This window comes from Momordica charantia, assembly GCF_013281855.1.
Source record: "Momordica charantia cultivar OHB3-1 chromosome 3 unlocalized genomic scaffold, Mcharantia_2.0 BLBB01000003.1, whole genome shotgun sequence".
In the NCBI taxonomy this organism is placed as follows: Eukaryota; Viridiplantae; Streptophyta; class Magnoliopsida; order Cucurbitales; family Cucurbitaceae; genus Momordica; species Momordica charantia.
The window spans coordinates 10,810,513-10,880,852 of NW_028275161.1; the positions used below are offsets into that span (position 1 = coordinate 10,810,513).

At 40.4% G+C, this 70,340-nt stretch overlaps 2 non-coding genes and 1 pseudogene across 2 annotated transcripts; 2 read left to right on the forward strand and 1 right to left on the reverse strand.

The window, feature by feature from the left end:
- Positions 1-25,512: 25,512 nt before the first annotated feature.
- On the reverse strand, positions 25,513-50,377 carry LOC148212366 (uncharacterized; annotated as a pseudogene).
- On the forward strand, positions 39,042-39,148 carry LOC148212367 (small nucleolar RNA R71). The gene has a single exon (XR_015789998.1). It is a non-coding gene; the product is annotated as a small nucleolar RNA R71 (small nucleolar RNA).
- A 4,381-nt stretch (positions 50,378-54,758) lies between the features above and the next one.
- On the forward strand, positions 54,759-54,865 carry LOC148212368 (small nucleolar RNA R71). The gene has a single exon (XR_015789989.1). It is a non-coding gene; the product is annotated as a small nucleolar RNA R71 (small nucleolar RNA).
- The last annotated feature ends 15,475 nt before the right edge of the window (positions 54,866-70,340 follow it).

Below are 70,340 nucleotides of genomic sequence, written 5' to 3' on the forward strand. Positions count from 1 at the left end.
ATGACTAAAAGACTTTTTACTGAAAAAGGTTACAGAACCAAAGAGCCCTTAGAACTTATACATTCAGACCTTTGTGGTTCGATGAATGTTAAATCTCGAGGAGAATATGAATACTTCATCTCCTTTATAGAGGATTATTCGAGGTATGATTATCTATACCTAATGCAACACAAGTCTGAAGCTTTTGAAAATTTTAAGGAGTACAAGACCGAAGTTGAAAATCAATTAAGTAAATCCATTAAATGACACGACCCACCCCAAAACGCCTACTAGTTCTAGAACAAGTCGCACCAATCATAGACCCCAACCTACTACAGAGTGTAGTCAAACTTCTTTTTAAATTTCTAAAACTAATTAAGATTATTCTCTAATATATACAACTGATAATATAACATAATTTAATTCAGAAATAACTATTCTCACATGACTTCTAAACATGTTGTACAACTACAAAAGGTGCAACTAATCTATTAGAGTTCATTCTAAATGTACATACAAAATGATATGCAAGTTCTGAGATGCTGAGTGGCAGAAACTGGTCAGCTATCTCTTTGAAACTCAAGTTCAGTCTGGTGGAAAAAACAATGATAAACAGTGAGTTGGGAAGCTCAGAGATTGGGAATTTAATAAGAAAGTAGTTTCGTAAAACTTCTTTATAAACAACTGAAATTCTGAATATTTCCGAAAAATATGAAACATAAGTAATAAATTTTCTCATAAAAACTTAATAAAACTTGAGCAACAATTAAAACTCAGTAAGGTTTCTAGTAAAAACGGGTAACAACACACAATTTCTAGAATCACTTTCTAAATACGTTTAAAATATCTCATTCACACTTAAAACAGGTTAAGAAAACTCAACACCATATATGTACCCATAATCTGTTCTTGTTCTAGTCTACTGGCGCAGAGTAATCTCAATACGCACAGCAGAATAATTCTATTTCTGGTCTACTAGCATACAGTAATCACAATACACATAGTAGAATAATTCTCTCAATGCGCGGAGTAAAAGGGTACCAAAGACCTTCTATTTCTGAGTATACTATAGAAACACATTCATATATAATACAGGTAATCACATGGATAAAATAATATGGTGGTTTGAAAACTTCTTTCTCCATAAAATTATCAATTTCATAAATAGTTCTAAAATTATTTTTTTTTATTTCTAAGAACTTTTTTTCTCAAATCACTTCTAAATATATTTCTTTCTAACCATATTAATTAAAATACAGCAATTTCTTAGAAAATCATAAAGCATTTCTAAGTTCTCAAAAACATTCATAAATTCTCAAAAACATTTCTAAATTCTCAGCAGAAATGATAAAACATACATAATATATATTTTTTTGAAGTTCTATAATAGATATCTTATTATATTTAATAAAATAACCACTCACAAATCCTACAAACACGGTGAATTTGGATTGTACGCTGCTCCAATTTATGTTCGTCCTGAAATAATAACCAACGAAGTTTCAGTACGTACTTAATCCTAATTAAAACTACAAGATCCAATCAAAAACCTCATTCTCTCTCTACAAGACAATTATTTTATTTCTCTCTCATATTTTCTTAGAAGTGGGACGCACATTTACACAAATTCCCAAATTGGTTATTAACCACTAGTTTACATTTCCAAAATCCAACCACAAATCCCCCTCTCTCATGAGTTTCACGATCACATAAACTTCAATGGTTAAATATAATATTTTATTTTAAATTAACCCATCATCTTCTTCATTTCAACCCCTCACCCTCTCTGTTTTATCTTCTTCTTTTTGCTTCAGATTTCCCTCCCTTCTCACTTTTGCAACTTTTGCTCCACCATTACAACTCCAGTTCGTCCCATTTTGTTCATCGATTTCGACATAATCACACAACTGTAAGGTACCTACTAGGAAACCCTAAGCAAAGGAAAAAAAATCCACCAAAAGCTTCCTTTCAAAAGCCATTTTCTTCATAGAATTAAACTCTAACAAGCTTATCCAAAGTCAAAGATTTCGCTTCAATTTCTCAGTACGTTCAAGTTTGGTCTATTCTGGTCAAAAGCCCCTTCCCTTTCTCTCTGCTTGATCTCAACTCACAAGAACATTTTTTGTTTTTCCTTTTTCGTGCTTCCTTTCCCTTACCTTCTTTTCCTTGTCTTTAATTTTTTTATTTATTTTTTTCACCACGTGTCTAACCTACACACACCTTCTTTTTCTACTTTCCAACCTTTATACAAATCCAACTTTTTTTTTTGCAGCACAAAATTATAAAAATGACTTTACATTAAAACACTTCAATCGGATCGAGGTGGAGAGTATATGGACTTGAGATTCCATAACTATATGATAGAACATGGAATCACATTCCAACTCTCAACTCCTGGTACACCTCAACAGAACGGTGTATCAGAAAGGAGAAACAGAACCCTGTTGGACATGGTTCGATTAATCATGAGTTATGCTCAATTGCCTAACTCGTTTCTAGGTTACATAGTGGAGACTGTGGTTTATATTTTGAACATAGTTCCATCGAAGAGTGTTTATGAAATCTCCTTTGAACTATGGAAGTGTCGTAAAGCTAATTTACATCACTTTTAAATTTGGGGATGTTTGGCACACGTCCTCGTGACTAACCCAAAGAAATTGGAGCCTCATTCAAAAGTATGTCATTCGTAGGTTAACCTAAAGAGATAAGAGCCGGTCTCTTCTTCGACCCTCAAGAAAACAGAGTGTTTGTATCGACAAATGTCACTTTCTTGGAAGAAGACCACGTTCGAGATCGTAAACCACGAAGTAAGGTAGTGATAAGCGAGATTTGTGAAGAGGATACAAATACGTCAACAAGAGTTGTTGATGAAGCCAGCACATCATGTTAGTCACATCCACTTCAACAATTGCGGTGTCTCAACTTTGTGGGAGGATTGTGTCACGACCTGACCGTTACGTGGGTTTAACTGAAACCTAGGTTGTCATACCTGATGATAGCGTTGAGGATCCATTGACCTACAAACAGGCAATGGAAGATGCTGAGAAGAACAAATGGGTCAAAGCCGTATACCTGAAAATGAAGTCTATGTACTTCAATTCCATTTGGAAACTTGTAGATAACCCCGAAGGAGTAAAACCCATAGGGTGCAAATGGATCTATAAGAGAAAATAAGACACCGAAGGAAAGGTACAGACCTATAAGGCGAGACTTGTGGCAAAAGGCTACACACAAAGTAAAGAGGTGAACTATGAAGAAACCTTCTCTCTTGTAGCGATGCTCAAGTCCATAAGAATACTCTTGTCCATTGCCACATATTATGACTATGAGATTTGACAAATGGACGTCAAGACTGCCTTTCTGAATGGCAATCTTGAAGAAAGTATTTATATGTCTCAACCCGAAAGGTTCATAGTATAAGGTCAAGAGCAAAAGGTTTGCAAGCTTAAAGGGTCTATATATGGATTGAAAAAAGAATCTCGATCGTTGAATATAAGGTTTGATACTGCAATCAAATCTTATGGTTTTGACCAAAACGTTGCTGAGTTTTGTGTATACAAGAAGATCGTCAACAACAGAGTAGCCTTCTTAGTGTTTTATGTGGATGATATCCTACTCATTGGGAATGATGTAGGATACCTCACTCACATAAAGAAGTGGCTAGCTACTGAGTTCGAAATGAAGGATTTGGAGAAGCTCAGTATGTTCATGACATCCAAATGCTAAGGGATCGCAAGAACAAAACGCTAGCCCTGTCTCAAACAACTTTTATCAACAAGATGCTTATTCGATATTCGATGCAGAATTCTAAGAAGAGCTTATTACCTTTCAAGCATGGAATTCATCTATCTAAGGAACAATGTCCTAAGACACCTTAAGATGTTGAGGATATGAGACGCATACCCTATGCTTCAGCAGTTGGCAGCCTGATGTACGCTACGCTGTGTACTAGGCCTAACATTTGCTATACAGTAGGGATGGTCAGTAGGTATCAGTCAAACCCAGGATATGATCACTGGACTGCTGTTAAGGGAATCCTCAAGTATCTTAGGAGAACGAAGGACTACAAGCTCATGTATGGCTCTAAGGATTTGATCCTTACAGGATACACTAACTTTGACTTCCAAACAGACAAAGATTTAAGGAAATCCACGTCGGGGTTAGTATTCACTCTTAACAAAGGAGCAGTAGTTTAGCGAAGTATCAAACAAGGATGCATCGCAGAGCCCACCATGGAGGCTGAGTACGTTGCAGCTTGTGAAGCAGCAAAAGAAGCAACTTGGCTTAGGAAGTTCTTAATCGATTTGGAAGTCGTTCCTAACATGAACTTGCCTATCACACTTTATTGTGATAACAATGGTGCTGTGGCAAATTCTAAAAAACCTCGAAACCACAAGAGAGACAAACATATCGAAATGAAGTACCAACTTATACAGGAGATAGTGCAACGAGGAGGTGATCGTCATAAAGATCGCTTCGGAGTACAACATTGCTAATCCTTTTACGAAGGCGCTCACGACTAAAGTATTTGAGGGCCATCTAGAAAGTCTAGGTCGACGAGCATTGTACACTTATCTAGGGTAAGTGGGAGAAATGTAATGGGTATAATGTATGCCCTAGTTTATTGTATTTGTCCGTTTGCTTTATGATTTTGTAACACTAGAGTTTAGTTCAAGTGGGAGTTTGTTGGGTGTGTTGCGCTAAACTCGTAGATTGTATTTATGTAAATAAAATTTATATTCAATAAAGTTATGGTTCCACTTTCAATCAATTTGATGTTGAATTTATAGTATTGCATCGTCCAGATCCAATAAACTACACATCCAAGGTTATTATTATGTAACAAGGACAGTATACTAGGTATATATTTGATATATCCTTGATATACTAGTGGATAATGCCTCGGGAATAACCTAAAGGGTCTATAGTATATGGATAAGGCTGGGTACCTTATCTTGGCAATACTATGGATATGACACCCACTTTGTAAATGTTATAGACAACCCAATCTAGGTCATTCGTATGGAGACTTGCAAGTGGGGGTATCGTATGCAATGAGCTTTTTTGTTGGGTGTGTTGTCCTAAACTCGTAGTTTGTAATTATGTAAAAACAAATTTATATTCAATAAAGTTATATTCAATCAATTTGATGTTGAATTCATAACATTGCAGTCCAAATCTAATAAACAAAACTCCAAGATCCCAGGGATCCCACCAGTAGACCCCTGTCAACCAATCTTTCAACCAAACAATTTTAAGATTGGACCTCTCAAAGAAGACTCCTCAGATCTATTGCTTGAGATCAACAGAAGACTTTCTTCTTTGTCTATAGATAAAGGAGACTCTTCCCAAAAGAATGATGTGGTTAAGAGTATAAACGTAGTTGCTGCCATACCAACTACAACTCAAGCCTCATCTTCAACAATCCTTCCGGTCACCATGCATACTGAAATGAAGAGCCATTATCCTCAACTATCTCCTCCTGATCTAGGATGGGACGATCTCCGCCATGATCAACGAGCTTATGACGGATCGTCTATAGTTACTTGGAATATCGACGGATATTCTGAAGCTCAAATGATGAATACTTTTCAAGAAATGATGATGGCAGCTACAGCCTTCAGCAGCAAAAAGTCGATTTTACAGACCCCCCATATCCTAATCTCAGGTCTCTCTGGAAACCTAAGGAGCTGGTGGCATAACCAGCTGACAGAAGAGGATAGAACAAGAATCCTGACGGCGACTAAAACAGTTGTCAAACAAGAAGGATCAAATGCAATGCAGATTGATGAACCACACATGGTAAATCAATTAGTTTATGCAATGACAAAAAATTTCATTGGTAGTACTAAAGTCTACTCAGACCTCAATGCCAAAGCTCTTTCAGGCCTTCGATGTCGAAAGATGAGCAACTACAAATGGTATAAAGACACCTTCCTAACACATCTTTATACTATTACGACATGCGGAGCAGATATCTGGAAACAAAAGTTTGTTGAAGGTCTTCTGCATTATATTGCTAAAAAATTCTACCAAACGGCAGTAACAAACTCTACAACCAATCAAATCAATTGGTCAGAGTTAACCATTGGAGATATCATTGCCACAATTCAAGGAATATGCGTCCATCTCTGCCTAGAGAATAAGCATACAGCCAAAGTTATCAAAGATCCCGACTACCGAAAGGAATTGGGGACTTTCTGCAAACAATACGGTCTTGACTATGGACCCAGAGATGAAAGGAAGAAGAAAAAGAAATCTTCCAACAAGCGACTCTTCAGCCAGAGTAAAGCTAAAGATTCCGAATTACCACGGCGTAAAAGGAAGTATTACAACAGGAACAAAGGAAAGAAGAATTATTCGAAGAATCATTCTCATAAATCCTCTGTTACTTGTTACAAGTGTAACCGTAAAGGACATTACTTTAGCAAATGTCCTCTGAAGGATAAAATCAATTCTCTGACCATAGATGAAGAAACGCGGCAATCTCTTCTCTATGCCATCAGAAGCGAAGAAGAATACTCTTCATGTTCCGAGTCTTCAACTGATAATGATGAGATTAATCTCATAAATGAAGAAGACTCAGACGAAGAAACCTTTTTCTCTCAAAGTGATTCCTCTGAAGAAGATGGAATTATTCCCTGCACTGGCCACTGCGCTGGAAAATGCCACGGCCATATCAATGTCATCAGTAAGGATCAAGAGGCTCTCTTTGATCTTATTGAGCAATTACCTGATGAAGACTCTAAACAAATGTGTCTCATCAAACTAAGGGAAAGCCTTGAAGCTGAGGCTCTTCAAAGGAAGCCAGAATTGAACCTAATAGAATATTCTTTTCAAGATATTCTAAAAAGGGTCGAAGAAGAAGCTAAAAAGCCCATCTAAATTGAAGATCTCCACAACGAAGTGAAGACTCTAAAAAAGGAAGTTGGTGATAGTAAGCAACGTCTTTCTACTCTTGAATATGCCTTCAAAAAATTTCAAGAGTCAGAAGCTATAGAAGGAGAAACTTCCTCAAAACCTGAACAAACTTTACTGACTGGTTCATCAAGCGGAATCAATTACATTAGTAAAGTCCAAAATCAAAACTGGATGTCCAAGATTATTTTCAAAATCAGAGACTTCCAGCTGGAGACATTCGCTCTTATCGACTCTGGAGCCGATCAGAACGTCATCCAAGAAGGTTTAGTTCCTTCAAAATACTTCGAAAAAACCAAAGAAGTTCTCAGCGGAGCCGGTGGAAATCCGTTGAACATCAAGTACAAATTATCAAAGGTCCACATCTGCAAAGACGAAGTGTGCCTTATCAACACCTTCATCCTTGTCAAAAACCTTAATGAAGGAGTCTTACTAGGTACACCCTTCTTAACTCAATTATATCTTTTTTCAGTCACTGATAAAGGGATAGTTTCAAAGAAGTTCAACAAAGAGATTATCTTCGAATTCAGTCATCCGATGATTCTGAGATATATTTCATCAACTGAAGAAGATATTAGTCTCTATATCAATAGCATTGCGAAGAAGGAAAAACAAATTGAATTCCTTCAAGATGATATCAAGACCTGCAAGGTGGTAATTCAAATTAATATGCCATCCGTCCAACAAATAATTCAAAACTTCCAAGAAAAGCTTGAAAATGAAGTTTGTTAAAACATCCCAAATGCCTTCTGGGATAGGAAAAAGCATATGGTTAATCTGCCATATGTGTATTGTGCCCCTTGGAATGAAATTCCTTGATGACCCACTGAATTTCTGTATGTAATACCCACACTGTACTTCCCAATTGTCGAGGACACTTCATGTTTCAACACGAGTATTAATAATAATTAGGGATAAGTACATGAGTAGTCCATTTTGAAATCCCAATTTCAAAAGAGAATTTATATTAGGTGTTCCTATTTGTCACTTCGTTTTGAAAATTAGATAGATGATTTTTGTTAATAAAAAATGTCCATTTCGATTTTTCCAACAGTTTTTTACAAGTTAATTTTGACCATCTTACCCTTTCTATTTAGTTATTATTTTCAAAATCAAAATAATACTCTCTCTCTTAGATTCTCAAATTTGTTTCTTGTTATATTATGTGAGTGGAGCGGGGAGTGGCTGAGGCTAAAGAAGAGAGAGGTCAATAGTATGAGTTTCTATGGGTAGTACCTTTTTTAGGTAGATTTTTTCCTTATATATTTTTGTATTAATTGTGTCACAAAAATAAATATTACGTGTTCAACTTATTTTTCATCGTATATGTTCATTTTGATGTTCAGGTATTTGTTCATTTGTTCACCGTATTTGTTCATCTGTATTTGTTTCCATCTTCGGTATTAGAATTTCCATTTATAAAATGATTTTCTTGTTTAAATTTTGGTATTTCTCTTTCTAAAATGATTTTTTTTATTTTGTTTTAGATTTTAATTTAATTAATATTTTTTCCTTAGATTTGTTAGTATAATTCTCTTGGAAAATATTTGAATTAAAAAAATATAGGTAGGATTCTCAAAATATTTGAATGATTCATTAAGAAAAAATATAGGTATGATTCTCCTATAAAAAAGAATAAATAATATATTATTTAAAACTCATAGAAGGGGTAATTTTGTACCTAAAAAATTAGCAAACATTTTCCTATTTTTATGTTGGCCATTCTTCAAAATTGGGAGTTGTTTGGTCATTCTTTGAAATGATTTATTTTAAATGGCTATACCTATTGTTGCCCCTTTTAATTTTGGATACTTTTGAAATGGGACAACAATAGATATAGCCATTTAAAATAGTCAATTTCAAAATATGGCCAAAAAACTTTCACTTTTCGATAATGGCCAACATAACAGTAGGAAGATCTATACTAATGTTTTAGGCACGAAATTACCCTCTGAAATAATTTTAAAATGAATTTGTTATTTTTCCTTTTTTATAGAAGCATCCTACTTAACCATTTTTATAGGATAATATTTTAAGAATCATAGCTATATGTTTCAAATCAAATAGTTTTCTAACCAATTTTAGAGAGAATTATACTAACAAATCTAAGGAAAACAAATAATTAGAAATAGAAATAATACTCAAGCTAGAACAAATTGACGAACAAATACAACAAATACGGTAAACAAAGAAACAATAACATCAAATAAAAAATACGGTGAACAAAGAAACAAAAATACAATAAACAACAAATATGGTGACTAGAGAAACGAAAATACAAAAAATATGGTGAACAGAGAAACAAAAGTATAACAAATACGGTGAACACAAAAGTATAACAAATACGGTGAACACAAAAATACAACAAATACGGTGAACAGAGAAACAAGTATGATTAATAGAGGAACAAATACAATAAAGAGGTGTATTTTTTTGAATAATTAATACAAAAATATAAAAAATAAGGAAAGAGTAAAAAATACAATGAACAAGATCAACTAAATAATCATAGTTATATTTTGTGAACAGTTAATACAAAAATATAAAAATAAAGAAAGAGTAACAAATACAGTGAACAAGATCAACTAAAGAAATACAAATAGTGTGAAGAAATAAAGTATATATTTTGTGAACAATTAATACAAAAATATAAAGCACTCCACCTCAAATCAAAAAGGTACACGAACTATGGAAACTCAAAGGCCTCCCTCTCCTTTACCATGCCCCACTTGCAACCCACTGCAGCCCTGTTGTTCCCTCTGCTCCCTAGTCAACTATGATAGATTCCCTTTCTGATCATCTCCCTTAATGTGATGTCTCCTTATAATTGGCGAATTTTATCTCCATATATATCTAAATTTATAATAATATAGTGGTTAGGAAACATTGAGATTAAATATTCTTATTTTTTCTTATTTCCATGTTCAATGTTCATCCATTATTTAACCCCGCAACTACGTTTATTAAAGTTTCTTAATTTGCTGAAGAAGGAGCGGGTGCTTTGTGCTTTGTGCTTCTTCAGCTTCTTCTTACTAAGTGCCAGCGATTGAACCTTAGTTGAAGGAGATTTAACTATTGTAAGAGGAGCACTTCGGAGAGGTGCTTGTTGGTGTTGGTGTTGGAGTAGGAGGAGAATCCCTCGAAGTAGGCATTTGGTGGACAGCTTATTGGAACGATATACCAATCCTAGAAGGAAGCGAATAGGGTTTAATGTAACTCTATAAACTTTTTAACATGGTGGGTCCGGTTTAAGATATAGGCGTGAGGCTATCGTCTAAGGCCCCCAATCCTAAAAGGCCTCATATTTTTCTTATGTTAATATATATAATATAATATAATATTGTTATCTATTTATTTTAATTTTTACTTGTAAATTTACTTTGGAATATTGAATAATATATTTTCCATGGATTTTGTTCTTATAATATTGAAAATACAAAGTAATAATAAATATAATTCTCTTGAAAAAAAAAGTTTAATTAAATATAAAACTCATAACCAATACGTCATATAAATTTTTCTAGATTTTAATTTTTAATTTTTTTGGTGAGAAAATGGGACTATAGCCCATCCAACTTAGAAAAAATGATAAGACAAAAAAAATGAAAAGATAGGGCATGGAGACCCAATTACATACGCAATCAATAGAAAAAAAATGGACTATTAGCAAGCTCTTCACAGATATGTAAACCTAAGGAAAGAAACATTGTTTGACTAGCAAGCCAATCTGCACAAAAACCGGCTCACGATAAATTTGTTGGATACTAACACCCCATTCTCGAAAAGGAAGGTCCTCAATATTTAAAACCATAGAAAAAAGAACTCTCAATTCTAATTGGGGCAACTGCTGGCCAAAATAAATAAGAGGTTTTAGAAAATGGTCAAACCTATGAGATATTGCAATAATGGCTAAATGATATTTTTTTTAAATACTGAGAAAAAGTTTGGACAAATATAGCCCTGTAACCAATTAGGTATATATGCATAATTTTAGAGATTTAGAATTTTTAACGAATACAAAAACAGTGGGTTCTTAAGTTACGAAATCAACTCTATCTAATAACAAATAAATGAAATTCAAATAATCATTTTAAATCTAATTTAAAATCACTAATTACAATTTGAAAGTACATCTAAAAAAATTGATACTAATGTGTTGAGTAGATTTTGGAATTTAGTCATCTTAAATATAAAATTTTCAAACAAAATAGTAAATATAATTATTACTAAATAAAAAGATTTTAATAAAAAAATAAATGAAATTCAAATAATCATCTTCTAATTAGAATTTGAAAAGTAGATTTTTTAAAAAAATTATAAGAATATATTGAGGTAGATTTTGAAATTTACCTATTTAAAATATAAATTTTCCAAATAAGATAGTAAATATAATTATTACTAGATAAAAAATAAAATTTGACTCTTACCTTTTACTTGAATTTGCATATAGCGTCGACCTCATGAACTGTATACGTTCCTGCATGATAATTGTTGGGTGTAGATACACATTTACACCCAAATTGAAGAATCAATAAAAAAATATACGATAAAGATAACGTTTGATAGATATACATATATACAACAGATCTACAGTATCAATAAATATATATACATTACCTGGATTTTTCTCGATCAACTTTGATGCAAACGACAGAATAAGTGTACGACTCGTCGACTTACCCCATAATTGATTCCAATGTCTTCTCTTTTCCTCTCCAAGCATTGTAGTAACTAATATTAACACCATGGTTCTTTCGAGTGTAATTAATAATGTCCCAAGGACTACAGCTACTTTTCATGTCCATTATTGTTTTCGCACACTGACTAATCATCATTGAGGTCGCCTGCCTATGATCATTCTTTACAACATCAATAGAACAACTATGTTCCTCCATAAAGTTCCTAATAATCCATATTTTACCATCTAAGTAACGAGAAGAGCGGAGGTACCAATTGCATGATTCGTCTAGGCACTTTAATACTAACAGTTTTTTGTTGGATTTTACTGTTTTGAACTGAAAACTACCCTTTAAGACTACAGAGTAAACTGCCTTCTTCATTCTTCCTTGCTTAGAAAAGCACAATCTTTTTTCAGTATAAAGTTGGATGGAAAACCATGAATTTGGCTCGGATCCATTAGTATGAGTTACTTGCCTTTATGGTGGGACGTCTATACTGAAGTCTCACTTCCATTCATGGGGTCAATGGGAGTATCTACAACAATGCTATCTAGTGTAGACTACACTTGTGTCGAACTCTCATAACTAGGGTAAATGTTGTTATTTAGACTCATTCGGAATGGTTTCCCACTTCCATCTATGGAGTTAATACGGGTATCCACAGTATAAACGACAATGCAGTACTCTTTCCTCCACTCATTCGACAACACAATTAAAAACCATGTGACATCCATATCTTCAGTTAGTCTGACTTGTGACTATCATTCTTGACCAACAATATGGATGAAATTTTTTCCCTCTCTGTTAAATGAATATTCTTGATAATGTATTCGATAAGATGTGAGAACGTACAGTCCTTCCGGACTAACATTTGAGAGCTGCCAAAATTGTTGTACCCATCCATGTACCACTATATAGAATTGTGATTACTACATTCTCTATTGTTGAAAAGAAAGAAGGAGATTAAAAGCAGGAGATATAGTAGAATGACAGAAGGATGAGAGAGGGACCGTGGAACATTACGTTTAAATTAATTGAAATTCGTAATAAAATAATTAAAATAATTAAAGGAAAATCCCTTGAAGGTAGGAAGCGAAAAGTCTGTTCTTGTTGGGTGGTTAAATACTTGTAAGTTCAAAAAACATAGGAAGGGCATTTTGGGGGAAATACTCAAAAATGTAAAATTCAAAAAATATCCTTGAGCCATTTTTGCAAAATTATAAACAAATGGACATTTTCTTTAAGTGGCTACCAAAATTTAGCATCTACTTAAAATTTCCATTCTAATTTGATACATTCAAAATTTATTACTTTTTTTCTTGAGGTTTAAAACCTTTCAAACTTCATTCAAAAAAATAATAATAAATAAATAAAACATTAACATAGACCTTCAAAACTCTCTCAAATTTTAGATCCTCTGTATTCTTTCTCCTTTTATTTATTTTCTTTACAATAAAAAATTTTCAGATTCTCTTAAAAAAAACTTTGCCATAAATATATTTGGTAGATTATACTAATTTTAACTTAATTCTATCGATCCAAATTGTTATAATAGAAACAAAAACTTCAAAGTTTATATTTTAAGTTTTTTCGTTCCATTTCTTTTACTTTTTTGAAAATGTAATTCATATTGTTCAATACGTTAATATTTGAGATTTGTTTAAGTTTGCGTACTTGTTTCAATATAGAATACTAATATGTCTATAAAAAAATATGAATATGGATATGAAAAGCTTAAGAAAACATAAAATAGAAAAACTTATTAAATACAAAAAATGTGCTACAAAAACAGATTGAATATGATAAAATGTTGTCAATAAATTTTTTTAGTTGAAGTAAAAGTAATAAAAATGATAAAATAATAGAAGAAATAATAGGTATAGATAAATCAAAACATAAACAAAAACGGTAGATAATGATATTTTTGAAAATGAAGTATCTAATCAAATAAAGTTCAATTGAAAAAATAGTCATATTAAAGCCTCCGTTTCAAAATTTTGCCTAAGGTCACGTATCATCTTGAGACGCCCTTGAATCCAACTGAAACAAATAAGTAAACTTTTTACGAAAAAATAATTTTAACACAAATTAGTAAATAAATTAGAAATACATTTTAAGCACCTTAATTAATTCCAATGTAAAGATTGACCATAAACACCAATAACAAATTAGAGCAATTAACTTCATGCAAATTACGGTAAAAAAAATTAATTGTAAAAATTAAATATGGGAGGATTAGAGAAAATTGACACCAGAATTTTTATAGTAGTTCTACAATACCATTCTACAATACCACTCCCTTGTATTCGATGGAAAAACTTGACATTTTCAACGGTAGGGGTCAAATTGGTACGCCACCTTTTTGAAAGATTAAGAAGAAACCTCATCATTTCCACGGGGTAGGATCAAAACATTACAAACAATCTTTTTCAGGTTCAAGAGCAACCCTTACAAAAAATGAATAATTTGAAGAACAATCTCACAAACTCTATAAAAAGAGTAGATATACAAATTCAACTCACAAATTTTGTAAAACAAATTCTTAAAAAATAAGGCTCTCAAATGGCTATCAAGAACTTTCTAAAAATAAAATCTCTCTCGATGAATTAGAACAAAAATTGAAACTTGAAGAGAGGTGAACAATGAAGATTTTGGAGAGAAAATGTTGTAAAAATTTGAGAGATAAAGATTCGTTAAATAGGACGGAGAATGAGATAGAAAATGTTTTGAAATTAAATTAAATTTGGACCATTAGATCCTGATGAAATAAGATCAAAGGTCAAGATTTAATGGTAGATAAAGACAAAAAACTCGATTAGTAAAACAGTAAAAAAAATCTCCCAACGGTCATTAAATGAGGGCCGCATGTGCCACTAAGAAAAACTAAAAAACTCACGCAATGAAAGAAACACGCTATCAATGACGGCGTACGCATGCGTAAAAAGTCTAATTGCTAAATTAAATTTTATTAGTATTACTAGTTTTATCAATGCCCGTAACTTCCTTTTTCATTTTCTCTAAATTTCTTTCATTCATTTTGTTTTTAGGTGCATTTCAATCCTTTTTTTCCTCTTTTTTAATGCTATTTTCCCATTTCTTTTTTTTTCAGATAATTCAACTCGCCGCATGTTGATTTTTTATTTTTTTGCTTTATTTATTTATCTTCACGTTACCAACCTCGTGTATTTTTTCTTGAACTTCTTTCAGCCACAACATTTTCCTTTGAGCTCTAACTGGAGTAATTCCAAAGTCATTGAAATCGTGTTTGGAGCTTTACGTTGTGCACACTTCAAAATATTAAAATTATTGATAATCAAAATTATGTTTGTCAGCATCGAAACATTAATTACTTAATTTTAGATTAAAAGCCAACAAACCAACGAACTTACGAGAGCTCGAATCGATGGAGGGCTCATTGGTATGAAAGTAGTTGATAGAGAGCTAGCCAGAACAAAAGCAATCGGTGGAGAGTTGGCCGACGGAGAGGTCATTGGAGCAACCAATAGTGTAGACATTGCATGCAAGCGGCATTGCGACTTGTGTTGGAGAAGAAATCTAAAATTGTAAATGAGGTCGGTGTAGTCATGGCGGTAACGTTATTGTCGTGAATTTTGGGTATATATAAAATATTCGATTATGATTTATATGTTACAAAATATTTATAATTGTAAACTGATTTTAGTATATATGTAATATACTAATCACTATTGGGTTCATGAAATATATATATGGTTAGGGGTAAAACCCGAGCAGAACACGTGTCCGCTCCTCCATAGGTTGGGGACCACTGACAGTTATCTCTCTCAGGCGGACATCATCGAGCAAGGCACATGTCAGCCTTTGAGGGAAAATGAGACCACAGGCGGTTACACCCCATACACAGGCGTAGCTGGGAACACATGCTGTCGGTACGACAAGCACATTCCACAACTGCGGGCGACATGCCAGAGTTGCAGGTGGCGGAGCCACTCCGCATCTGCTGGAAGCGCGTTCCTCTCTAACAAAACGTATAGCTCGTGGCATCCCTGCCACCTCTAGCTGTGTCCTTCCCAGTCGGCGCTAGAGGCTATAAAAGGAGGGACCTTCATCTTCACTAGGTAAGTGAAGAACCTGTCACTAATAGCTCTGGTGTCTTTCTCCTATTTCTATTCCGATGACTAACTTGACTGTCGAAGTGTTTTAGGCGGGACACCGCACCAGAGTCGAGTATTCTGGTTTCAGCTTCGCTGGTTTCAAGCAGGATTGCTCGTCTGTTAACCACGTGGCCCTCTATCGAAATTCGCCATCAATAGTTTGCACCGTCTGTGGGAACGACGTTTTCAAGCTAAAAAAAACAAAAACTAGTTCTTCGCACTATGACACCGTCGGGATGGTCTCTGACAAGGAGTCGTCCCACAAAAACACAGTCGACGAGGAGCGTCAACGCGACATGGCCGTTGATAAGCCTTCCTCGACTCCCCCTGCACTGCAAAAGGTAGGGCGATCCCGGGACATTGTCAATATGCTCTACCCAGTGGGACACCTCGGTAAGAGGAAGACGGGACACCCCCACTAGAAGAGCTATGGATTCCGTAACGAGATGAGGGCGGCACACGCCTAGATGACTTCCCAAGTGGGAAGGTTAATCGAGATCTTGAGTGACCGAACCTGCGAAACCTTCCCCCTTCCAAACGGAAGCGCAGTTGAAGGAGGAATTACTGAAGGGGAACTTAAGAACGAAGACCCCCAGGTGTCTCTAGGATTTCCCACAGGATCAAAAGACCTCCGGGATAAGCTCAATCGAGGCCGCTCCAGACACGGTCCAACTGTCCTTCGCATGGACTCGGAGACCAGCACCGAGACGTCGAGCAGACCAAGTAATTTCCAAGCCAGGATCACCTAGAAAGAGTTGGATCGGGTCAAGGAAGAGATCTTCAATCGGGTAAAGTCCGAACTGGGGGCCGGGGACGAGGGTGTCGGCCCCACCACCTAGTACGAACCATCCAAGATCGTCCAAGAACCCTTCACAGCCAACATCCTAGTCGTAGAGCTGCCCAAAGGGTTCAAGGGACCCCGCCTAGATAAGTACGGGGGGTCAAAAGATCCCATGGATCATGTCACATCGTACCACGACTCGATGTGCCAAGCAGGATACAGCGATGCCGTGCAGTGTTGGAGCTTATCTGGAACTCTCATTGGGCCCGCCTGATAGTGGTTCCAGGACCTCCCCCCACACTCAGTCGGGAGTTACCAGGACCTGGCCAGTAAGTTTGTAGACCAGTTCCACTACTCATGCATCAATAGGCGCACGGAGGCCCACTTCTCGTCGGTCAAGCAAAAGCCGAGCGAGGACCTAAAGCCGTACGTCGCCCGCTTTTCTAATGAACGATTCTGGGTATCAAATTGCAATGAAAGCATACACCTATGGGCACTCTCCCAAGGAACCAAAAAGCGAAAGCTTGTCTACTCACTCGACGTGTACCCCGCCAAAACCAAGGCTTAACTCACGGCCAGGATCAACCGACACATAGCGGGGGAAGAGATGCTCGTGACCGAATCCTTGGATAAGAAGCCGAGCGATGTGACCCGGCGCAATAAAGGGAAATTAAAGGAAAAAAGAGCCTAAAAAAGGGAGTCTGTCGGAACTCGCTTGGGAACCAAGGCCAACTCACTGCCCACTCGTATCCTCATGCACCAGATACTAGCCTGTATTGACGGAACTCCCTCAATAGCCTGCTGCAGTGATCAAACTGATCTCGTAGCGACACTGCCAAAAAGGACAAAAGCAAGTATTGCAAGTTTCACCAGGATATTGGGCATGCTACTACTGACTGCAGGGACCTCAAGGATCAAGTCGAGTCTTTGGTCCAAAGAGGGCAGCTAAAGGAATTTGTGGGAAAAGGTACCGAGTCGAGACGTCGTAAATGAAAGTACAACGACGACAAGGCTCAGTCGAAGCCGAAATTGCCAAAGAAAGATGAGCGCCGCTGGCCATCCTCACCATAACTGGCGGCCCGGTAGAGGGAGAATCCAGCAACAAGCGGAAAGCCCTGGCTCGACAAGCTCGAAATCAGGAGTGCTGAAGGTTCTGACCGTGAAACTAACTGATCCAACACCAGAGGCGACATTCACGTATGAAGAGGCGGACTCGCCCACCTCTAGACGCACAACGACGCGCTCATTGTGGTAGTGGGGATTGACCACTTTCCTATACACCGACTGCTGGTGGACGGAGGGAGTTCGGCTAACGTACTACCCTCGCGGTGCTGCGCACACTCGGGTGGGACGTTACGAAGCTCAAGAGGCACGGATCGCCACTGGTCGGATTCTTAGGTGAACAAGTCTTCCCCGAAGGCAGCATCGAGCTATCCCTAACCCTAGGAGAAGGGAAGGACGCAGTCACTCGGGTCGAAGAGTTCGTGGTGGTGGACGACCTTTCACATACAACGTCATCCTAGGAAAACCGATGATACATAATTTCAGGACAGTTCCATCTACTTATCATCAAACGATGAAGTTTCCCACCCCCAACGTGATGGGAAATGTGGATGGAAAATAGCGGGCCTCAAGGGAGTCCTACGTCACTACTATGAAAGAAGCAAAGGTCGTGTGTACCATCCGCGATGAGCCAGAGCCTGGACCATCCGCATCAAGGACCACTCCTGAGGAGAACCCGAGCACTGGTATCCTCAATGTACTCGTCGAGCAGGAAAAGAACATCCCATCGACCGAAGAGCTGGAAACAGTACCCATCGTGGGGTCTAGAAACACCACCAACATAGGACGACGTTACCAAACGACACGAAGAAGCGCTTGGTCGAGTTCCTCAAAAGCAATGCCGATGTCTTCGCATGGTCTCATGAGGATATGCCTGGTGTCATGGTCATGCTTGTCCAGGGCCTGTTGCCCGTGGCCGCATGCCCATAACAACCTCTTTCCACATACTTTCATGTCATGTATTTAGTTTTCCTTATACTTTTGGTGGCGAGTGACTCCTTGCCACTTTGCATGTTCACGCCTGCCAAAGGCAAAATGCTTTATAATCTACCTTAGGGGGGTACACCTAGTCTCCTCCCTACATTACGTTGTATTCTTGTCTTGCCGCTAATCTATTCTCTTGCATTCAAGCTTACAACAACTTCCAAAATGCTTACAAACGTTTTCCAAAACCTTTTTCTCTAACCCCGTTTTCCAAAACCGATTTTTCGAGAACGGGGGTGGAGGTTGCGACATATAGCCTTTGTGCCACCGGCTATTCGTTTCCGCATTGGCTGACTTGCTAGAGGGTGAAAGCAAGTGCTGCACAATCGCTTCCTGAGTCCCGTTAAAGTGCGATTGTGACAGTTGGTATCAGAGCCAGGTTGGCTCCTTGAGTTGGAAAACAGTAACCATGTCCGCGACAAAGCAGTTGGGCAAGTCCCACGTCGACAGACTCGTCGAGATCGAAGAACAGCTGTTGTTCTTGAGGGAAATCCCTGACAACCTTAGATATGTGGAATCTCGGCTAGATGAGATCTCCACCAAAGCTGACGGAATTGACGTCGTGAATGCCCGCATAGACGGGCTTGCTATACGTGAGTTAATGCGTCAGGTTGAGACCCTTGAAGACAAGGTTAAGCGTACTGATAACCTTGAGTGTGGCGAAAGCTCATCGAGCTCAATCGCCCACATGGAGGAGCGTGTAGAAGAAATAGACATTTCCCAAAAGACTATTGTGCAGATGGTCAGTGAGCTGACCGACGACTTCAAAGCCACCATCGACGAAATGAGGGCGGAGATTGCCGAATTAGGCACCAAAGTAAAGCTCACCATGAGAGCGGTGGGATACCAGGCCCCAGCTGGGGGACCGATTCAGTTCAACAAGGTGAAAGTTCCCGAACCCAAGCCCTTCTGTGGGGCGCGAGATGCTAAAGCTCTTGAGAACTTCATCTTCGACTTTGAGCATTACTTCAAGGCGACAAGCACGGTGACAGAGGAATCGAAAGTCACACTAGCCACAATGCATCTTGCTGACGATGCGAAGTTGTGGTGGAGAGCGAGATACGTAGATGTACAAGAGGGCAAATGTACCATCGACACGTGGGAAAAACTAAAGCAGGAACTCAGATCCCAATTTTTCCCGGAGAATGTTGAGATCCTTGCCCGTCGTAAACTGCGTGAATTACGACACATAGGAAATATTCGAGACTACGTAAAGCAGTTTTCAGGGTTGATGTTGGATATCCGCGATATGTCCGAGAAAGACAAGGTCTTCGCCTTCGTGGAGGGCTTGAAACCATGGGCTCGGGCCAAACTGTATAAACCATGGGCTTACGCAACAGTCGAACGACTGTTCGATCTTAGCAACGATACGTCACAAGAGCAGAGGAAGACCCAAGCTTCTTCCAATAGTGGAAACAGACCCGTTAGGTCGGGGTCCCCTAAAAATGGGGGAGCTTACAGAAATGGAGGAGGAGACCGCAGACCCTTCCAGCAGAGAGGGGGAAATACATGGAGAGGGCCGAACCCACCAAACAATAACAATCGGACAGGACCATCCTGCTTCATTTGTAAGGGACCGCACAGAGTATACGAGTGTCCGAATCGAGCTGCTCTCCGGGCCTTCCAAGCCACACTGACGAACGATCGAGCGATCGAACAGGAAGGCCCCGAAACAGATACTCCTCCTGAAGATGCCGATGACAACCCCCGTATGGGAGCACTTAAATTCTTATCGGCGCTTCAGAAGAAAGCCGAGGAAGTGAAGGAACCCCTGGAACGTGGTCTGATGTATGTGGAAGCATGGGTCAATCAGAGAGCCGCAAAAAGCACTATGGTAGATTCTGGTGCCACCCACAATTTCAAGACGGAAACCGAAGCACGTCGGCTGAACTTGCGATGGGATAAAGACCCAAGAAAGATGAAAGCGGTCAACTCAGCTGCCCTCCCCATCATGGGAGTTGCAAAAAGAGTCTCAGTAAAGCTTGGGACATGGAGTGGACTGGTCGACTTTGTGATGGTGCGGATGGACGACTTCGACGTAGTATTGGGGATGGAATTTCTGCTGGAACACAAAGTCATCCCCATGCCCCTTGCTAAGTGCCTGGTTGTAACAGGTTCCAATCCCACAGTTGTTCAGACAAACATCAAACAACCAAGCGGAGTGAAGATGATATCAGTACTCCAGCTAAAGAAAGGTCTCGCCCGTGACGAGCCGACCTTCATGGCCATTCCTGTTGCGGAAGGCGGAAATTCTGAAGAGCCAGTTCCCAGAGAAATCCAGCGAGTCTTGGAGGCGTATGCCGATGTAATGCCAGACAACCTACCCAAAAATCTACCTCCAAGACGGGGGATAGACCATGAGATTGAATTGTTACCAGGGGCAAAACCGCCCGCCATGAACGCCTATCGGATGGCTCCTCCTGAGCTAGCCGAACTGAGGAAAAAACTTGATGAACTATTGAATGCTGGATTCATCCGCTCGGCTAAGTGGCCGCATGCCTATAACAACCTCTTTCCACATACTTTTATGCCATGTATTTAGTTTTCCTTGTACTTTTGGTGGCGAGTGACTCCTCGCCACTTTGCATGTTCACGCCTGCCAAAGGCAAAATGCTTTATAATCTACCTTAGGGGGTACACCTAGTCTCCTCCCTACATTGCGTTGTATTCTTGTCTTGCCGCTAATCTATTCTCTTGCATTCAAGCTTACAACAACTTCCAAAATGCTTACAAACGTTTTCCAAAACCTTTTTCTCTAACCCCGTTTTCCAAAACCGTTTTCTCGAGAACGGGGGTGGAGGTTGCGACATATAGCCTTTGTGCCACCGGCTATTCGTTTCCGCATTGGCTGACTTGCTAGAGGGTGAAAGCAAGTGCCGCACAATCGCTTCCTGAGTCCCGTTAAAGTGCGATTGTGACACCTGGCATCAACCCATCGGTAGCCATGAACAGGCTAAATGTCGACCCGAGAGCAAAACCAGTCAGGCAGAAGAAGCGGACCATGGACATGGTGTGCAACACGACCACAGCGGAAGAGGTGACTAAGTTGCTAAAGGCCAGCTTCATTCGGGAGGTCGTTACCTCGACTAGCTATCAAATGTAGTCCTAGTCAAAAAGGCCAATGAGAAGTGGCAAATGTGCATAGACTTCACTAATTTGAACAAAGCCTGCCCCAAAGACAGCTTTCCCTTGCCCCGAATAAATAAGCTGGTTGATGCTACAGCAGGACATGAACTGTTAACGTTCATGGACGTCTACTCAGGATAAAACCAAATCAATATGCATCCGGCCGACCAAGAGCACACCTCCTTCATCACTGAGCAAGAGTTGTTCTGCTTCAAGGTCATGCGCTTTGGGTTGAAAAACCGGGAGCTACTTACCAGAGAATAGTGACCAAGATGTTTGCCTAAAAGATTGGGAGAAACATGGAGGTCTACATGGATGAAATGCTTGTTAAAAGCTGAACCGCGGAACGACATGAGGAAGATCTCTTCGAGGCTTTTCGGGTCATGCGTGACCACGGTATGAAACTAAATGCGTGACCACGGTAGCTGTTGCACTATTTCTCGTATCATGTGATACTTCCTCTCGATGTGCTTGCCTCTTTTGTGACTTCGGGGTTCTTTAGAATTTGCCACTTCACCACTGTTATCACAATAAAGTGTGATGGGCAAAGTCATATTTGGAACAACTTCCAAATCAGTTAAGAACTTTCTAAGCCACACCGCCTCTTTACTGCTTCACAAGCGGCAACATATTCGGCCTCCATTGTGGAGTCTGCGATGCATCCTTGTTTGATGCTCCGCCATACTACAGCTGCGGCATAAGAGTGAACACTGATCCCGAAGTGGATTTTCTCGAATCCTTATCACTTTGGAAATCAGAGTCAGTGTATCCTGTAAGGATCAAATCTTTAGCGCCATACACAAGCATATGGTTCTACGTTCTCCTAAGATACTTGAGGATACCTTTAACGATAGTCCAGTGATCATATCCTGGATTGGATTGATACCTACTGACAATCCCTACTACATAGCAAATGTTAGGCCTAGTACACAACATGGCATACATCAAGCTGCCCACTACTGAAGCATAAGATGCGTCTCATATCCTCAACTTCTTGAGGTGTCTTAGGACATTGTTCCTCAGACAGAGAGATTCCATGTCTGAAAGGTAGTAAACCTTTCTTGGAATTCTACATCGAATATCTGACAAGCACTTTGTCGATATAAGTTTCTTAAGACAGGGCTAGCGTTTTGTTCTTTCGATTCCTTATGATTTGAATCCCCAGAACAAACTGAGTGTCTCCCAAATCTTTCATTTGGAATTCAGTTGCTAGCCACTTCTTAATGTCAGTTAGGAAACCCAATGAGTAGGATATCATCCACACACAACACCAAGAAAGCTACAGTGTTGTTGATGATCTTCTTATATACATAGTGCTTATCAACATTCTGGTAAAAACCATAAGACTTGATTGCTGTATCAAATCTTATGTTCCAAGATCGAGATGTTTGTTTTAATCCATAAATTGATCGTTTAAGCTTGCAAACCTTTTCCTCTTGACCTTGCTTAATGAACCCTTCTGGTTGAGACATATAAATACTCTCTTCAAGCTTGCCATTCAGAAAAGCAGTCTTGACATCCATTTGCCAAATTTCATAGTCATAAAACGTGGTAATTGACAAGAGTATTCTTATAGACTTTAGCATGTCAACTAGGGAGAAGGTTTCCTCATAGTCCACCCATTCCCTTTGGGTGTAACCCTTTGCCACTAGTCTAGCCTTAAGGGTCTGTACCATTCCTTCGGCGTCTCGTTTTCTCTTGTAGATCCACTTACAACCTATAGGTTTGACCCCATCAGGTTGATCGATAAGGTCCCAGACAAAATTGAAGTACATAGACTCCATTTCCAGGTCTATAACTTTGACCCATTTGTCCTTATAAACATCTTTCATTGCCCTTTTGTAGGTCAATGGATCCTCAATGCCATCATCAGATATGACAAATTGGGTTTCTATTAAATCCACGTAACGATCAGGTTGTGACACAATCCTCCCACTATGTCGAGGCACTGTCAACTTCTGAGACGGATGTGACTGACGTGATGTACTAGCGCCATCAACAACTCTTGTTGAAGTGATAGCTTTATCAACAACTCTTGTTGATGTATTTGTAGCTTCATCAGAAATCTCATTTAACACAACCTTGCTTTGTGGTTTATGATCTCTATTGTGGTCTTTTTCTAAGAATGTAGTGTTTGTCAACACAAACACTTTGTTTTCTTGTGGATCGAAGAAGAGTCCGCCTCTCGTTTCCTTGGGGTAACCTACGGATAGGCACACTTTTGAACGAGATTCCAGTTTCTTCGAGTTTGTCACTAACACATGTGCTGGACATCCCCAAATTCTGAAGTGACGTAAACTAGATTTACGTCCCCTCCATAGTTCAAAAGGTATTTCAGAAACACTTTTTGATGGAACTATGTTCAAAATGTATACGACTGTCTTTACTGCAAAACCCCAAAGCGAGGCAGGCAATTGAGCATAGCTCATCAAAGATTGAACCATGTCTAACAGGGTTCTATTTCTCCTTTCTGATACACCGGTCTCTTGAGGTGTACCAGGTGATGAGAGTTGGAATGTAATTCCATGTTCTATCAATAGTCATCGAATCGTAAGTTCATATACTCTCCACCCCGATCAGATCGACGTGTCTTTATCGTCTTACCTAATTGGTTCTCAACTTCAGTCTTGTACTCCTTAAACTTCTCAAGGGCTTTAGACTTATGTTGCATTAGGTAGAGATATCCATACCTTGAATAATCACCTACGAAAGAGATGAAATATTCATATCCTCCCTTTGGTTTAATATTCATTGGACCACAAAGGTCTGAATGTACAAGCTCCAGGGGTTCTTTGGCTCTGTAACATTTTTCAGTAAAAGGTCTTTTAGTCATCTTGCATTCAAGACAAGATTCACATGGAGGTAAGGAGTCATCTTCTAACTTGCTTAGAAGTCCACTCTTAACCAATCTCTCAATCCTATTGAGATTTATGTGACTTAATCTTAAGTGCCAAAGATAGGTATTTTCTTTCGGAGAAGTTATTTGCCTTTTATGTCAAGTTTTAGCATTTTTAAAAAACTATGTATTTAAAATTGTTGTAGTTATGGTTGGTCTTAACACATATAAGTTGTTTGCAAATTTTGCAGAACAAATGTTAACACCATTTCGTAAAATGAACACTTCATTTAATGAAAAAGAAATAGCATAACATTGTTTTAGTAGACAAGAAATCGAAATCAAATTCCTCTTTATTTTGGGAACTACATACACATTATCTAATAATATATATGTACTCTTGTCTAAATACAACTTTAGGTCTCCCACTGCGATTGCTGAGATGACATCTCCTGTTCCAACTTTGAGAGTCATCTCCCAAACATCAAGCTGCCTCTAGGAACTAGTTCCTTGAAACTAAGAACAACATGGTTAGTGGCCCCTGAATCCAATCCAGGCAGAATCATCATTCTCCACTAAGCAAGTTTCAAGAACAAGTAAATCATATTTATCTTATTTGGCTTTCTTCTTTTCGGCCAAATATTTTGGGCAGTTTCTCTTCCAGTGCCCATTAACGTTGCAATGGAAACATTTTCCTTTGTTTGCAACTTTGGCCTTGCCCTTCTTGGCAGAAACAGTAGTAGGGCCAACTTTGGTACCCTTACCATTTTTCTTCTTCTTGAAAGTCATACGTCTAGAAGAAGGCACGAATTTTTTTCCTAAGGTCGAACCTCGATGGAACCGATTTAAGGTAGCAACGTTTGCCTCTCATTCTTGTCCCTTATTTTTCATAAGAGACTGAAAAATCTGTAGTTCATTCAAGAGCGTGGTAAGGTTGTACTCTATCTTGTTCATCACAGCATTGCTACGAAACTGTAAGAAACTCTTCGGAAGAGACTCCAAGATAAAGCTGACCTAGCTTCCCTCGTCTATGACAATCCCGTTCACTTCAGCCACATTAAAGTGGACCATCAGATTGAGAACATGTTCTTGCATTGATGTCCCTTCTTTCATGCGGGAATTGTAAATGAACTTGAGGGCTTTGTGTCGGGCTTGAATGGATGGCTGTCCAAACATGTCCCGCAACGAGTCCATGATCTCTTGTGCGTTGACCATGTTCTCGTGCTTCTTGGCTAGCACATCAGATATGCTCACCAAGATGTAGACCTTAGCCTTATCATCGGCTTTGATCCACCTGTCATAGGCATCCCGACTTGCTCAGGCTGCATTAGGCGAAGGAGCTTGAGGATACTTCTCAGTTAAGACGAACCTAAGATCATCTACCACAAGTATCGTGTTAAGGTTCGTTTTCCATTGTGTGTAATTTTCGCCGTTATGTTTTTCGGTGGCAAACAGGGCAATAACCAAAGTAGACATGCTGAAATACAAACAAATCTATATTAGACACTTGCACTACCCATTAAAGACCCAATCAATTTTAGCAAAAAGTAATAATGCACCCTTTCAATCAAGATTATTTTTGCGACGATGCTTTAGTGATTTAGAGCAATAGCTACCGTGGGACAGTCAGCTACTCCTTCACTGAATTGAGACATTCTCAACTAAATATTACACCAGAATAACTATTATTCCTATAACAGTTAGTCACCGTTTGTTTGGTCAATAAGTTATTAACTAACTTAACAACTTCCCGTGAGTCTGACCCGCCATTTTCAGACCCCAAAAGTCCAGCCCAATAAGCCTGCCATAGGGAAGGACAAATATTGGTGCAAAACCTAGGAGACCTTATCCATTTCTAGAGTTCGCCCTGATTTTGATTCCATACAACAGACCCTTCGTAGGGGTGGTCGCTTCAGGACAACACGCATGCCATGTATGAAACCTCACGTTGCAAACCAATGGAAGAGGCCGTAGGATGTGTTGTCACACATCCTTCTCCCACCTACTTTAAATACTTTCTCTATTCACCTTGGTATTGAACCATGCAAACACCTTCCGTAGGGAGGCAGCGCCCAGGGCGACACGAGGCCGAGCATGGAACTCACAGTGTGAACTTATACGGAGAATGTGAGGGAAAGAATGTAGATATATATACCAAATATATCTCATATACTTTGTATATTTTATATATACACCTAATCCTCCCACTTAGTATTTTACGACTAGGGTTTATTACTTAGGTAAAATCCGGCTGGATGAAATTATCTAAGTTTATTAGTTTGCCCAATATAACTTTTATATTGGATTTGTTTAACACTTAATGTTTTAGTTCATTAAACACTTTAACAAACTAACCACATTATTGCATGCTATAAAATATTGACTAATTCAACCCCCAGGTCGGTTCCCAGGTAGAGGTGTTCCCTTTCGGTCAGCTTAAGTACCTCAACCTAGAGAGAATCTTCCTTAGACAGGGTTCCCTTATAGGCAATATTTTATATTAACCTTTTATTTCGTCGTTTTAAACCTATTTAAAACCAAAATAAAAAGTATACAACCTAGGATATAATCAATTCCAAACCCTTTAAAATTAATTATTGAAGACCTAGGGTTCGCATGCAATTCTTGATTATAGACTTTAATTTCTTTTCACCAAACTTATAACACTTATAAATTTAAAGAAATTGAAACTATAATCATACATCAATGACATACATAAATATAACATTTATATTTACTAAAGTAATGTCATGCTCAATACAACTTTATTTTCATCTAATTAATACAACACTTATATTAGTTAACCATAAAAACAAATCATGCTATCATACATTATAACTATTATATGCATATGACGCATGAACATGTTTAACCTATGGTGGGATTTTAAACTATATGACATATACAACTAATTAAGTATACATTCAAAATGCATAATAATTAAATTGCAAAATAGACCGGTTTTTGGATTCTTATAAGAAATGAAACAAAAACAAAAAAAAAATAATAAATTCTTTTTATAAAACCCGGCGCCTAGGTGCCCGGACCCAGCGTCGCGACGCCGCAGGACAGCGCGTAGGAGCTACCCTCACTACTGCGGGCCCGAGCTCTCAGGTTTCTGCAGCTTTGGCAGCGCGTAGGCGCCACTGCCTAGATGCTAGGGACTGCGCCTAGGCGCTACCCCCAGCGTCGAGGCATTGTCCACCTGGTTTCTCTGGTTTTTCTTCACTTCTCTAGTACTCTTTCACAGCAACTCCTTGCCACGAACAACACGAACTTATAGACTCGATTTACAGGATTAAATGCCCAAAAGAATGGGCTTTTACATTGATCGAATCAACGGAAAAATTGTAAATCTAATGCCAAAAACCGAAAGCATCTATTCGCAAACCACATACATCAAATGTATAGAAACACCCACCATTCTTTTCCTTGTTATTCAAAACATGATCGAAAGCAAAACCTGGCTCTAATACTAATTAAAGGGATCATATCCCGCAGCGGAAGCGCGTGAATGCATGTGCTTCGATCATGTATTAGAATTACAACAAAGAAAAGACATAAGCATGAGAAGAAGGAAGTTAGTGATACATACCTTTGAAGACACCTCTTCAATGTAGACACCAACGCCACCACAAAGTCTTCCTTGTTATCCTCTGGATATTAAGAACTCGGTTTGTGGGAACCGTCTTATAATTGAAAGGGAAATTGAGAAATTGAGAGAGAGATTTTCTCGTTTAGATTTTCAGAAACTCTATCAACCGACGTTCGGACGATCGAAAAGAAATGGGAGAATCTCCCTTTTATAGAGAATGAGGAGTGAGGGGGAAGTCACCACTTCCCCACTTCCCACCATTAAAGGTGGGAAGTGGGAGGTTTTCTCCCATTTTCTTTGTTTTTCTTTCTTTTTTTTCCGTTTATTTTAATTAAAACAAATTTAATTAAATCTAATTTAATTAATTACAAAAAAGAATGACTAATCTAATTTAATTAAATCTAATTTAATTTAACCAAATTAATATATCACATTAATTTAATTAAATGACATTTAATTAAATTAATCTTAAATTAATCAATTATAATAGAATCAAATTCTAATATTTATCTCTCTCATAATTTTGAATTCAATTCAAAATTAACTTTATATTATAATGTATCAACATATATTATATTAATTACGTCTCATACAATTAGAATTTAATTCCCTTTAACTAATTTGAACAATTCAAATTCTTTTCAAGACTAGCTGTTCTTAACTATCCTTTACGAGCTAGCAAGGGGACCTAATGGACCTATAGATCGGAAGCTCCAACGATACGAGATTAATTGATTAAACTCATTCAACATTCGTTAACTGTCGGTCACTCCACTAAAGACCCACAGTTGCACTCTTCTCACTGTAGAATATTTTGCATCCATGGATTTTGACCATTGACGGTAACAGTAAGTCAATCCTTTACGAGTGTTCGTAACCACAGCTGGGTCAAATTATTGTATAATTGAATGCAAGAGAATAGATTAGGGGCAAGACAAGAATACAACTCGATGTAGGGAGGAGACTAGGTGTACCCTCCTATTGCATTCTAAGGCATTTTGCCTCTGGCAGACGTGAACTTTCGAAGTGGCGAGGAGTCACTTGCCACCAAAAGTGCAATAAAAAATAAATAATATGCAAAACTAAATACATGACATAAAAGTAGGAGGGAAGAGAGTGTTATGGGCATGCAGCCATGGGTGACAGGCTCTGGACAAGCATGACCACGACATCCTCCCCCACTTAAATGGTTGATCTCCCTGTCAACCGACGTTGCTCGAATTCTGCGATCTGGGCTGATGCTAATTTCAAATCTTCTGCATGCTCCCAACTGATTTCTTTATCTGGAAGCCCTGTCCACTTGACTAAGAATTTTTGTACGTCCCTTCTTGGTCGTCCGACTAGACAAGTTCTTTTAGCTAGGATTTCTTCAACTTTTTTTTCAGTCTTGTTGTTCAAGGCGACCGTTGGTCGAATCACTTCGTTGCGTGTGGGATCAATGTTGTCTGGGTGATAGGATTTTAGATTTCTAACATGAATCACTGGGTGTATCTTTATCCATGAGGGTAATTGGACCCTGTATGACCTCTTCCCGACCTTCTGGATAATGTTGATTTTCCCTTCGTACTTCCACACAAGGCGTTGGTCTTTGTTACCCCACAATCGGAGCTGTTCCAGACGTAATTTAATGAGCACTTGATGTCCTGCTTCGAATTCTAACGGTCTGCGCTTCTTGTCGGCCCACTTCTTCATGTGCTTTAACGCTTTCTCAAGATATGTTCGGGCAAAATCCGTAGATTGTTGCAATTATTTGGTGAAGTTGTAAGCTTGGGGGCTCTTTCCTGCTTAAGGATGATCGATGATGTGAGGTAACATAGGTAAGCGCCCGCATACTTGACTGGGCGTTTATGCTGAACGCACGCACTAAGCGTGGTAACAATTATATAGATGCAAGCGCACACCTGTCAGAGTAATATAAAATGGATGGAGTATCCAAGTATCGATCCTCAAGGACTTCTAAATAATTTCCAAACTCTAAAGTTTTAAAGAATAGTGAATGTTGGAATGAGTGATTCTTGTAAAATGGGAAGTGGTCACAAATAATGGTTTTGGATTTGGGATTTGGACTTATAATGATAAAACCTAGCCCGAATTACTTCAAGTTAGCCAACAAAGAATCAAGGACATGCTAAGGACAATATGCATTTTACTTTAGAAACCAACGACTACGCTTCTCACTTGACTTATGTCTAAGCAAGTTCAAAGTCCTAAGACATTCCCTAATATGTCTATTATGAGATATATCTTAGTTTTATGATGGAAATAGTCGCAACCTCGGGTTAAGGTCCTATGTCTAGGCTACTTAAGCGGAACCCTTATGTCTAAGGCGCTCCTCTCCTCGGTTTAACCACTCAACAATGCAAATAAGCAACCTTTTCAGTATTGACTTGTTAAGACTTACAGTGGCCTTCTCTAAATCCTAACTTTTTGGGAAAACATGTTGAACAATGAGTGGAAAGCAAAAACACTACTTCTTAGCAACCCTTTTTAGACATAAAAGGCTAACTATCCATAACCGGGCTAGAGACGGGAATTTAGAAAGACATATTGAAGAAAATACAGCAATTAAAATGGTTGAATGTGGAATGCATGTGTGAAAAACAAAAGTTAACTAACGGAGAGTTTTTATCGAGATTGAGAGCTTCGCCCTTCTCTTTCAAGCAAGAGGGAGTGTCACGTGCTCTTTCCTCCAAAAACACAACTCTCTTAACTAAAAATAAAGTAAAGGCAAAGGGAAGATAAGCAAAGTGCTAGATTTTTATATATTTGAATAAGTAGAAAATAACTAAGACAAATGGAAACAAAACAAAGCTCAATAAAGGAATGTAAAGTACTCGGGATTTAAAAACCAAAAGCAACTAATGAAAGCAACTCAAAAGTACTTAGAAAGCAACAAAGAAACATTAAAAATTTCAAGAGAAGGAAGCAAGGCTTGATGAATTTGGTGGAGAAGCTGCTGGAATTTATAGTTGTGCAAAATTGGTTAGGTAGGTCCTAAAACGCTGGTGGATCACCCATTTCCAACTCCTTTGACTGACCAAATCATGCTCAAACTGATAGTGGAACACTTCTTCTACGTGTATGCATCGGTTGGAACCACCAAAATGCATTGGAAAACGCGTTTCATTAAGGGCAAAGTTGGAAGAAAACCAGAATTTCTGCAGCCTACCAGGCGCCTGGCGCCTCCAATGAAGGTTTTTCCGTCTTTTTGCTTGTTTTGATTAATTTGCACTCCCAAATGGTCCTGAAATGTCATAAATACAATATAAACCAACCACAAACCATCATATATGAATTTTGCATGAATTGGAACTCAAACGACCGAGAAAAAGTCCGAAACAAAGTTAAAACATAGTAAAAACAGCATCTAAAACCTTCTTTTCACCCCCAAACTTAACTTTTTGCTTGTCCTCAGGCAAAACTTAGCAACTTTAATCAGCTTTCTAACACATGGACAAGGTAAAGCAAAAGCAACCGAGATGTTCAATCATAAATTGTCTCAGGGAAAAGATGTCAAAGCCTAGCAATCTATTGCCTTTGTAAGCTTAGTCACTATAAACCAAGTTTGAAATGATAAAAACTTTCTCTTTCAAAATCCTTTTTCCTTTCAAAAACAGAAAACGTTTTCAAATACCTCTAAGGAATCTGCGCACTCCCTTTTTACATTGAGACTTTTACATCTGAAAGACCGGCTACTAGCCCCTGAGGTTTCCATACACTAACATCGGTTTCAACCACAGCTACTCGTAGAAAGACTTTGAAACTAACAGCTAGGTCATAAGACGACAACAATGAAAAAAACGAAGTCACTTATCACCATCCTTACTGCTATTTTCAAAGTCAACACCCAACCTAAAACTAAATGGGTGTCTACAGTAGGACTCGGAAATCATAAATACATTTTCTTTAACTCTCATTGTTTTTACCACTCTGTTCTTTCTAACATAAGTATTTTCCCCACTCTTATTTTCTCTCATCAAGACTCTTTTTACTCTTTTGCAACTTTTGTCTTTTATTTTTTTTAAGCTAAGTGCTTTTCAACACTTTCTTTCTTTCCAACTGACTCTTTTTCAAAAGAAAATAGCATGATTTTTCAAATATAAATAACACTTTATCTTTCTGAAACAATGACTGACACAACGACTGTCCCCCCCCCCCAAACTTAAGAGAGACAGTGTCCTCACTGGGAAAAGACTTTTGCATCTGATGAAAAAGGCTTAACAGTAAAAAGGACAAGGACTTCCTATATAGGGGCAAAGAAAAAGCTTAAAGTCTGTAAAGATCAAAAAGACATAAAAGAAAATGAGTTTACCACATAAACGAAGGAAATAGCTCAAAGCTTAGTCAGACATAGAACAGAAAACTTAACAATCTCTTAGAGTCATCATTGACATGAAGTCACATGCACAGCACAGATGCTTCAAAGTAGGCATGTGAAAAGCTAAACTAAGGTTAAGTGAAGGCATACTTTAAGTGATCAGAAGATAAACGATACTAATTTATGCATGCTTCAACTGAGCTCGAAACATAATCAATACAAAAAACATGCGTAGTAAGGCTAGAATATGCAAATGACGTCAGTAACCAAAAGAATAAAACACAAAAAAATAGCAAAGAAGGAATCTCCCCTTCATGAAGTTGGAGGTTATAGACTAGGATCAGTGTCGGTACTGGAAGATGTATGACCAAGGATAGCAGCTAGCGCTAGAGCCCATGAAGGTAAAAATTGCAAAATCCAATGAAGCCCTCAAGTTGTAGATATGTTGCACGACTTCTCGAACCTGATCTCGCAGCTGTTGGTTCTCCTCTCGGAGACGACGGATCTCCGATGTAGGAGAACCCCCAGTACCTTCCCTTCTTTGTAGCGCATGGGCGATAATTCTCCGAATATTCTTCTCTTCCACAACTGGGGCATCTCTCTTAATTTGATCCGCAGGGAGCTGCACACCTTGTCGCAAGCATAAAGAAGTGACCAAGCATGGGTGATAAAGCTTACCACGTGTCCGGTGGGTACACTCATGGATACTGGTATTGATCAATTCTCCATACTTCACATCTATGCCCTTTAGCATGGCATAAACCAACAGTGCCCTATTATGAGTGACATGCTCATCATGCTCCGTTGGCAGAATTCTGTTTTTGACTATATATAACCATCCTGCAGCAGCTAGTGAAACATCCTCGGGTTTTAGTCGTACCTTGCCATGAGTAGTCAAATCCCAAGTGGCAGAGGGCTTCCCAACAGATTCTAGAGCCTCACCGAGCTGTTCTAGAGTCGGAGTCACTAACATCTTATTTCCCACAGCATCTCTGATATTCTCAATGTTGGGGGTGTAGTTGATCTAAGTGGCATCAAACCTTACTTCCTTCCCACGCACTATGGCTATATGGAACCGGGTTAAACATAAACGGTTGGTACATACCCAGATTGATCATTGGAGGAAGTTGTTGAGGATTTGCAGCCCTAAACTCATTGTTTTGAGGTATATTAAGGGTGGGTAGCTGTTGAAAATTTACATAACCATGTGGGCCCATCATAGGAGGTTGGGTAGGAGCTTGGGAAGGAGGAGTAGGGAATGAAGTGTGTTGAGAAGAAAAAGCCATAGAAATAAACAAAGGCTGGAAATGTCTTCTTCTTCTTGGTTGTGGCTGAAAATCGAAAACAAGGGTGGTGAGAGAGTATCTGTTTTCGAAAAACAAAGGGGAGGAAGAGAGTTGTGTGGGTTTTTGTTGAGGTGTAAGGCTTAGGCAATGGGTCTATTTAAAGCTTTCCCCAAACTAAATCCTATATTGAAAGAGATTGAGTTTTAAGTTCAAACTAGGTTTCCTAAACCTAAAAGGAAAAAATAAGTTTGAATTCCATAGGATTAGGGAAACAAAATTTGAAGTATTTTTGAGTTTAAGGAGAGATGTGAAACTTAAATCACAAAGGATTAATGTTTGACCCAAAATAAAACCCATAAATTTCGAAAATGAAACCCAAACCACGAAGGAAAAAGATTTTTCGAAATGCTGGAAAAAACAGGGCAGGCGCCAGGCGCCTACGTGATTTTTTTTTTTCAACGTTTTCAAGAACATTCTCTTAATAAGCAAAACTTTTTATGATTAAACAAAAAGAATGTAAGATACAAAAACTTCCTTCCTTTACTTTTGTTCTTTCAAAACGGATAAGAAGGAAAAAAAATTTTCGCAAAAATTTATTGTCCTGAAAGTTGAATAGAGGTTTTTCCTCTATCCACTAGTTCTCCAAAATATGGCTTAAGTCTCTGCCCATTTACTTTAAAAATACTTCCCTTAGAGTCAACTAGATCCACTGCCCCATATGGGTAGACTTTAAAAATTTTAAAGGGACCAGACCATCTAGACTTAAGTTTCCCAGGAAAAAGTTTCAACCTAGAATTGAATAACAGAACCAGATCACCTTCTTGAAGATTGTTCGGCCGAAGACGCCTATCTGCCACTGTTTAGCTTTTTCCTTAAACAGCTTTGCATTCTCATAAGAAAATTGCCTGTGTTCTTCTAATTCCAACAATTGTAACATCCTCGCTTCACCTGCAGCCGACAAATCAAAATTCAATTTCTTAGTAGCCCAAAATGCTTTATATTCTAGCTCAAGAGGCAAATGACATGCTTTTCCAAAGACTAGCCTATAGGGGGACATGCCGAGGGGAGTCTTAAATGTTGTCCTATATGCCCAAAGTGAATCATCAAGCTTCAAAGACCAATCCCTACGGTTAAGATTTACAGTTTTTTCTAAAATGTTTTTTATCTCCCTATTAGATATTTCGGCTAACCCATTCGACTGAGGAATGCTGTTGCAACCCTATGACACACACAAAATGAGCCCCCCCATCGCTTATCAGACAACGCGGGGTTCCATAACGCGTAAAAATGTGCTTTTGCAGAAAACGAATGACAACTTTAGAATCATTGGTAGCAGTTGCAATGGCTTCTTTCCATTTCGAAACATAATCTACTGCTAACAATATATAAAGCTTACCATTGGAAGATGGAAATGGACCCATAAAATCTATACCCCACACATCAAATATTTCAATCTCAAGGATTAGGGTTTGAGGCATTTCGTGGCGTTTAGATATATTACATGTCCGTTGGCATTTGTCACAAACCTGGGCAAACTTATGTGCATCTTTGAACAGAGTGGGCCAAAAGAACCCACTTTGCAAAACTTTGGCTGCGGTTTTGTGTCCTGCAAAATGTCCTCCATATGGAGACATATGACAAGCGCCTAATATCGCCTCGTGCTCTTCTTCTGCTACACACCTGCGTAAGATATTGTCAGGTCCTAGCTTATATAAAAAAGGTTCATCCAAATGATAAAATCGAACTTCATTTAGAAATTTCTTTACCTGTTGCTTGTTAAACTCATAAGGAACTATTCGACTTACTAAATAATTTGCTATATCGGCATACCACGGAACTGAATCAACTCGCAAGAGTTGCTCGTCAATAAACTGTTCACGTATAACAGTTCCATCATCACAGAGCGGGGATTCCAATCTAGACAGGTGATCAGCAACTTGGTTTTCAGTACCCTTCCTGTCCCCAACTTCAATATCAAACTCTTGAAGTTACAAGATCCACCGTATCAAACGTGGTTTCTCATCTTTTTTAGCAAATAAATATTTTAAAGCGGAATGGTCAGTAAAAACAATGACTTTTGTGCCTATCAAGTAAGACCTAAACTTATCAAAGGCGAACACAACTGCTAACAGTTCCTTTTCAGTAGTAGTGTAATTGAGTTGTGCACCGGTCAGAGTCTTACTAGCATAATATACAGGATGCAAGATCTTGTTTTTACGTTGTCCTAACATAGCTCCTATTGCATAATCACTAGCATCACACATGAGCTCGAAAGGTAAATCCCAATTAGGTTCGATAATTATAGGGGCTGAACTTAAAGCAACTTTCAACATTTCAAATGATTTAAAATAGTCATCATAAAAAACAAATGGTCTATCATGTTCTAACAATTGACACAAGGGTTTAGAAATTTTAGCAAAGTCTTTTATAAAGCGGCAGTAAAATCCCCCATGCCCTAAAAAACTTCTAATCCCTTTAACATTCGTGGGAGGAGGTAGCTTTGAAATGATGTCTATCTTAGCATGGTCTACCTCTATTCCTTGCTTGGAAATTTTGTGACCCAAAACAATACCCTCTTGTACCATGAAATGACACTTCTCCCAATTTAAGACTAGGTTTGTTTGTTCACATCTCTCCAATACTCTCTCCAAATTAACTAAACATGCGTCAAAAGAATTTCCAAAAACAGAAAAGTCATCTATAAAAACTTCTAGAATATTTTCGACCATGTCAGAGAAGATGGCCATCATACACCTCTGAAAAGTCGCGGGTGCATTGCATAATCCAAAGGGCATTCGTCTGAAAGCGAATGTACCATACGGACACGTAAATGTTGTCTTCTCCTGGTCTTCTTGAGCAATAGTAATTTGATTATAACCCGAATATCCATCTAAGAAACAATAGAAATCCTTACCTGCCAGACGGTCGAGCATCTGGTCAATAAATGGTAGAGGAAAATGGTCTTTCTTCGTTACCTTGTTAAGTTTGCGATAGTCAATGCAAACTCTCCACCCACTCACATTTCGGGTTGAGATGAGCTCATTCTCCTCGTTGGCCACCACGGTTATACCCTCTTTCTTTGGTACACACTGTACTGGGCTTACCCAACTGCTGTCGGATATTGGGTATATAACACCGGCGTCAAGCCATTTAAGAATTTCTTTCCTTACAACCTCTTTCATCTTCGGGTTCAACCGCCTTTGACTCTCAATAGAGTTCTTAGCATCTTCTTCCAATAAGATTTTGTGCATGCAAAAGGCCGGGCTTATCCCTCGGATATCTGCTATCGTCCATCCAATGGCCTTTTTGTGCTTCTCCAAAATCTGCATTAAATAATATTCATTAGTAGGTGATAAATTGGAAGCTATAATAACTGGTAAAGTATCGTTATCCCCTAGATACACATATTTCAAATGCGACGGCAATGGCTTCTACTCCAAAGTGGGTGGTTCCACTATGAACGGAAGTAACGACTTGCATTCTTCTTTTTGTATTTTTTCAACAGGATTAGTCACATCTTCCGGTCCTTCTGCTATCTTATCAAGCTCTTCTTCAATCTCTGTAACTAACAAGTCATAAAACTCATCAAACATAACAGGATTCAAGCTAGTTATAGCAGAGCACTCTTCAAAGTCTCCTGGTAATTTCATGGCGTCTAGAACGTTAAATTTAACTTCTTCATTATTTACCCTCATTGTAATTTCTCCCTTCCTCACATTAAAAACTGTATCCCCAGTGGCTAGACATGGTCTTCCTAAAATAATGTGAACGTCTAAGTCCGCCTCAATCTAGAATGATAAAGTCTGCAGGGAAAATGAATTTGTCCACCTGGACTAAAACATCTTCTATCTTTCCCTTAGGTCTTATGATAGATCTATCTGCTAGTTGGAGGGTAACCGTAGTAGGTCTAGCTTCTCTTATGCCTAAAGATTTGAAAACTGATAATGACACAAGATTAATGCTAGTGCCTAGATCACATATTTCCCTTCCTAAGTTTTTCCCTCCTATGGAACATGGAATGGTAAAACTGCCAGGATCGTTACATTTCATGGGTAGCGGGCTGCCTACAGCTTCACTACTACATTTTGTCATGGCTACCAGTTCATGCTCTCTTATCTTTTTCTTCCTAGAAACTATATCTTTCAAAAACTTAGCATAATTTGGCATCTGTTCTAGAGCATCTACTAATGGTATATTTATATGCAATTGTTTTAAAATATCTAAAAATTTTCTAAACTGGGAATCATTATTTTTCTTAACTAATCTTTGTGGAAACGGGGGAGTAGGGGTAAAAGAAGGTTGTACCTATGGAGGACACCCCTATGGAGGAACACTCGGGGTGTCTTCATTACCTTTTCTAATATTTTCTTTCTCTGGTGTTGTTTCATTCTCTGGTATCTTTACAGTTGGTTCAGTGGATGGAATCTGTACATCTGTTGTTGGCATTGTTGGTTCATCATATGCCAGTCCACTCCTAAGGGTGACAGCTTTGCACTATTCTTTCCCTTCTCGTTTTGGTAATTCAGTATGGCCTGGAAAAGAACCTTGTGGTATATTCTTCAATTCATTGGCGAGCTGTCCCAATTGGGTCTCGAAATTCCTCATTGACGCCGCATGGGATTGTATCACTGCGTCAGTTCGGGCCATGTACTTCTTCATCATATTCTCAAGTTTTGAGTTGTTATTTTGAACTGGTGGAGTCTGTGTTCTCTGATTGTACTGCTGTTGCGGTGGCTGGATGTATTGTTGTGTAGGTGGAACATAGGGCTGCTTGTTCTGCTGGCTCTGCCCTTGATTAAAACCGCTCGAACCTCCTTGACCTCCCCATGAGAAATTAGGGTGGTGCCTCCAACATGGGTTGTAGGTGTTCGAATATGGGTTAAAGTTCCTATTGTTCCCATGTCCTACATAAAAAACGGAAGTAGGGTTATGTGGACAATTATCATAAATATGGTTTTCACTGCAAAATGAACAAATGAGATCGTTGACTTGGCAAACAGGGGCAGGAGTGCAATAATCCGACTGCACAGGTTGTATCGGCGTGGCTAATGGATTTTTTATTCCCAACGTCATCTCTTTCAGCCTCTGGTTCATTGTAACCATCTCTTTTTGCATCGAGGTCGCAATGTCCAGAGCCAAAACTCCAGCTGGATCTTGCTTCTTTGGTGCTGCCCTAGATCTTTGCGAACACCATAGTTCGTTGTGTGAAGCTAAGTCATTTAGGATGTTGACTATCTCGTTGAATGTCTTCTTTGTAAAGGCTTCGTTGGCAGCATTGTTTAGCATCATCTTAGTAGGATGATCTAAACCTCTAAAGAAATGTTCTATCTGGATGCATGCCGGCAAGCCATGGTTTGGACAGTTCCTGATTAGTTTTTTAAATCTTTCCCACGCCTCATCAACAGGTTCACGATCATACTGTCTAAAGGAGATGATCTCCTCTCTGATATCAGCGTGGCAAGTAGGTGGGAAGAATTTTGTTAAGAACTTCTCCACTAACCACCCCCATGTGGTCATGGATCCCGGTGGAAATGCATTGAGCCATGCTCTAGCTTGGTCCTTCAAAGAAAATGGAAAAAGTGTTAGTCTAAAAGCATCGTCTGTTATACCAGGTAATCGAAATGCATTTGCAATTTGAATGAATGATTTCAGATGATCATGTGGATCCTCATATTCCTGCCCTCCAAAATGTCCAATTGTCTGCAACATTTGGAACATCATTGGTTTAAGCTCAAAGTTTGCGTGGGCTGGAATAGGGTTGACTATCCCTGAATCAAAGTTCTGAAAAGCCGTGGCGGCATATTCTCGCATTGCCACGTCTCTGTTGTCCGCCATCTGGATATGGTTGAATTCATTATTTATTGCGTGATCCCTCATATTACCGTTAACAGCAGGTGGATCAACCAGATCACGAGGTGGAATATCTGCCATTGATGTGCTCGTACTCTCTACCTCACTTTCAGGAGTGATTTCACCTTCTCTCTCTTTTTGCTTTTCTAGTTGTTTTCGAAGTCTTTGATCCTTTCGAGTTTTTCGAAGGGTCCGCTCAATCTCAGGGTCAAGGGGTAGAAGAAAAGATCTTGTGCTCATGCACTTTAACTTACCCTTGTGAGATAAACGACCAAAAATATAGAACAAAAACGGTGGATGGAAATTACACCCAACAACAATTCACCAAAATAAAAACTAAAAGAATTTGAAAATAATTTTAAAACTAAAGTCCCCGGCAATGGCGCCAAAAACTTGACTGAGGTTATGCTGAACGCACGCACTAAGCGTGGTAACAATTCTATAGATGCAAGCGCACACCTGTCAGAGAAATATAAAATTGATGGAGTATCCAAGTATCGATCCTCAAGGACTTCTAAATAATTTCCAAACTCTAAAGTTTTAATGAATAATGAACGTTGAAATGAGTGATTCTTGTAAAATGGGAAGTGGTCACAAATAATGGTTTTGGATTTGGGATTTGGTCTTATAATGGTAAAACCTAGCCCGAATTACTTCAAGTTAGCCAACAAAGAATCAAGGATACGCTAAGGACGATATGCATTTTACTTTAGGAACCAACGACTACGCTTTTCACTTGACTTATGTCTAAGCAAGTTCAAAGTCCTAAGACATTCCCTAATATGTCTATTATGAGAGATATCTTAGTTTTAGGATGGAAATAGTCGCAACCTCGGGTTAAGGTCCTATGTCTAGGCTACTTTACCGGAACCCTTATGTGTAAGGCGCTCCTCTCCTCGGTTTAACCACTCAACAATGCAAATAAGCAACCTTTTCAGTATTGACTTGTTAAGACTTACAGTGGCCTTCTCTAAATCCTAACTTTTTGGGAAAACATGTTGAGCAATGAGTGGAAAGCAAAAACACTACTTCTTAGCAACCTTGTTTAGAAATAAAAGGCTAACTATCCATAACCGGGCTAGAGACGGGAATTTAGAACGACATATTGAAGAAAATACAGCAAGTAAAATGGTTGAAATAAAAATGCATGTGTGAAAAACAAAAGTGAATTAACGTAGAGTTTTGCTCGGGATTGAGAGCTTCGCCCTTCTCTTTCGAGCAAGGGGGAGTGTCACGTGCTCTTTCCTCCAAAAACACAATTCTCTTAACTAAAAATAAAGTAAAGGCAAAGTAAAGATAAGCTAAGTGCTGGATTTTTATAAATTTGAATAGGTAAAAAATAACTAAGTAACAACGGAAAAAAAACAAAGCTCAATAAAGGAATGTAAAGTGCTCGGGATTTAAAAACTAAAAGCAACTAATGAAAGCAACTCAAAAGTACTTAGAAAGCAACAAAGAAACACTAAGAATGATCAAGAGAAGGAAGCAAGGCTTGATGAATTTGGTGGAGAAGCTGCTGGAATTTATAGTTGTGCATAATTGGTTAGGTAGGTCCTAAAACGCTGGTGGATCACCCATTTCCAACTCCTTTGACTGACCAAATCATGCTCAAACTGATAGTGGAACACTTCTTCTACACGTATGCATCGGTTGGAACTACCAAAACGCATTGGAAGACGCGTTTCATTAAGGGCAAAGTTGGAAGAAAACCAGGATTTCTGCAGCCTACCAGGCGCCTGGCGCCTCTAATGAAGGTTTTTCCGTCTTTTTGCTTCTTTTGATTAATTTGCACTCCCAAATGGTCCTAAAATGTCATAAATACAATATAAGCCAACCACAAACCATCATATATGAATTTTGAATGAATTGGAACTCAAACGACAGAGAAAAAGTCCGAAACAAAGTTAAAACATAGTAAAAACAGCATCTAAAACCTTCTTTTTACGCATGTAAACAAGCGTAATCGATTCCCCTATGCGGTGGTAGGGACTTTGACAGGCTTTCGGGCATAACATCTGTATAATTAGCTAGGACTTGTTGAATCTCAATCGGAATTACTTCTTTACCGTTCTCTTCTTCGATCACTGGGATGGCCATAAATGTAGGTTCATCGTGAGTAAGACCCCTCTTCAGCTGCAGAGCTGATATCATCTTAACCCCACTTGGTTGTTTTATGCTCGTCGGAACAATGGTGGGATCAAATCCAATAACAACTAGGCACTTTTGCTAGGGGCATGAGGATGACTTTATTCTCTAGGAGGAATTTCATTCCTCGCACGACGTCAAAATCATCGAATCTAATAATTACAAAATCTACTTCGCCGCTCCATGTCCTGATCTTCAGTTGGACCCTTTTTGATATCCCCACAATGGGGAGGGCCGCGGAGTTTACTGCTTTTATCTTCCCTAGATCTTTATCCCATTGTAAAGTCAGACCGCGAGCCTTGGTTTTGGTCGTGACGTTGTGTGTGGCTCTAGAGTCCACCATAGTACTCTTAGAAACTTTACCGTGAACTAACACGTCCACATACATGAGCCTTCTCTCTAGCGGTTCTTTTGCTTCCCTTACTTTCTTCTGGAGAGCCGACGAAATTTCAATGCCCCATGCGAGGGTTATCAGTAGGCTCTTCGGTCGGTATGTCTGTCTCGGTAACTTCTGTCTCGACCTCAGGGCCATTGGCTATTGTAGCTTGAAGTGCCTTTAGGGCAATGTTGTGTCCACACAACTGTGTTGACAACATGTGCAAGTATACACGATTCGTCGGTTGTAGTACGTAACGAGGTCGTATCCATAGGGATTTTTGGTTGTATTTTAACGATAAAAGCAGATACCAACAAATAAAAATATACAGAGATTGGGTATGGATATTGTCTAGAAAAAAATAAAATAAAGTAATAACAAGACGACAGAAACTTGCAAGAGACAATAGCTTCGAAGCTGTCAACACAAGAAAGTAGTAGCACAGAAAGCGATAACGAGGGAATAACAGATATGGAAAAGGCGGGGGGAGATTTAGCATGCTTTCACAAGTTATGAACCTACCCTCTAGCGTAACTAACATTTATTAGTGCCCAGCTCAACTCGGTTCCCTTCCGAGACACCCCAAACATGAGTAAGTACAACTCCCGTTCCTAAATACCTAAGCAATAATACCAAGCTATAGACATGATTAGGGGACCCCATTCTTGAGTATCCCTATAGCTATAAAAGAACGCTAATCACAAGCAAAACAAATCAGTTCCCATAAGCCCTTCCGGGTCAATATAGAGGCTTGCATACAGGAAACAACAGCCAATAGTAATGCGAAGATTAAGAAATAAAATCAGATTTGCTTAAAAATAAATGTAGCAGCTAGAGGTTCAGTCTCAAGTCAGTTACGGCATGTAAATTTCCCTCGAAATGGGGTTTAGCTCATAATGGGTAAAGAAAACAAAATGGAAGAAGAAGAAATACAACCCATAGCAGAAAAATAGCTAAATGATAGAGAAGAAGAAGTAGTCAGCTTGTTCCAGCAGGCGAGGTTCCCCTTTCTGGCATTAGCTCTCCTTCTGAAAATGGGTATATTCCGTTCCCTTGCCTTTTCAGCTCTCAATTTTTGACTCTCTTGGGATCTGCGTGTCTGTTGGCTAGGGCAATATACCCTTTAAATATCGAGTCCTGTTTTTAGGGCACCCGACTGAAGATTGTACGGACATAAGTGAATCCCTTGTTTTTTAATTAACTGTACAGACATTCATGCTCTGGCATTGCAATGCTCCAGCATTTATATGCTCTGTCTTGAAAATGCCTTGACTTCTCTGCTCTGGTTCAGCACTTTTTTCTCTTCTTAGCTTTTCTTTAAAAACCTGTGCAGATGAACCACAAATACGAGAGTTTATGCTGTTTTTGGCCAAAGTTCTCAACTAAGGATATTTAGCTAAGAATTTGCAATTGAATACTATTCATGGTAATTATGACCTAAAACCGACATACTTTGCCATTTTAATGCACATTTTCACCCAAATAATCACCAAAATAACTCTCTTTCAGAGAGTTATCACACCCCAAAACTTAAAATCTTGCTTGTCCCCAAGCAAGAGCATGCATTTCAGTTCAGAAAATAAAAAAAGGCACTAGAAATCTACACTTCAAATAATCTAATCTTCTGCCTCAACCTTCTACTTCTAGCCAACTATGCTAAAGCTTAAGAACTCTGCTAAAATATTTCAGCTGGAGCAAGGAAGTGTGAGCAGCTTAGATTTGCTCATACTTTGGAAGATGTTATTTCTACTCAGCCCTAACTTCCTTCTATTTCCCAACCTCAAGCTTAGCTTCTCTTGAAGAGTCCTTTCTCAGACTCTCTTTCACTAGCCTAACCTTTAACCTTGGTGCTGCCAACTTGGGTTTCCTCAACCATGGGCTACTAGCCCTTCCTAATCCTGCAGCCTCTTTATGCTCTGGATACGGGCTACTAAACCTTCCTTTATTGCAAGCTCTTTTTTTTGGCTGAATTACAAGATTAAAAAGATTCATGGTTATATACAAGTGTTACTACAGATTTAAGAACTGAAGGTTCACTCCCCCCAAACTAAAAAGGTTGCATTGTCCTCAATGCAACTAAGGACATCTAAGTTGCAATGCTCTAGCACGCCCCCAAACTTAAAGCGAAAGTGTCTTGTGAAGGACAATGGAATTCACTTTAGAGATGTTTTTAAAATATGAAGGGCTAATGCTAACAACTAAGGTGGACTAAGAGAAATCGAGGCTAACTATACAAAGATAAGAGGTGGTTTTGGATAGGTGGCCTTTGAAATTCTTCTCTAGGGTAAGCGCTACTTGGGGTCTGTACTGCTAGAGGGATGCTAAGGCATGGGTGAGCAAGCATGGACCAAATTCTGGGGCAAAAGAAAGCTAGCTAAAATTATAAAGCTCCAGCATCAGTAGATATACTGCACATTAGCAGGCTTTAGCATAATGACTATTTACAAAAGGTGAAGCATCAGTCAGAAGATGAGAACACAGAATTTTCCAGAACTTCTACTATCTCATTTAATATAGGGGGGAGGGGGTCACAGCTGACTAACAAAATAAAATAAAAAAAAAGACAACTAGAATTGAAATTAAACTACCAAACATTAAAAGTAAAGACAAAAATTTAAAATGCAGAAATTAAAACCTAACTAAAAATATGTAAAATAACATGAGAGGGGGTCAATTTTTGGTCAAGACAAAAAGTCAGGGACTTCCTTTTGTCGGTCAAGCATAACTTTCTTCTTCAGTTACTTGTTCCTCTGAAGAGTCGCCCATAGGCTGATATTCCTCTTCAGAGCTTTCGGATTGCTCTAGCAATTCCTTTAGCCGCGCCGGCACAACAGATAAGGATGGGGCTGCTGCTTTAAAATTCTCCAGCGCTGCCAGGATACTCGCATCGCTCTTCTTCGCCTTCTCAACAGATGCAGATTGTGCCTCCTACATTCATGAGAGTTGCTTTTGCATTTTTGCGAGTTGGGCCATCATTTCATTGATGGCTACATTCGACACAGCTCCACAGCGAGTAGGATCCTGGTTCATCAGTCTTTCCATCATACTCCTATCTATCACCAACTTGTCCTTGAGGGGCTCTTCGTCATCCAAGACGGGCACATCTCTGCAAAGGCTGCAAAGGCAGAGTTTGCTGATAAGGCTGGGGAAAAATAGGCGGTCGATTTTCTTCGTTGCGCACTGATCGATATCTCGATGGATGAGCTGTCCTACATTGATGGAGCGACCTTGCAAAATGCAGGCCAACAGAAGGACACTGTCCTTCATAACAAACCAATCATGCGTGGTAGGCATGACCCGACTCTTAACGAAGTAGAGCCAAACGTTGGCTTCCTCCATGAGTTGACCAGATTTCATCGAGCAAGCACCCTTGTCCGTCACTTGCCAAACAACACCCTCAATCCCTACCAGTTGTAGGGCATGTCAAGCTCTCGTATGGAGAGTTTCTGGATCATCGCGTTGAACTCAGCCTCTAGATTGTTGGGCAGCTTAAGCAGCTTGTTGATTCTCTCCGGCGTCCGGTCGATTTCTACCTCCCGCACCGTTGTGTGTCCCACTCTATCAGGGTCAAAGTTGGCGCATCATTACCTTACGGGCTCCGACAAAACCGACATAGGGGGAGCACATAAATGTTCCCACTTTAATCGCGCGACTCCCTCCTTCACAAATTAGGGGCATCTCCGCCTCCAAAAACCCTTTTTCCAGGTACAAGTCCCTGGTCTTTATCGCCCTGTAGCTCGCCCTCGCCTTCGGATCAACGAACTTCTGGAATATCGCCTGGCCAGTAGGGACCACCGTGACGCGCTTGGAGGAACTCGATGTTGGAGGAATTTGGGAAACAATGTAACGCCCCAAGATGTTATATACCATCCTAGGCAACGCTAAATAATTCACCTGTCTAGCCTTAACTCTAAACACGAGATAATCAACTCCCTGGGAAATAATTTAAATGAAATAAAGCTTCGACTCCCATAAGTTCCACCAGAAATGTCAATTTCATAAACTGTCAAAACTTCGCTCTCCGTGGGCAATTTAAAAACAAAGACATCTCATATCCGCCTCAGTGACTAAAATTCTTAAATAAATAAAACAACCGTACACCTAAACTCCAACGACAACAGTGACGCGTTTACCAACAACATCCATAAAAAAATAAAGTAGTTCTAAAGAATACAAAATTTCTCCTCGGTCCACACCTAGCAATAACATAAATCCCAACGCTACTCGTACCAAACGACCCTTCCCTCTATCCTCACTAACTCGACTAGTGATCCCTCCTCGGTCAAGCCCTCTCCACGTCATCACCGCGGTCGGTCCTGTTCACACCTGAAAACAAATAAGGATAAAAAGGGGGTGAGTACGTAAGGTACTCCGTAAGTAGCACTTTCTAACTAACACAAAAATCATGCTCACAGTCACGGCATATAAAATAAAACGATAGCAAGGCAATTAAATAAACAGCGAGAGATAAAAAAAACAATAACTTGACATTTACATACAACAACCATGCATCAGAACTACCAAGACTACAACCAATGATTCACTAGCCCTTGTCCCACAGTACTAAACCTCCCTCTACACCCCCTTGTGTTACTCCCCGTTTAACTTCTCGAGGCATGACGGCTCTTGACATTTATTCCCAAGATACCGCCCCCCCTCCTTTTACAGTACTTGATGTTCGACCTTGCCATTTATTCCCAAGGCCTAGCACCACTACTTCGCAAGCAGCACTCTACTTTAGTCCTTCAAGCCTAACTCCTCGAGTTGCATTGACTTTTGACATTTATCCCTAAGGCCTCAATACTCCTCTACAGAAACTTGATGTTCGGCCTTGCCATTTATTCCCAAGGCCTGAACTGTGCACCGATCCTTGCCGTTTATCCCCAAGGTACCGATGACTTCCCAGCGTATTGGTCTTTGACATTTATCCCCAAGACCCCAATACTCATTTACAGAAATTTGACGTTCGGCCTTGTCATTTATTCCCAAGGCCACTACTCAAGGCTTTGAACCTCCAAGTGATTTATATGCATTTTCAGATCAGAACACCCATAGTTAACGGACTGCCAACCCGTCCCTTCACCCCTCACCCTTCACCACTTCACTAACCCTCCCATGACCACCTACAAGTATATTTCCCACATTCCAATTCACTGCACAGTTCACAAGCATGCTTTTCCTTCTAATAAACAAGTCACACCCAACAGCTCACAACTAAAACAATATAAACTAATTATCAGTTTAACAACGCGAGCATTTCATTTACAACATGTTTGCAAAACGTCATGAGCCAGTTACTTTTAACCACAACAATTCAGAATCTACTAGTCACCTCCAACAATAAGAATAGAAAGCATGTTTCCTCATAAGTGTTCAATAATAGAAAGACGACAACACAATCACTAGAAGTTCACAAATCAAAACTAACAATCCCTACATGCTTAATTAAATTATTTTAGCAAAAACAAAATCAGCATCAAAACCATTCTGTTAACGCTAAATAACACACGCACTCGCCCCCTGGTGCTACTTACACAACCACGTCCTTAAGTTTGCGTCGAACTCACACCTACGCACAAAAACAGAAAAAAATACATCAATATTAATATACTGTTCAGCCTTCGAAAACAACTCTAAGAGGGTTCAACGGGTCTCATTACCGTAAAACGACTTCGTGTAGGTGTGGGTAAATTAGATCTAGCTTGCAAAGGGGTGGGTAGCGTAAATCGGGCTTCGAACGGATGAAGTTAATCACCGGATACCACCCAAAACACTGTTGTCCACGTTTTTACAGCAGCAAGAAACGCCCAAAATGACCTCCAACGGCTTCGATTTGATGTCCGTTACTACAAAACAATTTCGCTTAGGTGTGGGTATTCCAAATCGATTTCGTTTAGGTGTGGGTAATCCAAATCTAACTTCGAACAAGGGTGGGTCAAAGAAAATTACCGGGCTTCCCGGATCTAAGCTATTCGAGTCGTTGGATTTTGTCGGATCGAGGGAAAACACCGTGAACAGCCACCATGTGCCGCCCCGCCACACCTGCTGCTGCCCGAGACCACGCTGCCGCCTGCTGCTGCCCGACGCCCGCGCCAGCTGCTGTCGTGCTGCTGTCCCGACGCCGCACCTGCTGCTCCGATGCCGCCGCTGTTCGTCGTGTCGCCTGAACGGAGCTGCTCGCCGGAGAAGAAGAACCCGAGTGGGGGTGGCCGGCGGCTTCAACAAGAGAGGGAAAGGGAGGAAGAAGAAGAGGAAAGAACAAGGGCTAGGGTTTTTTTCTTTGTTTTAAAACTTTAACTCCTTTGGGCTTGGGTTCTTTTCCTTTTGTTTAAGGCCCACTTACCCAACCCCTCCTTGTTAAAACAAGCCAATAATATAATTTCGTAAATGGCCCAATGGCCCAAAACAAGTGTCACATAGCGGAATCCGTACTAAACCATAACTTGATAAATAACTACACACTACTAACTCACCGCTAATTCTGTAGCAATACACAATAGCCGAGATGCCACACTTAAGTTAAATAAAGATAACTGATGAATCAAACAAAATAAAATGAAATAAATAAAAAAAAATCTATTTTGTTATAAAAATTTCCCGGAACTCGAGGCAAGCTAACCTGAGTAACGCGGGGCGTTACAAACAAAGACCATCCGGCTGAGACGCTTCCCTTCAGATGCGGAAGCGAATTTTGTGGTTTTTGCTTTGGCAGGGGGCTGTGGAAGCACTTTTTGTGTTTTCCTCTTCTTAGCCGGGCTAGGGCTTGGGACAGATTAGGCTGGCTATTTGCTCTTTCTAGTTCGCGAGGTTGGTCAATCAGTGGATGTTGATTTGGAGGGGACGAGAGGATGGATTTCTTCTACGAGGACGGGTGGAGGGATTGTCAGTAACGGCGGGAAGATTTTCAATGAGAGGGGGAGGAGGGGCAAGCTTTTCGGAGTCTTCGCCGGCGGGTAAGGGCTTTTCAGGCTGGGTTTGAGAAGAGGAGGCAGTAGGGTCAGGGGCGTTTACCTAAGGGCTGGCGACAGGAGGAGGCGGCGGCGAAAGCTTAGTGTCAGCTGGAGTGTGCTCCGAGCTGATGGGGCTTTGCTGGGCATGACTTTGCTCATCAGAGGCCTCCAGCAGAATGGTTCAGCGGCCTCCTTGAAGTTGCCGCTCGACTCAAAACTTGCTGAGAGTCCAGCTTCAGCGTTGTCTTCCTATTCGCGCTATGTTTGATTCTAGGCATTATGGATTAGGGTTTTGGGAGCTTAAAAGGAGAAGGGAGAGGTACAGTTATGATATAGAGTGGGGAGAGAAGAATGAGGGAGACGTGGGTCTGAAAGAAAAACAAAAAGTTGTTGTGGCCCATTAAAGAAAATATCTCCCATGATTTTCTTCCAATTAATGGAAATAAAATTTCCCCCTAAAACGAAAAATAGTATCCCTCAAAATCTCTAGCAATTATGATTTATTTCCAAAAATTGAATATTTTACTTACCTCTCTCATTAGAAGCCGAAATTTGCTATAAATACCTTTCTGCATGTCTGCCACGCCTTGACGCTTCGACCTACCTAGTTTTTTCATGTCAGCGACATCACGTCGTCATCACTGCATCCCCTTTTTGAAAGTTGTCTCCACTCAACCTGATTTTTAATTATTTCCCCCCTAAAAAACAGAATGAAAGCCGATTAAAATTCAAAATGGCAGATAAAACAATTAAACATCTAACTTTCTAAATTCAAAATTGGGGAGCAAACTAATTAATCATTAAATCCTGCTCCCTTTATTCCGTTGTTGGTTTCTCAGGCCGCAGCCAAGTGGTGAGCTCCAGCATCTCTCACCACACTCTCGCCAAAGAAATGCTTTAGCCTCACCCGTTCACGGTAAATTGTCTTCCTGAATCCATTTCTTATACCTTCACTGCTCCATGAGGGAATACATATGAAACTAAAAATGGACCTGACCATCTCGATTTGAGGTTTCCTGGGAAAAGTTTGAGTCTTGAATTGAAAAGCAACACTTGTTGTCCTTTTTCAACCTTCCTAGGATTGATTCTTGCATCTACCATCGCTTTGTCTTTTTTTTTTATATAACTTGGTATTTTCGTAAGCTTCTCTGAGAATTCTTCAAGCTCTAGCAATTGTAAGCGGTGAACATCTTCTGCTGCAGCATAATCCAAATTTAACTTTTTCACAGCCCAAAAGGTCTTATGCTTCAGCTCCAATGGTAGATGGCAAGGTTTTCCAAAAACTAATTTGTATGAAGATGTGCCCAGAGACATCTTGAATGCTGTGCGATAAGCCCATAAGGCATCGTCCAACTTCATTACCTAATCTCTTCAATTTATGTTAACCACTTTTTCCAATATGCTATTGATCTCTCTATTAGATATCTCAGCTTGCCCATTTGACTGAGGGTGATAAGCTGTGCATACTTTGTGCCTAATGTTATGCTTAGCAAGGAGAGATGCTATAGCTTTGTTGATGAAGTGGGAGCCTTCATCACTGATCACAGCTCTGGGTGTACCAAATCTCGTGAATATTTGCTTGTGAAGAAACTTTGCTACCACTTTGGCATCACTGTTGGCGCATGCCACTGCCTTGACCCATTTTGATACATAATCGACCGCCAATAAAATGAAGAGGTTTCCATGAGATGGAGGAAATGGTCCCATGAAGTCCATACCCCATACATCAAAAAACTCCACCTCTAAGATGTATGTGAGAGGCATCTCTGACCTCTTGGAAATATTTCTAACTCTTTGACATTCATTGTAATGTTGCATTAGCTCACATGCATCCTTAAAAATGGTGGGCTAAAAATATCCGCTTTGGAAAACTTTTGCTGCTGTGCGCTGCCCTCCAAAGTGGCCACCGTATTATGCCGAATGACATTTAGCTAGCACCTGTCGTGCTTCAGCATTGGCGATGCATCTTCTGATCACTTTATCTTGGCCAATCCTATAGAGATATAGGTCATCCCACAAATAAAACTTACTATCATTCAAAAACCTTTTCAGCTGTTGTTTGTTCATGTCCGCTGGCAGAATTCCACTAGCAATATGGTTGGCTAGATCTGCAAACCACTGTTCCTCATCTTCATTCAAAACTTCAATAGCCAACACTTGCTCATCTGGGAAGGTCTCTCTAATTTTTGTCTCATGCTTGGAGCATTCTAGAGTAGGCAACCTGGACAAGTGGTCAGCAACCAAATTTTTTGTTCCTTTCTTGTCCTTGATCTCTATATTTAATTTTTGCAGTAGTTAAATCCAGTGGATGAGCCTCGGTTTAGCATCCTTCTTTGTTAATAAATACTTTAGAGCAGCATGGTCCATGTAAACAATCACTTTTGACCCTACCAGATATGCTCTGAAGTTTTCAAATGCGAACACCACTGCTAAATGCTCTTTCTCTGTTGTGGTGTAATTAATCTGTGCCTCGTTCAAAGTTTTGCTGACGTAATAAATCGGATGCAGCAGCTTCCCTCTGCGTTGAGCAAGAACTGCTCCCGCTGCATAGTCGCTGGCATCGCACATTAATTCGAAAGGCTGATTCCAAAATGGAGGTATAATTATTGGAGCATGGGTGAGAGCATACTCTAGCATATTAAAAGCCTGCAAACATTCAGATGTGAAGTTAAATTCTTTACCAATCTAAGGCAAAGAACAGCGATGTTTAGAGATTTTTGAAAAGCTCTTTAATAAATCTACGATAAAAACCAGCATGCCACTGGAAACTGCCCTCGACATTCACGGGTGGGGGCAATTTATCGATTGCCTCAATCTTTGCTTTGTCCACTTCTACGCCCTTGCTAGAGACTTTGTGCCCTAGCACAATTCTTTCTTGCACCATAAAGTGACACTTCTCCCAATTCAAGACTAAGTTTGTTTCTTCACATCTTTGCAACACCTTCTTCAGGTTGTCCAAGCATTCTGGAAATGACTTTCGAAACACCGAAAAGTCGTCCATAAACACCTCTACCACTGATTCTACCAAGTAAAAAAAGATAGCCATCATGCACCTCTGGAAAGTTGTTGAAGCATTACAAAGCCCGAAGGGCATCCTTCTGAAAGCGAATGTTCCATAGGGACATGTAAAAGTCGTCTTCTGCTAATCTTGAGGAGCAATTGTAATTTGATTATAATCACTGTAGCCGTCTAAAAAGCAGTAATACTCTTGACTTGCCAGCCTGTCCAGCATTTGATCAATGAAGGGGAGAGGAAAGTGGACATTCTTTGTGGCTTTATTCAGCTTACGGTAATCCATACATATACGCCATCCAGATACTATCCTCATGGGTATCGACTCATTCTTTGCGTTCTCCACTACAGCCATGCCTTCTTTCTTAGGCAGACATTGCACTGGACTTACCCACTCGCTATCTGAAATTGGATATATGACTCCTGCATCTAACCACTTGATAATTTATTTCTTTACAACCTCCTTCATAGCCGGATTAAGTCTACGCTGGGGCTTTATAAAATTCTTGCAGTTCTCCTCTAACACAATCTTATGCATACAAAAGCTGGGGCTTGTCCCCTTAATATCAGCAATAGTCCATCCAATTGTTCTCTGATGTGCCTGAAGTACATTCAACAACATCTGCTCCTTTTTCAAGGGTAAGTCCGCTGCTATGATGATTGTAAATGTCTCTGATGAACCCAGGTAAGCATATTTCAGATGTTGCGGCAATGCTTTAAGCTCCAGCATTGGCGGCTCTTCAATAGATGGTTTTAGTAATCCAAGCTCCGGGTTTGTGAGGTCTAAGGACTCATACATTCTTTTCACAAATCCTTCATTGGCATTCATGCATTCTGACTAGACATCTTCTAGTTCCTCTTCAAACGCGTCGGCAACACTTTCAGCGTCAACTACTTCTAGATGCTCCAGTATAGCTTCTGTTTCGAACTCCTCCATTAATGCTTCATCCAGTATCTTCAATACTGAGCACTCTTTTGATTCAGCAGGAAATTTCATGGAGTCATGCACCGAGAATTTCACTTCTTGATCCTGCACACTCATTGTCAGCTTGACATCTACCAATGCTCTACCAGTTGCAAGGAATGGTCTTCCAAGAATAATAAGAACCTCCTTATCTACATCATAATCCGAAATAATGAAGTCAGCAGGGAAAATACATTTATCTACTTGTACCAAAACGTCTTCAATTTTTCCCTCTGGATGCGTAATGGATCGATCCGCTAGCTGCAATGTCACTGTTGTGGGCCTTGCTTCTCCGATGCCCAACTTGTTGTAAATTGATAATCGCATGAGATTGATGCTGGTGCCCAGATCACATAAGGCAAGTCCTATCTATTGTCCTACAATTGAAACTGGTATGGTAAAACTCCCAGGATCTTTCATCTTTGTAGGAATTTTGCTCGTGAGTATGGTGCTGCAAGCCTTAGTCATTGCTACAGTTTCATACTCTCCCAACGTTCTCTTCTTTGTGAGTATCTCTTTCAAGAATGTCACATAATTCTGCATTTGCTCTAGAGCTTCCACCAACGGTATATTCACATGTAGTTTTTTCAAAACATCTAAGAACTTAAATTGAACATTCTGCTATTTCTTTTGTAACCGTTTTGGATATGGTGGTGCTGGCCTGTATTCTGCTGGAGCATTATCATGCTCTACCTGCTTTCTTTTCTCGGGCACTATATTCTGTGTAGACCCTGTCTCGGGTGCTCTAGCAATTACTGGATTAACTGATTGACTGGATGTATTATGAACTTCTTTTGGTTGTTCAGCTATCTGCTCTGGTGGAGTAGGTACAACTACTTCTGCTGGCTCACTGTCCTATTCTAACTGTGTTTCTCCTTGGTCAACTTGAGTAGGTTTCTTGTCGCTGCTGGAGAATTTGGGTGTGCTGAAGGTAATGATTTCCCACTTCGCAGAGTGAGGGCCTTGCATTGTTCCTTGCCGTCTCTTTTTGGCACTTCTGTATTGCTAGGCAATGCTCCAACCGGTCTGCTCTTCAAATCCGTAGCTAATTGGTCGACTCGTAACTCTAGGTTCTTTAATGATGCAGCCTGGCTTTGCATCGTGGCGTCATTATTGGCCATGTATTGCTTCGTCGGCTTTTGCAATGATACAAATGATCCTTCCGATTGCTTCTGTGCTACCATATGTCTTTGATTCGCAAAACAAGGAGGATAACTTACCTTCTGCTGAAATGTTGGAGCATTGGATATTCCGGCATTGTGTCCTCCTTGATTGCCACTCCAACTAAAATTGGGGTGATTCCTCCAGTAAGGATTGTACGTGTTTGAATATGGATTGTTTCTACTATTCTGCGGGTTCCCCAAATAATAAACTGACTCAAGATTTCCAAGGCTGTTGTTATAATGGTGGTCTCCCTTGCAGAAAGAACAAGAAATCCCTTGAATTTGATTGACATTAGTCTTACCAACTGATTCTCCAGCTAAACTTTGCTACGTCATACTCCTCATTACCAAGTCTGTCAGATTCTCAATCTTTGAATTCAATGCAGTATATGATTCAAACTCAACTAGCCCCTTACTCAATTTTCCTTGAACAGCTCTAGGATTATACCATGAATGATTGTTTGATGATATTCTTTCTAAAATATTGAATGCTTCAGCATAGGGTTTTGCTAGCAAAGCCCCATTTGGGAACGTATCAATTATTAAGTGTGTGGCATCATTCAGACCTTTATAATATGTCTCGATTTGGATGCATCTTGGGATCTCATGGTGAGGACACCTCTACAATAATCGCTTGAAACGCTCCCAGGATTCACTGGCTAATTCTCCAGTAAATTGCTGAAAATTGTTGATCTCACTGCGGTACTTCGCATTTTTGCTAGGTGGGAAGTATTTCATAAAAAACTTCTCAACCAAGTCATCCCAACTTGTGATACACTCTGAAAGAAGGGACTCTAACCATATTCTGGCTTCATCTCTAAGTGAATACGGAAATAGCTTAAGCTTCAGCACTTATTTGCTCAATCCTTCATCTATGAATGAATTGCAAACTCCCATAAAGAATTTCAGATGTTGATGCGGGTCCTCCATAGCATGTCCATGAAATTGACCCACTGTCTGGAGCATCTGAAACATCACTGGTTTCAGCTGAAATTTGGAAGCTTCGATTTCTGGCTCCGTGATAACTGGGTTGAAATTGTAAAATACCGTAGCTACATATGCTCTGATTTCTCTGTCGATGTCGTCTGCTAAGAGTACAATGTTGAGAGGGGGCATTGCTACATCAGGGTTAGCATCGACATGAATCACATCTACTATTTCCTCTATCCTCACATTTAGTCGTACAGGCGCATTGGGCTGAACTGGCGGATTCATTCTGTCCATGTTGGCTGCCACTTGTTGTCGCCTCTGCTCTCGTATATTTCTGCAGAAAGTGCGCTCTATTTCGTGGTCAATATTATATTCTAATGCTGCGTAGTCGTTCATGCACCTCGCAAAAACACACAGCAAAATAGAAATGTTAAAACAAGAAAAATCACTTCAGCACCATATCTACAAATATCAATGTCAAAATAAAAATCGCAAAAATCCCCGACAACGGTGCCAAAAACTTGTTGCATCCACACAATTGTGTTGACAACACGTGCAACTATACACGATTCGTCGGTTGTAGTATGTAACGAGGTCGTATCCACAGAGATTTTTTGTTGTATTTGAACGATAAAAGCAGATACCAAGTAAAAATATACAAAGATTGGGTATGGATATTGTCTAGAAAAAAATAAAATAAAGTAATAATAAGACAACGGAAACTTGCAAGAGACAATAGTTTCGAAGCTGTCAACACAAAAAAGCAATAGCACAGAAAGCGATAACGGGAGAATAATAGATATGGAAAAGGCAGGGGAGATTTAGAATTGTTTCACAAGTTATCAACCTACCCTCTAGCGTAACTAACATTTATTAGTGCCCAGCTCGACTCGGTTCCCTTCCGAGACACCCCAACATGAGTAAGTACAACTCTCATTGCTAAATACCCAAGCAATAAACCCAAGCTATAGGCATGCTTAGGGGACCCATTCCTGAGTATCCCTATAGCTATAGAAAAGTGCTAATCACAAACATAACAAATCAGCACCCATAAGTCATTTCGAGTCAATATAGAGGCTAGCATACACGAAACAGCGGCAAACAGTAACGCGAAGATTAAGAAATAAAATCAGATTTGCTTAAAAATAAATGTAATAGCTAGAAATGACGTTTAAATCAAAATGGGTAAAGAAAACCAAATGGAAAAAGAATAAATACAACCCATAGAAGAAAAATAGCTAAATGACAGAGAAGAAGAAGTAGTCAGCTCGTTCGAGCAAGCGAGCTTCCCCTGTCTGGCGTCAGCTCTCCTCCCAAAAATGGGTATATTCCGTTCACTTGTCTTTTCAGCTCTCAATTTTTGTCTCTCTTGGGATTTGCATGTCTCTCGGTTAGGCAACATACCCTTTAAATATCGGGTCTCGTTTTTAGGGCACCCGACTGGAGATTGTACGAACATAAGTGAATCCCGTGTTTTCGAATTAACTGTATGAACACTCATGCTCTGACATTGCAATGCTCCAGCATTTATATGCTCTGTCTTGAAAATGCCTTGACTTCTCTGCTCTGGTTCAGCACTTCCTTCTCTTCTTAGCCCTTCTTTAAAAACTTATGCAAATGAACCACAAATACGAGAGTTTATGCTATTTTTGGCCAATGTTTTCATGACTAAGGATATTTAGCTAAGAATTTGAAATTGAACACTATTTATGCTAATTACAAACTAAAATCAACATACTTTGCCATTTTAATGCACATTTTCACCCAAATAATCACCAGAATAACTCTCTTTTCGAGTGTTATCAGGCAGCTCGATGCTGGCAGTCGCTTACGCGATGAACCCCTTTACGTAGGAAGCAAATGAGGGATGTCAATTGTTGTTTTGTTGGTTTGGCCCACGCCAGTTGGTTCCACCCCTCTGATAGGGTCTGCGGTCTGCTCCCCCATTCTTGTCTCTTCCATCACTTTTGGGTGAGCATTTTCAGGTGGATTTGTTCCCACTACTCGAGGAGGGTTGGTTCCTTTTGTGGTCCTGAGGCTGATCGTTACTAAGACCAAACAAACGTTCAGCCGTAGCATAAGAAAAGTTGAGGTCTTAAACCCCTTGATCATACAACTTGGACTTGGCCCATGGTTTCAGTCCTTCCACGAAGTAGAAGACTTTGTCCTTCTCTGACATGTCCCGTATGTTTAACATCAATACCGCGAATTGTTTCACGTAGTCTTTAATGTACCCAGTGTGTCGTAATCCTTGCAGTTTCAAAATTCTCCAGGAAAAACTACGCTCTGAGAGCTTTCTTCAACTCATCCCATGTGTTTATAGTGCATTGACCCTCTTGGATATCCATATACTTGGACCTCCACCATAGCTTTGTCGTTGTACTCGTAGCTCGAAAGTACTGTTCAACGTCAAAGATGAAGTTGTCGAGGGTCTTGGCCTCGCGAGCTCCGCCGAAGGGCTTAGGCTCTAGAATCTTCACCTTGTTAAACTAGACATTGCCCTTTGCTGGGACTTGGTTTCCCACCGCTCTCATGGTGAGGTTTACCTTCATGTTTATCTCGGTGACTTCTGCCCGCACGACTTCCAGCAGCTCGAAAGTCGTCGGAATGGTCACTGACCATTTGCATGATCACCTTCTGGGAGCTGTCTAACTCTTCGACACGCTCTCTACATGAGCAATAGAGCTTGTCGAGCTGTCCCCTCGCTCGATACTAGCAGTTTTCCTGGCTTTACCTTCTAGGGTCTCAACCCTAACCATCAACTGTTTCACTGGCAATGCATCAATTCGAGCATTTGCTGAGTCGATTCCATCGGCTTTGCTAGTTAACTCTTCTAGCCGATTTTCTAGGAACCGAACATGATCAAGGACTTCCCTCAGGAACAACAACGTTCCTCAATTTCCACGAGTTGTTTGACATGTGTCTTGTTCAACTGTTTCAATACCGACATGATTATTGATCTCGATCCAAAAAGCCAACTAGACTCTGATACCAACTGTCACAATCGCACTTTTCAAAGATTTCCAAAGCGATTGTGCGGCACTTGCTCCTGCTCACAAGCAAGTCAGCCAACGAGAATCAGATAGCCGGCGGCAACACAACTATATATCGCAAACCCCTGTTCTCGAGAAAACGGTTTTGGAAAACAGGGTTAGAGAAAAAGATTTTGGAAAACGTTTGAAGACATTTTGGAAAGCTTGTTGTATGCTTGAATGAAAGAGAAGAGATTAGCGGCAAGACAAGAATACAACTCGATATAGGGAGGAGACTAGGTGTACCCCCCTATAGTACATTCTAAGGCATTTTGCCTCTGGCAGGCGTGAACATTTAAAGTGGCAAGGAGTCACTTGCCACAAAAAATACAATGAAAAATAAATAACATGCAAAACTAAATACATGACATAAAAGTAGGAAGGAAAAGAGTGTTATAGGCATGCGGCCATGGGCGATAGGCTCTGGACAAGCATGACCATGACACGGGGCGTGCAGGTGGGTGGTTGGCGCGCGGGCTGTGCGTGCGCGCGGACGCTGTCATGTGTGGGCGCTCAATGGCGCTCGTGGCAAGATGCAATGTCACGCGCGTGGAGGGCGTCATTTTATGAGGTTAGCCTGTGATGGTGGGATGCGTCGTGTAATCAATGTGTGTACGGTGGGCTTGTTCTCTGTTCGTAGCACTTTTCTTGGATCCTCCTTGAAATCTATCATCCTTTTAGGGAGCTTCCTATCTTTATCTTTATCTTCATTGGCGTAGCTTGATGCTTGGACCTCATGCTCAAATATGATCATATCACCTAACCTTCTTCAATTCCTAAGGAAGGAAGGAAAGTTCGAATGGACCGGCGAATGTGAAGAAGCCTTTACCGACCTCAAGCAGTATCTCACATCCGCCCTTCTACTGGCCAAGCCAAGTCCGGGAGAGGATCTATACCTCTACCCGACCGTCTCAGGGAGCGCTCGATGCTAGTGAAGGAGGAAGACGGGAAGCAGCACCCCGTCTATTACTCAAGCAAGGCCCTGATCGGAGCAGAAACCCACTACACCCGGATCGAAAATGTGGCCCTTTCATTGGTCACGGCAGCGAGAAAGCTCAAACCCTACTTCCAGGCTCACCAAATCGTAATCTTAATTGACCAACCACTCTGATAGGTAGTCTAAAAGCCTAAGCCTTCAGGAAGAATCATGTAGTGGGCCGTAGAGCTGAACGAGTATGACATTTAGTACGCCTCTCGGATGTCCGTAAAGGGACAGACGGTTACAGATTTCATCGCCGAGCTAACCCCGATGCAGTCCGAAGAGGCCGCCACCCTATTCGGTGGACCCTATACACGGATGGATTGACAAACGACCCACTATGGGGCCAGAATCATCCTGACGAGTCCAGATAGTCGCCACGAGTACACACTCCACTTCAAGTTTCGAGCCTCCAACAATGAGGCCGAGTACAAGGCACTGATCGCCGGGCTCAGGCTGACCAGGTCAATGGTGGCTGACACCTTAGCGTCATTAGCAACACTCAGCTAATCGTTAACCAGGATAACTGTACTAGGCTAGGGACGACCGCATGGCTCTGTATCTCAAAAAGCTGCGAACACTGTTGAGTGCCTTTGAAACAAGCTCGGTCGAGTAGGTCCCTCGCTCAAAGAGTGCCAACCAGACGCTCTAGCCCGTCTCACGTCGTCTTATGAAACCTACCTGCCTTGGACTGTACTAGTCGAAATTATGGGCGAGTCAAGCCTTACCGAACCAAAGATGATAAACATCAATCATCCCGATGCTCCAGATTGGAGGAGCCTAATTAGGAAGCATCTAGAGGAGAGCTGGCGGAAGATCAGGCAGATGCCCGAAGACTCCAAAGACAGGCCGCCCACTACCACCTCAGGGACGGGGTCCTATACAAAACTGGATACTCGCTCCCACTCTTTAGGTGTGTGAGCCTCGTCGAAGCCGGGTACATCCTCAGCGAAGTCCACGAGGGAGACTGTGTAGACCACCTGGCTCGCCGAGCACTCACAAAAAAGATCTTACAATAGGGGTATTATTAGCCCACGATGGGAAACGACTCCAAAAAGATCGCACGACGCTACGACAGATGCCAATGAACTACCATCATAACTTGATGACCAGTCGAGCAGCTTACGAGCCTAACTGGCCGAGGCCATTTGCCAAATAGAGAATCGACCTGATCAGTCCATTGCCCATAGGGAAAGCCCAGACTAAATTCACGGTCGTTGCAGTCGATTATTTCACCAAGTGGGCCGAGGCCGAACCCTTCGCCACCATCACTGAGTGTAAGTGACTCTTCTTGTTATCAAATAAAGTGGGAATCTTTTCGTTGTCATAATTTTTAGTTTGCATGGTACCGCAAGACCCATGCCCCACCTATCCCAAGGATAAAACACAACCTGGGCTGGGGGAGAAAGTCTTTATAACCACAACTCCCTAAAACCTAGGTCGAGCAAAGTAAATCAAAATAAACAAAAAGAACACCATTTTTATTAAACATACCAGTCCACTGAACACAACCTCCACTAAGAACGTACAAAAACAATAACTACCCCTTTTAAAAAAGGTGGGTACAAAGATGATTGGAGGTGGAGTCATGGCACGCTACCCTACCACAGAGCCCAAGCAGCCAGTACTCAGCAGCCCCCTGAGGAACCATTTTAGTCAGTGGAGCCTTCGTTCAAGGGAGCGCTTTCTGAACAGGAACGCACCTACGCCCCCTATTCCTCTTGCACCCATCTGATCTAGAAGCTAGGGTGCCAGGGTAGTCACGCGATCACGAAGAGCCTCGTTGTCAGCACAAAGAGCTTCGATCTCCATCTTCTCCATCCCTGGGAGGACCTCTAGAACCGTCTCCATGGCAAAGCAACGATCGTTCTTGGCATCGACGAACTCTTCCATATTTTGTCGAGATTCGGCTCTAACACACAGACCCGAGCAATGAGTTCAGTCAAACTCAGTTACAGAAAGTCAAGAGGAGCCGAGGAGGAAGGAACCCCATGTTCCAGAAAGTCTGTCGCTACGTTTAGAGGTTCGCCTTCCCCGTTTTCACCGAGGCCGTCCTCGACCCTTTCCCCTTCTACCTCCTCCTCCTATTCTGAAGAATACCCGTTGTTGGAGAGAAGGTATTCCTCCTCCCCTGAAGAAACCTCCTCCCCATCAGAGAGGAGGTAGTCCTCATTCCTATCCAGATGATGCCCCTTCGGAAAGCGGGGCTGTCCTCCAAGGGAGTGTCTACTCTAATGGGATTGCTGTTGGAAGATCCTAACATCTTTGTTTGCTCGTCAAGACACTTGGGATGAATGAAAGGAGAATGAGCGATGATGATTGGAGTGGACGCACACCCGTCCAATTTATAAGGGAAAGGAGACGATCCCCAACCAATGGATCAAACGATCACGTGTCTCTTTGGCAATGGCACATCGCTTTGTACTCAGAGACTAGTGAAGTGAAGCGACGCGCCGGGAGACCCCACAAGAGATGCCTCAAAGCGCACGCGACATAATGACAAAAGACATCCAAATGCGTTGACATTTGAGAAAACGCGGCCCAAGACGATCGTTCACGTCCTCAGATACGGTAATAGGTACGCTGACATGTACAAGATCAAGATGGAGCGTCGTGCCATTGCAAGCCTTGCAGAACACTCTACTTTTCAAGGTTGCCCGCGAATCCGGATAGCCCACGTGGCATCACTTGGTCGCGAGCAAGCCTCTAGGTAAATGATGTTCCAAGGCATTTTACCGAGTGGAGGGTCCAAATAGGGCTCCCACTCTAATGTATTTTTGCCTTTTTAGGAACACTCTACTTTGCAAGGCTGCCCCGCGTCTGGATAGCTCATGTGGCATCACTCAGCTGCGAAAGCAAGCCTATGGATAAATGAGGTTCCAAGGCATTTTCCCGAGTGGAGGATCCAAATAGGGCTCCCACTTGAACATATTCCTGCCTTTTCAGGAACACTTTACTTTCCAAGGTTGCTTCTGAGTCCGGATAGCCCACGTGGCATCATTCGGCCGTGAGCAAGCCTCTAGATAAATGATGTTTCAAAGCATTTTCCAGAGTGAAAGATTAGAATAGAGCTCCCACTCAGACATATTCCTGCCTTTTAAGGAACACTCTACTTTCCAAAGCCGCCCCCGAGTCTGAGCAGATCGCATGGCATCACTCGGCCTTGAGCAAGCCTATAAATGAATGATGTTCCAAGAAAAAGAAAATCATTCGTAAAAGCCCTCCTGAATCAGGACAACTATCCGTTGACCCTAAGTACACCAGTCTCCAAACAGAGACAGTGACTTCCTTCCCACAAGGATAGGTAAGGAAGCCACTAGTGGGTAAAGGACCATTGGAGACATAGCAACATGAGATGGACGAAGCAGATAACAAGCAAAAAACCAATGCTCTGTCACATTGAAAAACGGATGAAAATTACAATGACGCAACAGATAGGGGCAACAAAAACCAGCATGTTAAAGTTTAAGTCATCAAAATCAATTATAAGAAGGGTTCAAAGGGTTTGTTACCACAAAAAAATTCGTTTAAGTGTGAATAACTCAGATCTAACTCAAGCAAGGATGGATAACGTAGATCGGGCTTCGAACGGGTGTGGGTAAGTGCCGAACACCACGAAACTGCTGCTGTCCACGTTTTGCATCAGTGGAATGCGTCGAAACTGCTTCCAACGACTTCGTTTAGCTGTCCGTTAACATAAAACGACTTCTTTTAGTGTGGATAACTCAGATCTAACTCGAATCGGGCTTCGAATGGCCGTGGGTAAGCGCCAAACACCACGAAAGTGATGTTGTTTGCGTTTTAGAGCAGCAGGGCGTGCAAAAAACATGGTAAAATGTCGTTGGTCGTTGTAAAAGGGTATGGGTCACCCAACCTAAGCTACTATAAGTCCTGGATTAACAACGGAACACCGAGACGCAACCACATGCTGCAAAAAAGTTGCTGCACTGTCCAGTTCGCTGCCAACCCATGCAAAACGCCACCAGGCGTGCCAGAGCTATGCGCCGCTGTAACGCCCCGCTTTACTCAGGTTAGCTTGCCTCGAGTTCCGGGAAATTTTTATAACAAAATAGATTTTCTTTCTTTATTTATTTATTTATTTCATTTTATTTTGTTTGATTCACCAGTTATCTTTATATAATTTAAGTATGGCATCTCGGCTATTGTATATTGCTACAGAATTAGCGGGGAGTTAGTAGCGCGTAGTTATTTATCAAATTATGGTTTAGTACAGTTCCGCTATGTGACACTTGTTTTGGGCCATTGGACCAATTACGAAATTATATTATTGGCTTGTTTTAACAAGGAGGGGTTGGGTAAGTGGGCCTTAAACAAAAGGAAAAGAACCCAAGCCCAAAGGAGTTAAAGGTTTAAAACAAAAAGAAAACCCTAGCCCTTGTCTTTTTTTTCCTCTTCTTCATCCTCCCTTTCCCTCCCTTGTTGAAGCCGCCGGCCACCCCCACTCGGGTTCTTCTTCTCAGGCGAGCAGCTTCGTTCAGGCGACGCGACGAACAGCGGCGGCATCAGAGCAGCAGGTGCGGCGTCGGGACAGCAGCACGGTAGCAGCAGCGTCATGCTCGGGCAGCAGCAGGCGGCGGCGGGCAGCAGCTGGCGCGGGTGTCGGGCAGCAGCAGGCGGCGGCGCGTGGTCTCGGGCAGCAGCAGGCGGCGGCGCGTGGTCTCGGGCAGCAGCAGGTGCGGCGGGGCGGCGCGTGGTAGCTGTTCACGGTGTTTTCCCTCGATCCGACAAACTCCAACGACTCGAATAGCTTAGATCCGGGAAGCCTGGTAATTTTCTTCGACCCACCCTTGTTCGAAGTTAGATTTGGGTTAGCCACACCTAAACGAAATCGATTTGGAATACCCAAACCTAAGCGAAATTGTTTTGTAGTAACGAACATCAAATCGAAGCCGTTGGAGGTCATTTTGGGCGTTTTTCGCTGCTGTAAAAACATGGACAGCAGTGTTTTGGGTGGTGTCCAGTGACTAACTTCATCCGTTCGAAGCCCATTTACGCTACCCACCCCTTTGCAAGCTAGATCAAATTTACCCACACCTACACGAAGTCGTTTTGCGGTAATGAGACCCGTTGAACCCTCTTAGAGTTGTTTTCGAAGGCTGAACAGTATATTTATATTGCTGTTTTTTTTCTGTTTTTTTGCGTAGGTGTGAGTTCGACGCAAACTTAAGGACGTGGTTGTGTAAGTAGCATCAGGGGGCGAGTGCGTGCGTTATTTGGCGTTAACGGAATGGTTTTGATGCTGATTTTTAGCTAAAATAGTTTAATTGAGCATGTAGGGATTGTTAGTTTTGATGTGTGAACTTCTAGTGATTTTGTTGCCGTCTTTTTATTATTGAACACTTATGAGGAAACATGCTTTCTATTCTTATTGTTGGAGGTGACTAGTAGATTCTAAATTGTTGTGGTTAAAAGTAACTGGCTCATGACGTTTTGCAAACATGTTGTAAATGAAATGCTCGCGTTGTTAAACTGATAATTAGTTTATATTGTTTTAGTTGTGGGCTGTTGGGTGGTGACCTGTTTATTGCAAAGAAAAGCATGCTTGTGAACTTTGCAGGGAATTGGAATGTGGGAAATATACTTGTAGGTGGTCTTGGGAGGGCCAGTGAAGTGGTGAAGGGTGAAGGGTGAAGGGACGGGTTGGCAGTCTGTTAAACTATGGGTGGTCTGGTCTGAAAATGCATATAAATCGCTTGGAGGTTCAAAGCCTTGAGTAGTTGCCTTGTGAATAAATGACAAGGCCGAACGTCAAATTTCTGTAAATGAGTATTGGGGTTTTGGGGATAAATGTCAAGGACCAATACGCTGGGAAGTCATCGGTACCTTGGGGATAAACGGCAAGGACCGGTGCACAGTTCAGGTCTTGAGAATAAATGGCAAGGCCGAACATCAAGTTTCTGTAGAGGAGTATTGAGGCCTTGGGGATAAATGTCAAGGGCCAATGCGACTCGAGGAGTTAGGCTTGAAGGACTAAAGTGGAGTGGTGCTTGCGAAGTAGTGGTGCTAGGCCTTGGGAATAAATGGCAAGGACGAACATCAAGTACTGTAAAATGGGGGGGGCGGCATCTTGGGAATAAATGTCAAGAGCCGTCATGCCTCGAGAAGTTAAACGGGGAGTGTCACAGGGGGGTGTAGAGGGAGGTTTAGTACTATGGGACAAGGGCTAGTGAATCATATGGCTGTGGTCTTGGTAGTTTCCGACGCATGGTTGTTGTATGTAAATGTCAAGTTATTGTTCTTTTTTTTTATCTCTCACTGTCTATTTAATTATCTTCCTATCGTTTTATTTTATATGTCGTGACTGTGAGCATGACTTTTGTGTTAGTTAGGAAGGGCTACTTACGGAGTACCTTATGTACTCATCCCCCCCCCCTTTATAATTATTTGTTTTCAGGTGCGAACAGGGTCGACCGTGGTGATGACGTGGAAGGGGCTTGACCGAGGAGGGATCACTAGTCGAGTTAGTGAGGATAGAGGGAAGGGTCGTTTGGTACGAGTAGCGTTGTGATTTATTTTATTGCTAGGTGTGGACCGAGGAGCTATTTTGTTTTCTTTAGAACTACTTTTATTTTTTTTGGGATGTTGTTGTTAAACGCGTCACTGTTGTCGTTGGAGTTTAGGTGTACAGTTGTTTTATTTATTTAAGAATTAAAGCCACTGAGGCGGATATGAGATGTCTTTGTTTTTAAATTGCCCACGAAGAGCGAAGTTTTGACAGTTTATAAAATTGATATTTCTAGTGGAAATTATGGGAGTCGAAGCTTTATTTCATTTAAAGTATTTCCCAGGGAGTTGATTATCTCGTGTTTAGAGTTAAGGCTAGACAGGTGAATTATTTAGCATTGCCTAGGATGGTATATAACATCTTGAGGCGTTACAACCGCCGTTCGCCGGAGTGGGTGGTGATGTCGTCGGTCGTCGGAGGTTGTCGTAGGAGGGTGGGCGGCTGGGTGAAGGAGGATGAGAAAGAGAATAATGGGGTAGGGGGCTATTCACGTGAAAGAGGGGGAGAGAAGAGAAAAAAAAATAAAACAAATTGGCTTTGGGTTTTGTTTCTCCTTTCTTTTCTTGTTTTTTTTTTCTTTTTGTTCTCTTCATTTTGATTTAAAACCCAAGAGCCCAAAACCCAATTTTAAAGGAGGCCCTCGGTGAAACTAAAAATTTAATTTTCTTTAAAAGTAACGGTCCTCAAAAGAAAATCCCAAGCGAAAACACCAAAACAATTAGAATTAAATTTCACAACCAACTCACATCAACCCATAATAAAATTAAAATCAAACAAAACAAAACAAAATAAAATAAATTCGAAATAAATTCTAATCCTTTATGTTAAAAGAAATCCCGCACTTAAAAGGATTTGGTGAAAATAATTAATTTTCAGGACCCAATAATAAAATCCAAAAGTGAATTAAATTTCCAAAACTTTTGGTTAAGATTTAATAAAAAACCTCTTAAAAATTTTGAAAACTTAATTCATTTTAATCTAATGAAACTAAAATTTAAGTTCTAATTTACCAAAAATTAGAACTTTGAAATTAGAAAATCCAAGAATTTAACTTATCCAAAAGGGAGAAGTTCAAAGGCACAATCTAAATCTTAAAATAACTTAGCCAGAGAACGTGAGGCGTTACACCGCCTGCCAGAAGATTTAAAAGATCTCTAAGCACCGTTTCGAATCCCAACAACATAAGGAATCGCGACTGCGGACTACGTCGCTTCAAGCGCCACATGCAGGACGCGACCGCTCGTGAAACGGCTAGAAGCACATGTTCTTCCATCAAAACAGTCGTACATGCTGACGATCAATCGATGCAACCACGAGAGCTCGTGAGGCCCGTTAAGATACAGACAAGGAGCACATGGGCCCTGCTCGACTGCAAACGCTTTTGGACCCAGCCCACTAGCTGACAAAGTGGTCTATCCCCAAAAGAGGGCTAACTGTTAGGGGTAAAACTCGAGCAGGACATTAGAGACTCGTCTGCTCCTCGACAGGCTAGGGACCACTGACGGTTATCTCCCTCAGATATCACTAAGCAAGGCACATGTCAGCCTCTGAAGGGAAAGGGGACAACATGAAGGGATCGAATCCCAAGCAGAAGTGATTGATCGCTTTTAATTCAACTAGTTTAAAAACGATACGATACCAGTTTTAAAAACATAACAATTCTATTTAAAAAGGAGGTTAAGCCTTACGGGAGGGAAGATAACATACATTTGAAGATCGTTGGGAAATCTTCTTCCTCGAACCCGGATTTTCAACACCACCACTTAGTAACTTTGGTAAAACTTTAGGATCAAAAACCCAGAATGTGAGATCCTTTCATTAAATTAAATAATTAGTTAAATTAAAACTATTTTAATTTAATTAATAATTAATTAAATCTTATTTATTTATTTAATTAATTAATTATAATTCAACTAAATCATATTTAATTAAATTAAATGATTTTTTTGAAACGGAATTTTATTAAGAAATTAACTTACCATATGTGGGCTACAATTGAGTGTTCAAAAACATGCCTAAGTCAAGATGGAAAATTGGAGAACCAAAAGGAAGAGGACAATTTAATAAAGCTAAAATTGGCTAAAGTATGAGCTGGCTTGTTCAGATCACGCGGCAGATGGTGGAAAGAAATATCAGCAAAAAGATGTTGCAAACTCCACACATCCAAGATCAAATTTAACTCATTAGACAGTGTTGCTTCTTCTCGATTCACCAGCTTGATGGCCGTTAAACAATCTGATTCTACTTGAAGGTGAAGGAAATTTAAGGATAAGGCAAACCGTAAACCTTCTAGAATTGCTCGAATTTCAGTAAGCAAAGGAGAGTACAAAGCACGGAGATGCACAAAAGAAGCCGCGATAATGTTGCCAAAAGAGTCTTGGAGGAGTATACCCACGTCGGTGGAGGAGATTCTGCTATTGCATGTAGCATCGACGCAAAGTGAAACCAGACCCGGTGCCCGTGGGTTCCAATTGAACGACGGAGGGTGTGCACTAGAAATGATAGGTCGCGGATTTGAACCCTGTGTCGAGATATACAAGGAAACATAATCTGAGATCTACGCACATTTTGCCTCAATAGGGGGAAGCTGAGGTTGGCAAAGAAGGTTCCGGTCATTCCACAAAGCCCAGCAGGTAATAGCGGCTAGATTTTTGTTTCAAAATCAAGCTTTCCAATGGTGTCTGCCCAGATTTCTTTGAATTGTAGGTTGGAGTCTGTGGGAAAAATCACTGAAAGGAATAAGCTCCTCCAAATTGATCGTGCTCGCTTACATAGGAAAAAAGCATGAGCAGTCGTCTCTATCTTCAAAGGGTAGGACAAGCAGTAAGGTGATACTTCTAACCCTTTCCTCCTTAGAGTAAACATAGCAGGTAGATGATTGTGGGAAGCCTTCCGAATAAAAAGTCTTACTTTCGATGGGATATTGAGATTCTAGATATTCTTCCAATATGGGTCCCTAGAATTATTACTTGTAGTAGCAATATATGTCTTTATACTCGTGAAAAGCTTATAGCCGCTCTTGAGAATGTAGTAGCAATAGATGTCTTTAGGCTCATGTAAATTAAATGATATTTTAATCATATTCAGAATATACATTTCCCTCCTAACCTATGGTATTTAATATGAACCTAATTCATATTAAACTTCAACCTATAGTATCTAATATGAATCTAATTCACATTAAACTTTAATCTATAGTTTCAATATGAATCCAATTGATATTACTCACTCATAATATATAGTTTTATAATGTATCATCATACATTATGTTAAATTGTGTCAAACACAATTAACTCAAATTCCCTTAATTAAATTTGAACAATTCAAATTTCTTTCAATACTCAATGTTCTTAATTACCCTTTACGAGCTAGTAAGAGGACCTAATGGACCTATAGATTAGAAGCTTCAATGTTACGAGATTAATTGGTTAAACTCAATAACCACCTTAATCAACATACATTAACTATGGGTTACTCTACTAAAAACCCGCAGCTGAACTCTTTTCACTATAGAATATTTTTATGTCCACAGATATTGACCATTAACAACAAGTCAATCCTTCACGAGTGTCCGTAATCACATATGGGTCAAATTACCGATTTACCCCTGTGTTACATCTTGTACCTTAAGTACCGATGATCCTCTAATGAACAACCTGGTAATGGTCCAACCAATAATCAGAAGTCCCTCTCGGACCAGTGAAAGGGTGAGACCCCTTGTTCAAGTCCTGGACTCATTAAAGCGAACACTCATCTACTCCCCTAAAGTTGGGGAGGAGTGAATTTCGTCTTGTGTAGTTATGTTCCCAGCTCCCCACTCGGTCTTGTCTCCAAAACGGTGGGAATGTTGAGTCCACGACTAGGACCACTCTCACTCATACAGATCAAAGAACGAGCCCTCAAGGGCAGAAGTCCATAACTCACTCAAGATTGAGAATAAGTTACCTGGTCATCCTATGAAATAACAATCTGTTAGTCAACAGCGTTATATCTAAAGATTGGCTATTTCGTGGTCTGGTATTATACAAACTCATTGTATAGGATACCCTCACTCGCATATCTTCACTCGAATGACCTGGATCGGGTCGTCTGTAACATTTACAAAGTGGGCCATATCTATAGTGTTGCCATGATAAGGTACCCAGCCCTATCTATATACCATAGACCCTTTAGGTTACTCATGAGACATTATTCACTTGTATATAGAGGGTATATTAAATATATACCCAGTATATATATTGTCCTGGTTACATGACAATAACCTTGAATGTTTAGATTATTGAATTTAGACAATGCAATGTTATAAATTCAACAACAAATTGATTGAGTATAACTTTATTGAATATAAATTTATTTTTACATAAAACAAACTACGAGTTTAGGGAAACACACCCAACACCATACGAGGTTACACCCCGTACATAGGCGTAGCTGGGAATGCATGATGTCAGTACAACGAGCACATTCCACAGCTACGAGCGAAATGCTCAAGCTGCAGGTGGCGGAGCACTCTGCACCTGCTGGAAGTGCGTTCCCCTCTAACCAAACATGCAACTCGCGGCGTCCCTACCACCTATAACCATTGTCCTTCCCGGTCAGCCCAGAGGCTATAAAAGGAGGGACCTTCATCTTTCTGAAGTAAGTGAAGAACCTGTCACTAATATCTATGGTGTCTTACTCCTATTTCTATTCTGATCACTAACTTTACCATCGTAG